The sequence below is a fragment of the Carex rostrata genome, chromosome 12 (assembly GCF_964058835.1).
Source record: "Carex rostrata chromosome 12, lpCarRost1.2, whole genome shotgun sequence".
NCBI classification, from domain to species: Eukaryota; Viridiplantae; Streptophyta; class Magnoliopsida; order Poales; family Cyperaceae; genus Carex; species Carex rostrata.
Window position 1 is genome coordinate 5,861,587 of NC_135929.1, and position 69,439 is coordinate 5,931,025.

Here is a 69,439-nt window from a genome sequence, read left to right on the forward strand (position 1 = left end):
GAAATTTCCTCTTTCTGAAAAAAATGTGAACTCCGGGAAGGGGCCCATGAACAGTCAAAACTGCTCAATAACTGCTGTGACATATCATGTTATGTTGCAAGGATCCGTAACAAATCCGCAATCTGCTCTGACAGCAAGCCAGCAGGGGCCAATGCATGACCAAATGAAAACATGATTAATTTGTTCCGAGTTAAGTAGAAAAAATTATCATAGTTATAAATTGAAACGCACAAAAAATTTATCACGTGCTTGCTCCATACAGCAATTGCTACCTACCACCACAACCAATAGGGTCTAAGAGAGATTGCTTTGACTGAAATTAAGCCAAAAATTGTTTCTCACCGAAAAGGGGACAGCCGCTAAGGTCCTCTTCGGTGGGCTCGAAGGAATGAGAATAAAAATGAGATGTGAAAATTTTGAACTGAATTTTACTGTTTATATGAAAAATAAAAAATTCAATCAGACTAAATTTTTATTTTTTTACGTGAACAGTAAAAGTTGGAGACGCTGCCGAACAGGGCCTATATTTTTCCATCAATGTACAATTAGTGAGGCTATGGTAATATAAACTTGGTAGTCTCTAGTCTCTACCAAACTTTAAAAAAAAGAAGAAGAAGAAGAGTAGGCTATGGTAATATGCATATTACGGATCGTCTCGTCTCTTGTGCTATGGATCTATATATTTATTTTTAAAATTTAAATTATCGGTCTAAATACTTAAACATGATTTCTATATGAAAATGTACATGCAATATAATTTTACATTTTTTTAAACTTTATTACTATTTTTTAAATAGATAGAAAATCATTTGATTTTAAAATTATGGATCATCCATATACAGTGGTTTTCTACCAATATAAAAAGTAGTAAAAATATACAAAAATGGAAATCTAGTGAACAAGTGCATTTTCATATGAATATAGTGTTTAACCACTCGGATCAACTATTTAGGGGGTGTTCGGCTGCAGTGTTCCCTAGGGAATTCACAGGAAAATTAACTTTTCCCTTATTTATTCCCATGAGGTGTTCGGCTGCACTACTGTATATTCCTATTTTGAAAACCATATGGGTAACTTTCCTACTTTACAACACATCAAAGCTAAAAAAAAAAACTCTACTCAAACCTCCGTTTTATTTCCCAAGTGCTGAAGGTGAAAAAATTGAACACATTCAAATGAATGCATTTCGGTGTAATGAATACATTCAAATGAACAAGCATAATTTAAACATCTATTTAAAATGCTATTGAAAAGTAAAAATAATAATTATTTTAAATAACATTTCAACATTAGAATAATAATTAAATAAAATATAATTTAAACAAAACTCAAAATAATTAAACAAACCATAATTTAAAAGTATAATACAAAAGGCTAAAATTAATTAAACAAGCACAATTTAATAATACAAGAAATTATTAAACAAGCATAATTAAACAAGCAACACTTAATTTTAATAGATTAAGCTAATTTTAGGTTAAGTTTCTATTCTGACGTCTAACATAATCATCCCACATAAGCCTGGCAATTTCATCTCTTTTTTCATTCCCTGCCTGACGTTGATTGTTAAGTCTTTCAACATCTTTGCCGTACTCTTCATCTCCATCTGGTACATCCACAATATCATTTGGATCAATTTCCAAATTAGCGTTCGCAGTCCAAGCGGCATCACCATTATGATATACAATAAAATTGTGTATAATGCATGCTGCTTGAACGATGTCCGCTTGTTGATCAATTGTGTGATATGTTGCAACTTTTAAAATGGGAAACCACATTTTTAAAATACTAATAAGTTTTTCAATATGGTTTCTAAGTTGTGCATGACGGAGATTAAATAGCTCTTTGTAATTTCGCGGTCGTTCATTAGCTGCACCTTGCTCACGTACGTGATATCTCACACTCTTATAAGGAGCAATAAATTGCGGTGTATTGGCATAACCAGCATCAACCAAAAAAAATTTGCCTCGTGGTACTGTGAATCTGTCGTCGAGTGCACTCTTCAGTACAGTTGTATCTGAAGCTGATCCTTCCCATCCAGCTATTACATATGTAAATCGATAGTCGAAATCACAAACAAACATAACATTCTGTGACAACGTCTGTTTTCTATTACGATACGGAGCTTGATCTTCATAAGAAATAGTTATAGGAACATGTGTACCGTCAATGACACCAATACAATCCTGTATGTTAAAAAGTAGTGAATAATTAAACTTACCTTAATTTTAAAAAATATTAATTTGAGAATGATTGAAATTAATTTTACCTTAAAGAAAGGATTAAATATTGTTCTGGATTGGATAAGTTCGGGCATATGAAGTCGAGGGGGCATTATGATTTCTGCAGATAGTCGAGTAATAGCCTTAATTACAGTTTGGGCATATGCATTGTATCACTTGACCGTTGGAATCGTTCTTGCACAGTGCGATTGCTTGCATTTTTAGCAAGTGTGTATAAGAACATTGCAACTTGTTCTTCAATCAACATTTGACCATCCTGGAGTAACTCTTTGTCTCTCAACAGCTTGACAAATGCACGAAAAACAAAAGTTTTCATACGAAATTCTCGCTTACAACGACACTCATGACCATCTAAAACTTCATTGACATACATCATTCCAGTTAAGATTGAAGTATGGCATGGAGTTGGTTCTATTATATTTCTCTCTATATATGGCATGATGAGATTTGTATAATCCTCATCATCATTATTCATTTTTCATTGAAGAAGATGATCCATTATTTTGCTATGAAAGAGGTGAAGAAACATTTGCTGCAATAGCTCTATATATAAACAATTTAGATTTTTTTAAAAATAAAAATGGTCATGATCACCCTTTTGTCACCCTGTAGTGTATGGTCAATCATGATATTACTTTTCAGTGTGTGGTCAATTCACTCATTTATCACTTTACAGTGTGTGGTCAGTTTACTTTGATATCACTTTTCAGTGCGTGGTCAATTCACTCATTTATCACTTTACAGTGTGTGGTCAGTTCACTCTGATATCACTTTGCATTGTATAGTCAATTCACTCATTTAAACTTCTTTTAGAATTTGATATGTACAATTATATTGATCATAATCAGTGATTAGTATTAATACACTTAATATAGTTTAATATTATTGTTACATCTTCTATAAAAAGAAAAACAAACAAACATCCTAACAAATTTCCCATGCATTTGCCGAACACCTACATTTGCAAATTTCCTATGGATTAAATAACTATGGTTTTGAAAAATTGAAATTCTCATTCCTATAAATTTCCCATGCTGCCGAACAGATATGGATCTATAGCACGAGACGATCCATAATATGCATATTACCATAACCTCGCTCATGTATATAAACCATTGATGTGATGTGCATATCTTTTTGGTACGTTGCATATTTTTCTATCAAATAAATTTGTTAATATTCGTGATTTATTAGATGTTAAAAAAAAACAAAATAGTACATTTGATTTCCATTAATTAAAAACACATGAAATACAAGATAATTACGAAATGACACAAAAATGACAAAAAACAAAAACAAAAAAAAGTAATATGCCAGCTTTTTTTCTCCTAAATCTTACTCTTAATTGGCAGGAAATTTTCAAAAAATTGTCTACGCATCACCCAATAAGTTATTGAAATAAATATTACTATGTTACTGTCAAAACCGATTGTGAGGAACTCGTATTTATACCGTCAAATTGTTTTCATTTAAATATTTTTAGGTGATGAAAAAATTTATACCACACAACAACGAATATATACCAAAATCATGTTTAGGTAGAAAGTGCATGGACATATTGAGATTTCTTATTCAAATCTTAAATTGCAAAAAGAAAAAAAGAGACGTGATTCAGTGGTTTCCCAATCTTTAGCTCTGGAACCTTTTTGTTTTCACATTTGATGGTGACGTTTATCAACCCACAAATCAAAGCATTATTCCATTCTTTTGTGTTTTCTGATTTACTTGAGTAAATCTATGTAACTATGCATATCACAGATTGATCCGTAATACAGATTAATATTTTCGTTTCTAAAATTCTAATTATTGATCGGAACCATTCAATATGATCTCCATTTGAATATGTCTGTGAACTGAATTTTATTTTTTTAGAATTTTTTTACTATTTATTAAGATAGATAAAAAATTACTTGATCTGAAAATTATGAACCATCCAAAAACAATAATTTTCTACCTACCTTTAAAAATAGTAAAAAAATTCTAAAAATTTTAAAATTTAGTCTACAAGTACATATTCAACTGAAAATCATGTTGAACGGTTAAGATTAATTGTTAGAATTTTGAAAACAAAAATATTAATATGTATTACAGACCGAATCATACTATGCATAGTACCATACAGTGGCGGAGCCACAATGCTGGAGGGGTAGGCAGCTGCCTACCCCTGGATTTTTTTTTTTTTGGACGAGGTTGATTAATGGATTTTGCCTACCCCTGAATTTAATTTGGAGTAGCAATTGTCAGTTCATACTTCATAGATGGATGTGTGAGTCGTTTAATCTAATTAGAGAAGAAAAATATTTTTAAATCTTTGTTCGATTTGGAGTATCGATTCTCCTCTGCCTAATTAATACTAATTATTTTAGAAATTACAACCGACTTGATAGGCAGAGATGCAATTTAGTAGGCGGGTGGAAGCGGAAAGAGAATTATGGAAGCGATTCGAATCCGAACCTGTTCAGAAAAAAAAACCCAAACCTAATTTTCACCTACCCCTGACTTAAATCCTGGCTACGCCACTTGTACCATAGACTCACTCGATTTTTTTTTCCTCTGCAATGATGATCTCTCTCGAGATCATGTCGTACAAATGCATAATTAGCGTGGTAAGTATGTATGGCTTCTAATATTTGTGTGCTCGCAATTAATGAGCATTTTTAGTCAAGATGCAAAGTTGCAAATGATGTTAACACGGCACCTAATCATGCAAAACGAATCAAGAATATTATGGCATTGTGCGTGTTTATACTTTATACTCTATACACGTGTTATTAATATTGATCGTCATGTAATTAACTTAATGCATATGTATGATGTGATGTCGATGATTATGTCATCTAAAATTGCAAAATTGATGCCGAGTGGCTTATAGGGGTGTCAATGGCAGCTTTTTACTCATTTATCCGATCTGTATTATATTCAAAAATACGGATAGGGATAAAATTTATTTATTTTTCATTAACTTATCAGGTACGAGTAATGATTCTTTTCCGTTATCTTATCCGTTTTTGTATAAGATAATTTTTAAAAATAAAATTCTATATATAGATATATATTTGTACAAAGATAATACATGATGCAAAAAAATTTGTATTTTATTCAATTTTTATAATAGAAATTAGTTGTATCCATTTTTTTTTCTTGTTTGAAAAATATTTTATCGAAAACACATATCGAAATATCAATGACACTTTTTTATCCGTTTATCTGACCTATATCGTATTCAAAAAAACGAATAAGAATAATTTTTTTTATTACATAATAAGTACGGGTATAAAAATGTCTCCACCTGACTTGTATCGTACCCGTTGACACCCTAGTGGCTTATCAAGAATTCATCAGTAAATAGTATTTTACAAAGTTTGAGAATACTATTTACCAAAGTTTGAGAAGGATTTAATAGTTCTAAAACACATTCTGATGAATTATCATATTTAGAAAAAAAAACAATTTTTATTCTAGTAACTAAAATAATATTTTGTGTGAAATGTCATGTATTTGAAATTTTGAACTCCGAATGGGGAGTTTTTTTTTTTTAATATCAAATACATGACTAAAGACTTTAACTTTTAAAAATTCTAAAAAAATATATATTTATATTTAAATAACGTGTCTTGTCGTAATAAATAAAATATTTTTGTCTAAATCGAACTATTGTAGACGTTATAAATTAAGTCGCAATACATAGTTTAGCAACAACAGAACTCAATCTTGATAAACTAGGAAGAGTGAGTCTGGAATATCCGATACATTCAAAATTAATTTTTTTTGCGTGCAAATACTTGGAGTAGATCGGTCTGAATAGTTTGATTCATTAATTGAGCCTGTATGTTGGATTTTAAAATTGACGTCACTATAGTTAAAATAACACGATATCATAGTAGTCTAGACTCAAAATTTGACAATAATATCCGAAGTTTTTATTTATATCATATTTAAAAAAATATCACTTTTTTTTGAAGAATTCCATAAATATCAGGGCTGCCAATTCAATATACGACCCCATTCTCAGGGGGGCCGCAGATTGAATTAGAGCCCTTCAGAAATCCAAAAATGTATTATAATATACTGATATTTAGGTTTTTGGGGGGCCTTCAACTCAATTTGCGCCCCCTCCAAAAAAAAAATAGAGCCGTTGATTGAATTGACGGTCCTAATATTTATAAAATTCAATATTTTCATGAGTGTTTTGTTTTGAAATGGTATTAATAAAAATTTCGGCAATAATATTCTACTATAACTGACTAATAATATTTCTCTCAAGTCTCAACAGCCCTAGTCCTAGTCTTATCTACATTGCCTAATTTCAAAAGCCAAGAATAGGAATAATTTAATTTTTTGAAAATAACATCCAACCACCTGAGCAGGAAGAATCTACAAATTAAAACATGATATAGACTGGCATATGGTCTGGTGATAACATGTGACTGTCCAGACACCTTGTTTTGCTCGGCCTTGGAATTAGAGAGACCACAAGATAACTTATACAATGGGCTTAAACTCAAGCAGATAGAATATAAATCCAGAATTATCTTAAAGAGAAGAACACAAAAACAAGAAAACGACATTAATTAGAGAAACCGGCATTGACAGCGAAATTTTCAATTTTTATAATGAGGTATGATTCACATCTCCCACAGTGACCGCATATGGGTCCGTTCATACATTGATAGATAAACGTGATATTACTTAGGGAAAGAAAAATATGACGTGATAAATATAACGTGTTATTATTGTAACAAAAAAAAAATTTCACGTGATGTGATCAAAGTAGTGAAGAACTATTATGTCATGCAACACGTGTAATTATATTGTAATTGGTCATATTAATTATTTTTCGCATATTCTAAGGTAGTTTGTTAAAAGAAAATAAAAATATAAAAAAAAGATGAAAAATATTGTAAAATTTTAGATAAAAAATTATAATAGAAAATTAGTCACGTTACACGAATTGATCATACCAGTTTGAGTAACGTACCATGTTATTTTTAACCGAAGATAAACATGTTATGCAGTACGTAAATTCTGTCACATAATCAACACGTGTTAACATAATGGACGGTCACGAATTTGATAACAACATGATTAATTTCATCAGTATTTTCTCTTAACAACGGTCATCAATCTCTTTTATATTTCTTATACACCAAGTGTACAACCTTTACAGATAAAATATAAAAAATAACTCTAATGTTGGTTGGTTGGTTGTCTTAATTAATAATAATACAACACCTTTTTTCCATAGCCAGCAGCTCCATGCCTAGCTACATCACCTATATTAAATTAAGAGGAAGAAGCCAAGTCGAACACAATTACATTCCCTGAACTTTAAAACTTATCCTTTTTTTTTTATCTGATATTTTAAAAACTAAAATCTAATCTCTCGGTCTCGTGTTGCCTCATCTCTCTCGATCGGTCTAAAGTTCAAATAATGGCGTTAGGCGCACGTATTTGAAAACAACTTGGCGCAAAATTCCACGCTTGATTAATTAAGAAAAATTAAGAAAAGGGAAAGGAGAGATTGAACTTTAATTTGATGTCAATTTTCAATTGTCAATGCATTGGAATTTCCCACTGGATCTAATCTCAGAGACGGTTTCGGAATGCCTTGAATACAAGCAATACTTTAAAACAAAGCGGGGTGCATGTGGCATATGTCCATGTAGCTTTCTATGTGGTCTTCTGAGATGTAACATGTTACAAACAACTTACAAACACAGGAATTATAATTCATCGAGATTTACATTTTTTTATTCTGATATAAGACAATATAACTAAAAATAGTTCCTTTTCTTACAATGTATATAAATATAGTGAAATTTCATAATTAAAAATAACAAATTCTACATGTAATTTGGAATAATTCATAAATTTTGTAGAACTGATGAATAATTTGTGAATAATTCCACGATTCGTTTAATACATCTGTTCAACTGGATAAGTTGCGAAAACAAATAATTTGCGGGAGTATCATCTAAGTAAAGCAATATTCACAGTATTTTTCATTTGTTTTAAATGTGAGGGTATGTGTAGAGGCGGATTTAAGAAGATCCAACGAGATCAATTGAATACGAATATGATTAACAATACTTCCTTTTCTTACAACGTATAAAAATACAGTGAAAATACATAATTAAAAATAACAAATTCTACATATAATTTGGAATAATTCATAAAATTTGTAGAACTGATGAATAATTTGGGAATAATTCAACGATTCGTTTAATATATCTAGTCAAATAGATAAGTTGTGAAAACAAATAATTTGCGGGAGTATCATCTAAGTATAGCAATATTCATAGTATTTTTCATTTGTTTTAAATGTGAGGGCATGTGTAGAGGCGGATCTAAGAAGATTCAATGGGATTAATTGATCCTCATTTAATTAATTTATTTTTGTATTTACATTTAATTTTCTATATAATTTAGCGTAAAAGGTCATGGTATGGTAAAATTGATCTCCATTCTTCGTATAAAATTTGTATATAATTGACCTCTATAATTTGAATTTTTTTTTATATGATGGATTCCATATGTATTTGATCCAGAGACATAAGCATCAAGAACAAATGGGGGTCAATTGACCTCTATTTTGTTTCTGAATTTTTATGTTTCTATGTGATTTTCTATATAGTTTGGAATAAAATGCTATGAATTTTTAAAATTACTTCCATTCATGTATAAAAAAATTATATAATTGACCCCATTAATGTTTGAAGATCTAGCTTCATCTCTGATTTGACTCTTATTATTCGAAAGTCTGGCTCCGCCTCTTGGTATGTATTTAAGTTTGTTTCCAAGTTTTATTTTGCTTCAAATAAGTGTTGATTTTGATTTCGGAAAATTGTTTAAGGTGGTATAAGAAATGAATACGGACGTTGTAGAAAATGAGTTTTTTTTTTTTAATAATTTTTCATTTTCGCTCGAGTTCAAGATATAGCTGTCTAAATATATCTTAACAAATGTCAATAACTATTTTAAACTAGAATAATTATATGATTTCTCCCACTCCCATCCCCCATCTCTTAAATAGATTTTAGAGGTGAATTTTTTTTTTTCAATGTTGTTCACATTTTTCACGATCTATGAGGAATTTTGCGAATCTAAAACCACGAACGTATTCTACTCAATTTTATCTTTCAAATGAGATCCATGATGACATACTTTCGGACTCATCGTCACACAATTATTTATACCTCATCGTGCAAGTATTTATACCTATATTTGTAAATATTTATCCCCAATCGTGGACCCCGCATCTCCGCATCTCCTCATCATCCCTCCATCTTTTAATTATATTTTAACTTCCATAAACTAACTTAACTAACTAATTTAATTAAATTTATTCAAAACACTGCGGTTTCCAAGTTTAATTAAATTCATAGGTATAAATACTTGGAAGATAATAAATTAATACTTGTAAACTAAGATATTAATACTTGCATCTCTAACTTGATATGACTATACGGGGAGACCACTCAAACTACATAGGCAGAAAAATCATACATGTTTTTAGAGGTGGGTTTTTATTTTTTATTTTTTCAATGTCATCCAAATTTCTCATGATTTATGATGAATTTTGCGAATCTAAAACCACGAATGTATTATATGCAATTTTATCTTTCAAATGAGATCTATGATGACATACTTTCGGGCTCATCGTCACACAAGTATTTATACCTCATCGTGCAAGTATTTATACCTATACTTGTAAATATTTATCCCCAATCGTGGATCCCGCATCTCCGTATCAACCTTCTTCAATCGTCCCTGTGTCAACTTTTCTCTAACAAAAATAGTTGACCACATAGGTATAAATACTTCAGTGCATAGGTATAAATACTTGTAATACTTGATATTAATACTTTTAAATGTCAACAGTATCATATGTGAAAAGTACTAGGTATAAATACTTAAATGACGAGGTATAAATACTTGTGTGACAACGAGCTTGAAAGTATGTCATCACGGATCTCATTTGAAATATAAAATTGTGTAGAATACGTTTGTGGTTTTAGATTCGCAAAATTTCTTTTAAATCGTGAGAAATGTAGATGAGATTGAACAAATAAAATTGAGAGAATTTAAACTAGGGAACGACTAACAGTACCCCCATATCAGTCCCCTAAACGTCCCCTGCACTAAAAGACAAATAACTTTCGACAGGGAACCACTAACTGACTCCAACATCTGATATGGGGGTATTTATACTCTGAGTTAATAGTCAAAATGTATAGTATTCATACCTACGAATGTATAGTATTCATACTTATTACCAGAACCATTCGTCATATATAAACACAAACTGGAGGGGACCAGTAACGACCAGGGGGACCGTTGACGTCTTGTGACAGCCTGGATTGGGGACCGCAACCGTCTGAAAGCGACATTTGCCAAGATTGGGGACCACTACAGTGAATCTATATATTATTCATATCGAACTAAAGAAATATTCATATCTAAACAAATGAAGTATTCATACTGACGATTACGAAATATTTATATATATTTGAAATAATTTATACAATTCAAAATTCAAAGTTAGACCCTTTTTCTTGAACATCTCTTCTAAGAAATATTCATATCTAGCTAATGAAGTATTCATATGTTGCACTCTTGACAACCTTCGCTGGGCTTAGCATAGACCCCCTCCAATGGTGCACCACGCTCTCCCTGCCAAATCTCGACGGTGCACCACGCTCTCCTTGCCGGATCTCGACGGTGCACCACACTCTCCTTACCGGATCTTGCCGAATTTGAGTTGTGTTGAATTTTTTTTTTCTTTCTAAGAGAATATTGAACAGGGTGAGTTTTGACCATGTGGGGGAACAAAAAAAGAAGATTGTTAGAGAAACAGATAGAGAACAGATTCAAGGAGAACAACATCTTTACTCTTTAAACTAATATCGTCACGTCTTTATATGGGACGCAATTTGATTGTGTCGCAAGTCATGCTAGTCACATGGGTCACCATCATGTCCATGTTGAGTTGATTCTTCTATGTGGTGGATCTGAAGTCTAGTTCGAGTTCATGATTTTCTCTACACAAGTCAGTGTTGCTCTCTGGTCTGCTTCATGGATAAATTGACGCATGTCAATAATTTGACCACAACTTTTGCATAGAAGCTCCAATTTAATTAGGTGATTCCAAATTTTAGAGAGAACAATAATATTTTGCGATATCATGGTCAATCAGATGAGTAAATAGAATGTGGTCCGTTTGAAGTATTGAGTCATTAATAAGTTAGGTGTGTAGTTTGTTTCAAACGTGAGTTATTAATAAGTTAGGTGTGCGTTGTGTTTAGTTAATTTATGGAGAATAATTAATGGTAGTTAGTGCTCTAGTGTCTTGAGAAGTCTTTTTAGTGTAGGATCCGAAAATTAAATACCATATTTGATATATGAATATCCGTGCGGATACGGATATGGTTTTAAATTTTAATTATTCGTATCTCAATAATAGATATATACTATATAGTTTAATATATATTATGAAATTTTTTTATGTTATTCACTATTATAAAAAACGGATATCCGCATCCGTATCCGTTTAATATTCGATCTGTATCTGTATCTGTATCTGTCTAATATCTGATCCGCATCCATATCCATATAAAAATAAAATAAAAGTAGATACAAATATGGTTTTACCACTATCCGATCCGTTTGCAGCCCTATTTTAGTATCTCTGAAGTTATTAGGTATGTTTTCAGAATTAAAAAAAGTAGCTGAGAGTTATATTAATTATTAAGTAATTTTTGAAAGGTAACTTAACAACTTTAAAACATATTATAAAAAAGCTAATTAATTATCACAAAAAAAATATACTCTGAGCTGAGTTTCTCCTCTTTCATCTTATGTTAAAGTAAATACTCACTTCTTTAGGGGTGATTTTAGTTGAACCTGCTCATGTTTTTAAACATCTCAATTCAAAATGATATCAAAGTGTTCCATTATTTTAGATGCGAGAGAGCGTTATCTAAATCATTAACAACCGAATGTAGTGAAAAAAATGCACATTAATTTAAGTCTTGAGAATTTTATTAAAAACAATAGGTTTGAGAATCTTTTAGTGAGAACTCTAGATAAATAAAAAAAAAAATTGAAATAATATTGTTTGCTACCAACATTCTATATAACTTCCATTTACAACTACGAAAAAGTAATACACATATATATCACTTATTACATGCTATAATTTCTCCCCTCTTTGCATGAAAAGAAACACAAAAGATCAACAAAAATGGTGGGGCCAACAAGATGAAGAAATAATGAAATACGATGAAGAAATATTTGTCCTTTTTAATTGAAAATATGGATAAAAATCCAGACACTTACCCTTTATGGGGGCGGGTGCTAACCTCCTTTAGGCTGTGCTCCAGAAGCCTGTTGCACAGAGGAAGGGGACGGGAGAGGAAGGAAGGGGAACGCGCTCGTGTTACTCCGTCTACACCCCAAATCGGGGGGTACAAATTTCGTAGCTTTGTACGCTTGATTTCCCCCTACCACAGTGCCGTCTCCCCTCCTCTCCTCTCCTCTCCTCTCGGATCTCCTCGTTTCTGGAGCGAGTAAACGAGGCGGACAGCAGCGGTCTGAGCGCGTCTCCCCTCCCTTCCCTTTAATGAGCGTTACCCTCCGCGTTCTGGAGCACAGCCTTAATTGACTTGATAAAAGAAAACAAAGCAACTGCCCCTTTTGCCAATACATTTTATATATATCCCACAACCAACTTTGAATTAATGAACATATTTTATGTTGAGCATTAAAAACTAACAGCTCCTTTATTTACATTAATGAACGAGGATAACCAAGAAATAAAAACACAAATTGAAGGAAAAGAGAATTAATGCACCAAATGGAGGGTAATGATATTAATAGATCTGTTTTCGCTACACACAGCTCATGCATCATATGTAGTGTTTTTTTTACTCTGTTTTCTTTGCACTGCATGAAGTAAAAACTGTCTTGTCAATATGTTTACCCCAAATGGACCTCCCAACGTGTCTGGTCTACTGAGCTTATCTGTTTGATAACTTGATATGATATGAGTTCTCTGTTTCAATATTGCCTTAGTTTCAACTTTCAAGACAGAGACCCTCTGCCAAACATGCCAAACATGACATCTCCTGTTGGTATCTTCCAAAATTGTGGACCCATAAACATCCAAATTTTCAATGAGACAACTGCGGCGTAATGTAACATTCATCCACTGTTACATTGTACATGGCAATGTTACTGGCTAAAAACAAAAGCATCTATTTCATTCAGCCAATTAAACCAATGTCAAAGGGTAAACAAATTAAAAGCTGATGTTAACAAATAACAATTCAATCCTGTGGGCATGATTTTTGAAAGAAAGATATTTCTATGGGAATGTTTTGCCAAATTTGAGCACTTGGGTACCTAGTAAGCATTAACAGAACACGTAACCTATCACAAAGATAAAATATAAAAGAAAAAGAAGGATCCATACCTAGTAAATTAAATTACAAAAAAAAAACAAACCTGATTTTGAAAAGCATATAAATGCTTGCATTCATGGCATATCTCATAAATTAAATACTTACATTACATCCGAGGCAAAATGCATTGATGGTGCTTGGGAATGCATTTCTGAGGTCTGAGACTGTGGGAGCCAATAGTTTTGGAAGTTTGGATTAAAAGGTATAAAAAGGAGAAATGCTAAAAAAATTGTAAAAAAGAGAGGAGAAGATGAGGTGGCTTCTCAAGTTCTTGAAAAGCCCATTCGGCTCTTTTACTTCTCCAAAAGTCATGCCAACTTAGATTCTCCCATCCCCAAAAATAAATTAAAACAAAAATTAAATATAAACAGGGGGAATTTTGTTCCTTTCTTCTCTGAAAGGTCTCTCAAAATTGTTACTACTATTATTTAATAACTACTGCAACTACTAGTAATAGAATGGCAAATTTATGTGGAAATTATATTTTAGAAAAATGTAATACTGTCTGTTCCATTCATTTCTTGATATGATTTATGTAGCAAAACATATGGCACAGTTTAATATCACGTCCATGTGCATTTTTTTCGACATGGTCAATTTTTTCTGTTGGAAAAAACAACAAAGTTTATTGTTTTGACTGGAATAACAGGTGCCAACTGCATGAAACTGTTTTTTTATTTTTTTATTTTTTATATATATATATATATAAACTAAATTTATGCTCTTGGTAAATGAACATCATCTGGAACAACAGGTGCGGACTCCAAAGTTCTCTCTCTCTCTCTCTCTCTCTCTCTCTTTTTCACAAAATTTATTTCTATTTGCAGTATTAGGCTACCTACACATTCAAGGCAGGTGACATGTAGGCCCATAAAATGTTGATAGGCCCTTTGGGCCTGTTCAGCAAAGAATGGAATAGTCACGGAATAATGGAATTACCATGTTAAAAAATAAGAATGGTTGGAAATGACTTTTTTATCCTTGATGATTTTTTGTGTTATTTTGATTGCTGCAGTAAATAACATTTCCATTAACACGTCTAAATTAAATTATCAATGCATAATCATTATACACAATCTTCAAATAGATATACTGCAATATAATCCAAATTTTGAAACTAGATTTTAAAATTTGAGTTAGCAGCAACACGAATTTGCAATCCAATAAAAGAAAAAGGAATTACAAAACTACAACTCTTGTTAAAATGGGCCTTCAGGCTTCATATAAGGCGGCCCATTAATTTTTAATAATACGAACTTTGAAGTTGGTTTGTTTACAAACATTATAAGAATTTTTTTTTTTACTACAAATGAAGATCAATTTTGCAGTACCTATAGCATTTTACTTTAAACTGTATAAAAAATTACTTATAAGTACAAACATTTTGAAAAATAAAAAATGGAATCAATTGACCTCCATCCACTCTTACTAGCTCCGTCTCTATCAATGCATCTTAATTTTCCATCAATATAAGAATGAATCGCTCCTGTTAAAACTTTTCTTATTATCAACCATCAAAATCTCAATATATCTTTATTTTCACATCAAATAAGAATGAATTGCTCATATATCCGTAATAACTCCTCTTATTTCCAATTATTCCATCAAAGTCTCAATATATCTTATTTTCACATCTAAATTTGGAACTTTTTCATAATTATTATTTTAGTTTCACATCTAGGTTTGATTAGGCCTAATTTCAAGCATTGATTCGGGCATTTGTCTCTTTGCCTCTCGCAAACATTGTCCCCATCCCTTCCTCAAACAGCTGTCGTTTACCAAGCATTCATACCTAAAGATCGACTAAATCATCAATACTCCAGTTCCACATTCAAGCATGTATTATTTTTACCATTTGATTTGGTAAAATTTTATAGCATCTATTATTTGCTTATTTACAAATATTAAAGTAAGAGAAATTATAAGAAATAAAAACCCGGCTCTGTATCCATGTTTGTTACAGGGGTTAGTCCCAAGAAAATTCACAATTAAAATATTTTTTTGGAGATCGATCCAAGTACATAGATATTAATTTTTTTTTTTTTGCAAATATATGAATCTAAGGATGAATCACCACCTCCTAAGGTCAAGAAGTCGTGTATGCCATATATGCACTGTTAGTGAAATTAATCCTTTGTACCGCTGCAGTATGCAATGAAGGTACCAGAACAGTATTCGGAATACCAAATGTATTGACTTCAGTCCCTGACAAGGCAGTTGCATCGGACTCCAATTTGTGGGAAATCGAGTTCAGAGCAGCATTCAATCCCATAGAAGAATGGTCAATTGTGAAACTACATATAAACCCAACAATTGGAAATTAGTTTTGTACGCTTGACTTAATAAAATACTGACAAAGGTACAATACCAAAATAAATTAGTCTTGTCTTTTGGGCCAACATAGATTTTTAATGAGCATAAAGTGAAAGACGAAAAAAAAATACAAAAGAAAAATATAAAATATAAAACAGCATCAGCAGAACTTGAAGAAAATTGAAGATAGGAATGTAACAGAAAAAGATAGAGTTGGTCATACGTTGAGTCAAAGCTCGTCCCATCTGCACTCATTGCAGCACAAATGCCAGAAATAACCCAAGGAGGAATAATCAAATTACTTATTTCAATGCTGTAACACATATTACTGTTAGAAAGCACTTCATTTGACCTAGACAATACCCCCATGTCAGCCTTTCTCATCTCCTTGTAAACTACCTGAAATAATTGTCCAATATTTATTAGTGGATGAGAATACAAGTAGCTTGAACTGCAATTTGTGGCAATCATCACAAAACAACTTTAATTTTGAATCCAACAATTAGAATATGATCAACATTTATATAATATGCTTATATCACGCACATAAAAAATGCTGAATTTGATGCAAGTTGTACCAATCATCAAACAACTTCAAATCCAGCCTATGTCTAATTACCTTCAATGGAATATCAAATCAAATGATGCTGGGAAACGCATGAAGTTGATACATAACCAATCTATAAGGCCAACAATATGCTATAAATCATTTTATATATTTGTTGAAAATTTCTTTGGCTTGATTTGAAAAGTATTGTCAAGATTATCAACTCATTGTCAATCAATCCCAGTACTTCAAATAAATCAAACGAGAGTAAAAATAACTTGCATAAGTGTTACCTCTGCAAAATGAAGGGAAAAATTCTGAAACGGCACCGGAGAATAAATCATAGGAACATCACCACCAGTAAAAAAGAACCTACAAACAAAAGGTAAACAAACTTTGTTCAATAGTAAATAAATAACAGATAGATAGAGCAAATAAAATAATAGACAAACAGACAATTTAATTTGTTCAATACTATTTGGTATACTATTTTGTTCAATGGTGAGCCCCTGTCGGTTTTAAATATCATTAAATTCCTGTGTTTATATGGCATTTAAAATGCAAATTTTAATTTCGATAGATAGAGCAAATAAAATAATAAACAAACAGACACAATTCAGACTTGTAACACCTTAGAAATCAATTTTTGCATCTTAAAAACCATATAAACACAGGAATTTATTTGATATTTAAAACAGACAGGGGCTCACCATTAAACAAATAGTATACTAAATAGTATTGTTGTTATGGCATTATTTGACAGCTTGATACTTGTGTATAGTTATGCTTGGAAGTTGGAATGTACAAAGATCTCAGCTAAACTACAGAAAGAAAAAGGGTAAAATATGACAAGTACATACAAACAAAAGACTAACAAAGACGTCAAACAGTATTTCACACATTACTTGATACATACCTGTGGTTCAGTAGAAACTCATATAGACCTTGAACACTCGAGTTCCCAGTAAATGACAGCAGAGATTTTGAGGTTCCATCCACGTCAGCAAAATGGTCTGTATGAACAGCCTATACAAAATTAATGTTACAGATTTCAGCTTCGTTTTTACAACAGAGTTCTAATTTCAAAGCGGTAAGCAAAGACCGTTAGTAATTTATGTAAATGCCTTGGAAATTTTATTAACTCATGTTATTTTGTAAGGCCATGGAAATTTTAACTAATGTTACTATAAAGAGTATACTTCATTTAACCTTTAGTGACAATATAAGTACAGAAAATCAAAGACCTGGCCAATATTTCTCTTTTCTTTCTCTAACAGCTCAGCCAAGTCATCTGGTGAATTCTGCACCACTTCGTTGTGGTAAAGAGGCATGGTAAAGCAAACATCCTTTACAAGAAATCAGAACATAACATTAAAAAGTTTGTCAGTAATTTGTTGACTTGTTTAATATGCCTAACCCTAACACAATCTGACGTCAGCCCAGCATGACCTGAACCAAACCTAATCCAAGTATTTCGAAAAGTCAATTCAACACAACCTGAATACCAAATTACTTGATACCAGACCAAATTGACTCGACAAAACCAACTAACCAAAGAAAAATGAAAAGCCAAACAACCAGAACCCAATTAAACAAAAAACCAAATCAACCCTACCTTACAAGTGCAAGGCAGGTTTTAAGGACATTAATTTCATTTTCTAAATAAAATAATCAATATTAATGGTACTGATTATAGTGATAGTCATAGCAAAAGCAAAATAAATGTCACTTGAAATAACTGATGCTAGTAGTAATAAATGTAAAAGCAATAATAATAACCAATAGTAGAACTAATAACAACAAAATATATAAATAAAAAAAACCTACATATTTTGTAAGCGCGGATCTCAAGTTGTTTGTAGATTTCGATAAATAAGCATTGCAGGACCCCATTTCTTCCCAGAAAAGTTGCCTCCAACAAAAAGTACCACAAATTTTGAAGTATATACTGCACTGATAAAATGGTTTTTAGATAAAGCAACAAAACAAATATATAAAAAAAAATGCGCAACAACCATAGATTTACCATAAAAGATGCTACATAAGTTCTTTCTAAGCATGCCGTAGAGATTGGAAAATGAACTCTTCCAATCTTGTCTTCTTTTTTCCAAAAATCCCACATCTACATGAACAGAAGCATAATGAAGAAGCTCAGTATTTTATGTACATAAGGATATAGTTCTATCTGATAATGACAAAACCACATACTATGCATTATTAACTGTCATCTTGGGTTACCATATTATACAAAATTAACTATCTGAAAGAAACTGATGGACAAAATCAGACAGAAAGGTGAAGGTAGCAGAGTACAAATGGAGCAAAAATCAGAGGTAAAGACTGTGACTTCACAAAAAGAAAAAAAATAGGGATAATTACCACTTTTTGCCTTAGATGAGGCCATGGCAGAAATGATGTTTGTTGGCAAGGTAGACTGAGGGTATATCCATGAAGATAAAGCCTTCGAAAATAATTCCTCCTTCGTTTGAGAGGCTCCCACATGGATACACCTATAAATAAAATAGAAAATCATGCAAATTGATCACTTTTATTGTTTCAGAAAAGCATTGTGAAATGTAGGGGTCACACTTGATAGAATAATGTTGCCATACTGGTACCAGTACTCAGTACCAAACACAAAATGGCCATTACTCAGTACCTTCTTATGAGAATGATGTGAAGGGTTTTATGTAGGGTACCATAATACTGAACTTAGTGAAGAATTGAAAGAGTAAACAAATTGTAAACACAAAGTCGTATTAAAGTTTTTCCCCAAGACATGATTCACGAACAAAAAGGAAACAAAAGACCAATATGTGCCAGGCATCTGCCCTGGTACAAAACTCATTTACTTACCACTTAGCAGAAGACGAGGAAACCAGTCGAAAGGAAGTCTTTAGTGTTAAATCCAAAGGAGCTTTTTTCCCTGGTATGGAAATCATAGAAGGACAGATATCCACATCATCAGTGCTTCCAGAAGAAATCGAGGGAAAAATGTCAATCATGGGGTCACGTAGCACTCTGAACCCTTCAAGTTCCTTTTCCTGTCATAGGTAGCACAAGTCATCAACATTTTATTCCAAATGGATACTCTATGGGATGCTTCCTATGTAACCAAGTGTTATGCAATACAAGTTACACAATATACGACTAGGTTGTAAATGTATATAAGGTATATTTTTATATTATACATGTGTTTTTCTTGAGAAAAATTATATTTGAACTTCATATATACAAAAAGAATTGTTCTATTATGACCCCATTAGTTGTAATTCTATGTTTTCAATATGATCATTGTTTTATAGAGGCATGCTCTATCCCAGTGATGGTGATGCGTGACCAATAAATGTAACTAGAACAGTTCATAAAGTGTATGCACTAAAACCCTACCATGTCAATTTGAGCAGGCGAGGCTGGTTTTTCATCTCTTAGATGGAGTTGCACAATACCAAGCAAAGAACTTTCAATACATTTCTCTGTCATTCTAAATGCCTGGTTAGCACTTCTCTTGGAAGTTTCAAGGGACTCCGAATTGCTGCATACAGAATAATTTAACAATACTTACATATATATAGAGAGAGTGACTAATATGCTTTCGGTAGCATATGGGCCGAAGTGCTACCGGTTCAAATTTAAAATTTCAAAATCCAAAAAGTCGATCTGAACCATTCATCTTGTTCTCCATATTAATATGTGCTTGGAGACCAAATTTTACATTTTTCTGAATATTTTTACTATTTATTAAGCCACTTTGAAAATCGCTGATCCAATGGTGGCTTAACAAAATCAGAAGCCACCGTTGGATCAGCGATTTTCAAAGTGGCTTAATAAATAGTAAAAATATTCAGAAAAATGTAAAATTTGGTCTCCAAGCACATATTAATATGGAGAACAAGATGAACGGTTCAGATTGACTTTTTGAATTTTGAAATTTCAAATTTGGACCGGTAGCACTTCGGCCCATATGATACCGAAAGCCTATTAGTCACTCTCTCTCTCTCTCTCTCTATATATATATATATATATATATACACAAGGAATAAATGAATCTTAAACAAAGGGATTAAGGGAATATAAGTCTTACCCCGAGCTGCTGCCATTATCTACCTCCACTGTCATTGGGGAATCCTAATTTAGAAAGACAAAGGAAGATGCAAAAACAAAATTAAGATCAGCACTGAATTAGAACCTTCTAAAAATAATAAAGAAAATAGTTTCATGATTTTGCTCCAAATTGTTATTTTCCTTTCCAAAAGCATGAATATTTAAAAGAAAAAATGAACTTTAGAAAACAGATTGAAAAGTTAACAATGTGCAGCATGCGCATAAATAGAAAAGAATGAAAGCTTACCAATTTTCAATGTGCTGACCAGAGTCGGAAGAATTTTGGTATTGACTGGTGACTGTAATTTCTAAATTGGTTCTTGAGAATTTGGTAGAAATATAGATACAAGAGCAAAATGGCCCTTCTTTGCTTTTTTTTGCTTAAACTTTCTTTTGTGCGTTTTTTGAAATGACATAAATCATGTACGTTCCCAGCAAAAGAAGCTTCGACACAATGTTTTTCCTTATCAAGCCGTATAGGTTTCAGTGTCATGGTATTGACATAAAGATAAAATCCTTTAACAGGTTTCAGTTCAATGAAACGGGCAGGCCTAGGCATTTTATTCATAAAAAAAAGGAACCATATATCAATTTATGGACCCAATTATGGCAGTACACTATAATCTAAAGTATCATCTGAGGCTGTACTCACAAGCTTCAGTACATAAAAGAGTATGGCTAATATAACATCAGTCTATATAACACAAACTCCAAAACCTATCAAATCGAGTTCAAATGGTGAATCCAAACCATTCAAACCGATCTACTTCATTAGTTGTGCGTTTACATGTAAAATTTATAAGTTTTTGAGTTTATTTGGTATCAAGTCAAGCGGTCAAATATTTGAGTTTTTAAGTTAATTTTAATACATTCATTTTTCAATTTTTTTGCCGCTTGATTTGATACTAAAATAACTCGAAAATATAAAAAGTTTGCATGTAAACGCATCACTCATAAAGTAAATTAGTTTGAACAGTTTGGACTCACCATTTGAACTCGATTTGATAGGTTTTGGAGTTGGTGTTATATAAACTGAAATGACACTGATGTTATATTAGCCATACTCTACATAAAACTCATTTTTAAGTTGAAATTTGGTCAACTTTTTTCTACCAAATTTTCATTTAATTGCATGTAGGCATCTGTTTCCTTTAGATATAAGAATACCAGTTAAAAGTTAGATTTTTACAAAGCAAAAGAAGACTAGCAAATAGTGTTGCTACTCAACCAATTTTCCCCTGTGTGTCTCTAATTACAAAACTGACATAAAAATCAGACTTGAACAATTGCATAGTTCCCTGATTGAGGAAAAACTGAGGCACACTGACACAATTGCACAGTTGAAGATGGATCCAGGGCTAAATTCACTGATATTACACGACAGGGGGTAAAATTGTAAATTGAGGAAAGACTAACTATATTGAGGCTTGGTTTATCAGTCCGTGACGTACAAGATTTGCATCTCTCAAGATAAAAATCTATATGTTTAAATGCTAATTTGCGGAGTTAGGTACTACAAGCTAACAGGAGGATCAATCAGGAGAAAAGATATCGGACCTCTCCTGATCACTTCTTCTCTAAACTCTTGACAAATAATTTGTATTATTGGGTTTCTATTAGCTATAAAATAAAATTAAGCTATTCTGGGATTACAACTTCCCTAATGTGTCAGTTGGGATTTATACTGGCCAGTATGATAACTAATAACAAAATAGGGAGCTTAACATAAATTAATTAATGAAACTTTTGTGAGTTACCTCTTGATGTAAAGGTAAACATTTGTCACCTGGACCCCTAATTTTCCGTAGAAGTTTCCCTCTTTCTTTTTCTACTCTCTTAAGGCAGTTCTGCTGAACCTGTAGTGGAGTACATATGTTTCAGTATACAATAGAACAAACTATTGTAGTAGTGTCACCTAATACATAGGCAACACAATGCATCCCGAAATTTTTATTCATAGGAAAATAAAAAAAAATATTAAAAATAAGAACAGTTGCATGAAAATTTAAAAAACAGGAAAGCAGTCATGGGCCATGGTGTCTCTGCGCATCTCAATCCATGAAAAAAAATTCAAAAGTGGGACGCCATGGGACAACCAATTTTTTGGATCAGCAATTTTTTTTCCCTTCCCACTTTTCAAATATTTTTAATATTTTTATTTTTTATTTTCCTATGTATAAAAGTTCCAGCAATGCATCATATCATAAAGAGGCCATATATCCAAACAACATTGGATTATGGAATCATAAACGAGTTCAGTTTGGAAAAGGGAAGCACAAATTAATTAACTACAATAATTTGTTTTCCACCTTAAATTACACCAAACAAGAACAGAAACACACTGTGAAGGTCAAATTATAAAACTTTCTTCCTTCGCCAGCTTAAAAAAATCGGAATGGTCTAAACTAGGAATCGAAATACCACCTTGAGAGGTCTACGGTGCCGACTAGGATACATTTCGATCCAAAATCTATCGGTAGTCTACCTTGCTATGAGGATTTGTGAAGTTTAAACCAGAGTGTATGATTCTCTCCTTGGATTATGTTTTTTTCGACCGCTTTATTATATATCAGCAAATATTAGGGGTGAGTAAATTGCTCATAACTCGTGAGCCGCTCATAACTCGCTCAGTAAATGCTCACTTGAACTCGCTCATTTATCCGCTCATTTAAACTCGCTCATTAACAACTCGCTCATTTATAAAATGAGCGAGCATGAGCATGCCCCAACTCGCTCATAACTCGCTCATTTAAAATTTGCCACATCTAATCCCGCCGCCACATTCAATCCCAAATATTCATAGTTTATACATTTATTTATTTTTTTAAACAGATGCCTCAAAACAGTGTGCTGCTGTTAGTTTATGTTTTTGGATTTATGTTGGATTTTTATTAGTGCTGCTTTAGTTTTAGTTGATCGTTGTTTGTTGATGCTATTGTTAGTTTATGTTGTTATTATTCTATTTTTGTAATACCGTTGATTTTTTTGTTATTATTCCATTTAATTGAATTATGACAATTTATTAAATTTTAGTACTCATAACTCGTGAGCCGCTCATAACTCGCTCATTTATTCGCTCGCTTGAACTCGCTCATTTAACAACTCGCTCATTTATTAAACGAGCGAGCACGAGCACACCCTAACTCGCTCATGCTCGCTCATTACTCACCCCTAGCAAATATGGTGGGACGGAGAGAGGGGATGTGCGAGGGAAATAAATCTGCTGCGATTTCAAAGAGTCGCAATTCCATATCAATCCATCCTTTCTTTTTTTTACTACAATGCACGGATCTCAATAATAGTTATTCTTTATATATCAATCTCAAAACAAATAAAGAATGGAATTTAGAATCGCGCGATCCTGTGATTCTTTGGAATCGCAGCAGATTTATTTCCCCAATCAAGTAGGTTCGAATCGTTTCACCACGAACATAACGCATCGGACTGTGGCGAGGCGCAGCCCAAACCCTTTCAACATCCCAATGACCCAATAGAACCGTGTAACAGCAACACGAATTTGTAATCCAATAAAAGAAAAAGGAATTCCAAAACTACAACTCTTGTTAAAATGGGCCGTCAGGCCTCATGTAAGGCGGCCCATTAGGTTTTGATAATACAAACTTTGAAGTTGGTTTGTTTACCTAGTGTGAAAAACAATAAATCTCGTTTATGGTTCCTATAATAAAATTGAGGATGAAATGCTCGCTCATTAGAAACTTTTCTTAATGTCAATATCTCCATCAAAATCTCAATACGAGAAGCGGAGCTGTACTTTTGACTATAAGAGTCAATTGTGAATGAAAGTCAAATTATATAAAAAATTTATGCTATGAATGATGGTTAATTTTGCAGCATCCGTAGCATTTTACTCTAAATTATATAGAAAATCGTGTATAAGTATAAACATTTAAAAAAAATGAGATCAATTGATCCCATTCACTCTTACTAGCTCTGCCTCGGTTAATATATCTTAATTTTTCATCAATATAAGATTGAATTGCTCCCGTTAAAACTTTTATTGTCAGCCACCAAAATCTCAATATATCTTTATTTCCCCAAATAAGAATGAATTGCTCATCTCATATATCCATTATAACTCCTCTTATTTCCAGTTATTCCATCAAAGTCTCCATGTATCTTATTTTCACATCTAAATTTGGAACTTTTTCATAATTATTATTTTAGTTTAACTAAAATAGTCTTATCTAATTAATCAATAACTTTCTATGTAACTTTTTTTTGAAGTTTGATATTTCGATATGTGCAGGCCAATACATTTTTTTAGGAGGGTTCAAATGACTCTATTTTTTGTGCATCCATCATATCTCTATTTTTAAAAACTTTAATAACTCAAAATCTAAATCTTAAAATTCAAAATAAAACGTTGGATATGAACTACATCATGTTTATCTCTGTGTAAAAAATTATAGCATCTCAACTTTGTTTTGGTTGTCATCTTGAGCTTGTAAAAAACTAAAAATATATACTAATATGGATAATTTCTAGACGTTAATTTTTCAACTCATTGATTCATATAAAGGCAAAATCAAAATGTGACAAATTTTTATGAGCATATAGAGAAAATAATATATATCACATCTAATTGTTTTATTTTGATGTTTAAGTTTTAAACTTTGAGTTATTTAAATTTTTAAAAATAGAGGTATGATGGAGGCACACAAAATGAAAGCATTTGACCTTCCTCTCTCTTTTTTTCCTTCTTGCTCCATTTTATAAACTAACGATTTGCTCTTTTCTCCCATTTTTACTTCTTTCTTTTTTCTAGGGGTCAACAAATAGGGACCGAATTCATAAAGTACACAGTATTATTGTGTTATTAGGGATATGAAGGAGAAGGTATTATAACAGTTAATGATGCTTTCTTGTAAAATCTAAACTGCACACGCTGAGACCCAGTTATCTCTCTCCATTTAATCATAGTGTTCTACTAAAGACAAAGTGTTAATGGTCAGTATTTTTAGTGTTCAGGGTTTTTATCTCTGAACTAGAAAAAAGAAAGAAGAACTTGAACTTCTGATTGTACTTACAAAAAATATGGCGAAGAACTATTTTCATTACTGCCGGCAATAAAAAAAAAGTGTTTAATATTAATCAATTGATTAATAAAATCAATATAGATCTTTCTCTTATAATTTTCTCAAATATTCACACTCGATGGTTTAATTTTAACATGTTTTGACTCTTAAGTTAAATGTAGTTCGACAAATACTTCAAACTTCAAACTTCATCAATTAAATTTTCTATATACACACTTAGCAATTAACTGTTATACAACATAAATTTAACGTTTTGAAATTTCATATTTAATAGAAAAATTATTTCAAAATTTGTATCTTAGCATATTCTGTTAAAGCATAATATACACTTCATTATTTTATTTTTTTAAAAGCGTATTAATATTTATATTCGCTTACTCGCCATGACGCCATCTCTTTCAATCCAGTGAAATCCCACAAAATCAAAACACTCCCTCCTGGGCTCCAGGCTCCAGCTCTCTTTGCCTTCCCGCGAGAAAAATAAAACCCTAGAAACCCTAATCTGCTCCTCCGAGCGCGCTTCTAGCGCAGAGGAATACGAGATGTCGTCGACGCTACTGGAGGTGACACGTGGTGCTCACGAGGACGTGGAGCGCTTGGAGCGGTTAATTGTGCGGGAGATGCAACGGGAGCCAGAGAACGGCCGAGATCGACTTTACCAGAGCCACCGTGTCCGCCACATGATTGATGTCATCATTGCCACCTCTGACAAGCTTGTAAGTTTTTTCGAGATGATTTCTCTAACATCTAGCTTGATGATACAGTATATCACGAGTCGACTTATTTATAATTAGAGGATTATAGGAAGGTATAAGGGTTTGAAAGTGCAACGTGCTGGTTTGTTCTCTGTGTTATTGCACTTCTGAAGGTAGATTCAGAACTAGGAGGGTTTTTTTTGTATAAAATTTAGGGTTAGAGGACGCTGAGGAGGGATTTGATAAAGCCTTCGATTATTTTTGTACTTTTTATTTTAGAATTTACTGCAGGAGGTATTGAGGCAGAGCTATGTACAGTTTTGAAGTTACTTGAGGGAAGTTTATTTTGACTTTAGGCTTAACAGCACAACCGGGATGTAATTAATGCCCAACTGCAGGCTTAGCCCTTTAATTGTTTAATTCTAGTTGGAAGAACTAAGGTTATTATATTATGATAGAAATAATGGATTTTTCATGTACAAAACTCAGCATCTTTCCTTTTGATGCATATTTTAGGTTGAGATATACGAAGATAAAGATTATGCGAGAAAGGATGAAATTGCAGCTCTTGGAGGTCAAGGGGAATTTTCATCAAAAAAGGGCATGCATGGGGAAGATAAAGTTTTAACTGCTTTTTTCGAGCGTCTAAAGGAGGTAATGTTCTTATATATTTTCTTACGAAATTGAAGATTGCCTATCAGTTGTGTAGATACTGCAGAGAATCCCCCTTTTCATAGTTACATGTGTCCCAATCGCAGTTGAACTTGGATTTTTGTATGCTTTGTTTCCCACTGAATAGTATACTATGATAATTAAATTTAGCAACTCTGCTACTTTTACTATTCTTTGATTTTTTTTTTTCTTTACCCAAAAATAGAGAATACATAACAGAGATTGTAAATTCTATTCTGACAAATTGGAGAGTTTACTAGTGCTTTGTAGTAACAATGTTAAGTACCTGGTTAATTTTAATTTCTCAATAAGGGACTATTGGCTTGTGAACAATAATGAACTGGACATTTACATCCTACCATTTAACAGGCAACTCTGTATGCTTAATCTTGAAGTGGTACTTGATTTTTCTTATTCCATTGTTTGGAGAGAGGGTTGTGGAAGGGATGGAAGGGGAGGAAAAAAAAAACACTTCGTGAACTAGTTTGTTTAGCTGGATAATTGATATCAGGTTAGGGTTAATGGAAGCTACTTTGTTAACCTCCCTTAACTTTCCAAAGCTTGTATTCTTTTAGCCACTAAATTGGGGTTTAACAGAAAGAAACAAGACTTTTTTAAAACAAGAGGGTTTAACAGAAAATACCGTGACCTTCCTTCTGATTCCATTCCATTACCTTCTCTAAATATGTATCAGCAATGAAACTATTTTTTCTTGCTTGGGTAAAACATAGCCCATTTTCTGATAAAGATGGAAAAGCTGCTCTAACTTTAGCACTGACTTCTGTTTTTTTATTATAAACAGATCAGGGAGTACCATAAAAGAAACCCTTCTGCACGTGTTGTAGATACAAGTGATGCCTTTGAGGATCTTCTTAAAGAGGAACCTGCTATTGAATTCAGTGGCGAGGTAACTTCTCCTTTTTTTTTAACTTCTTTAGTTGAAATTTTGCCATAGCTTTTGACTACTCAGTATTTCTTGGGATAATTTAAAAGTTACCTGCAAGAGGGGCACTTGAGAAATATGAAATTAGTTTCGGTTCCCTATTGTGATACATATATTTTAATCTATGCAGGAATCTTGCACTCTTCATGTATCATGCTGGTACATATGGTAAGGCAGTAGGCGAGCCTACATACATGTTTATAAGCCCTAACAGTACCTTAAATTATTGTCTTATTTGCATCATTTACACACTTTGCTTTGCACCTTTTGTAGGAAGCATCTGGTCGCTATCTTGACCTGCACGAATTATATAATGAGTTCATCAACTCTAAATTCGGGTCACCGATGGAGTACTCTACTTATGTAGGAACCTTTTCAGAGACTGATAAAATTCCTCGAAATCTAAAATCCAAGTAAGTTTCTTTTGCTGTATAAATGTAATGCCAGCGGTTGAAGTGCATCAATGTTTAGTCTGCTGACTGATATTTTATACTTGATTTTATCTTGCAGACAGTACAAAGAGTACATCGAACATGTACTTGAATACCTGATATCATTTTTAATGCGAACCCAGCCTTTGCAAGACCTCGACAAAATATTTGCCAAGGTATGTTCAAATCCTGTCATGACCTCATGCTATGTTGCACTGTTAAAGTGACCTCTTTTTTGGTCTCTTTCTGACTCAACTTATTGATAGTTATTTGAAGTGGATCTGTTGTCTTGTTTTTTTTTAGTATTCTACAAATAGCTCTTTATAGGTTATTTTAAGACACTTCTTCCTATTGCTCTTGCAAGCATGTTTGGCCATAACTCACTTGATAGGCGTTTTTCTGTGGTGCACGGCTGTACATGCCAGCTCTATATTGATAGTTCATCACATGTTTTGTTGATTCATTTTAATATGTTTTTTTTACTTCCTCATAGCGGGGAGAAACATAGGGAAATTCTATTAGGTTTCTTGAGCTTACGTATACTAATGGTGTAGGTTGAGGCTGATTTTGAAGAGAGCTGGGTTAATGGAGAGGTACCGGGATGGGATAACAAAGGCACTGAAAACGGGCCCTCTATGCCTGAGCCTGTGATAGATCTCGACTATTACAGTACTGTTGAAGAACTCATGGAGGTGGCCCCTGAAAAGTTGAAGGAGGTCAGTCTCTCCTTCTTGTTGACTTCTGTAACATAAGTTGGCTACTTTGTCATTTTGGGGCCTCACTGATCTCCTGATAGCACCAAAACACTAAAACTTCAACTGATTAGTCGTGCTGGATTTTAGTTCAATATTAAAAGCAAGCATGGACAAAATTAATAAAACTAGGACTCTAGTCTTATATGTTAACTGCATGGTATATCATACTACTGTTCAATTTGGTAATAAAATTACTATTGAAGTTTCTTTCTTGATGCAAACCACGTGCAAATTCTCATATCTGCAGCAGACCCAAAACATCTGAGATATTTGAAAATAGAATAAAAGAATGGGGTGTTCTGTTCAAAATTGATAGATTAGCCCCTAAATCTTCTGAACTTTTGAGCTATATATGAAGTCATCCAGGCTTGTGAGTTGAACTGCTAATTTCTATGAGCTACTTGTGAAAAGCTTGGATGAGTTAAGACTTGAGATGAAAAACTTTTTAGTTTTTTTTTTTCTTTTTTTCATGATTTAACCTGCGTTTCTGTCATTAAGGGTGGTCATTTCCAAATAACTCGAAAACATTCTTTGATTTGCCACCAAGGTGAAGTATTTCGAGTAGTTTTCAAGAATCCCTCAAGTAGTTGGCTTACTGGCCTAAATTATCTATGTAGTGGTATTACGTTTTAATTGCCAAAATGTTTACTTGTCATGGAGGTGTTTATCCAGTTCTACTTTCTTTCTACAAGCAATAACTGTTTACAATATTTCTTTTTGTTCCTAGTGCTGTGTTATGATACTTCTGTTTTTCTTTTAGGCCTTGGCTGCACGTGGATTGAAAAGTGGTGGTACTGTTCAGCAACGTGCAGAACGCCTTTTCTTATTGAAGGTATTAATTTTTGCTATTGTGTTCTCTTGGACAGCTTCGGTTAGTATGCATTTTTATGATCCAAGGAGGAGAAAATATTAGAGATACCAGAAAGGTTAAAATTTAAATTAACACTAAAATTGTTAGTCAGTTCTAAATAACTTTTGACGTTATATTCTGTGTTTTGGGACATTTTAATGTAAGTTATTTAATTTTTCTCACACATTTCTATTTTCTCTTTCAGCACACACCCTTGGAGAAACTAGACAAGAAACATTTTGCTAAAGGTACCCGCAACTCTGATCAAAATGGTATAGAACATAACAGCTTGAAGGAGGAAATTGCATTGTTGGAAGTTAAAATGAGGCGCTTGTGTGAATTACTTAAAGAGGTGGTTACTATTGTCATCTGTTTCATTATTAATATGAATTGCTTTTCTGCTCGTGGCCCCTGTTTATTGGTATTTAGTTGCATAATGGAGTTTGAGGTTGAATTTGATTTTAATTGCTCATTGAAAAGATCTATTATAATTGCTCATTGGAAATTGATACTAAAAGGAACTGATATTCTGATGTACTGACCAAAATTGGGTAATCCTTTCTTATGATCACATATTTATGCTCTATACTTTTCTTGTATTTAGGTTATTGTACAAACCAAGGAAAATGCTGAGAAAAAACCTACATTGACCTATGAAGAGATGGAAGCAGAGCGTGAAGAGGTAACACACCATTCCTGATAATTTCCGGTGCTTTATATTTATTGGAGAATAACAATTATCTATTTGGCTTCTTGTGCTAGCATTAGGTTAGTTAAAATATGACTATCAAAATGACTTTGTATATTTTACTGAACAAAACTGCAGATAGATTTAAATAAGCATTCTTTGCTCATGGATATACTTGGAATAACAACATTTATTTCTATTAAAAATAATGCGTGCTTGTTCTGAGTTCTTGAATTATTATGAAAAAATAGTAATGACGGTGATGGATTCTTTTTTCTAACAGGAAGTGGTGCAAGCTGATTCTGAGAGCGATGAAGAAGAAAAGACGTACAATCCTCTCAATCTACCTATGGGTTGGGATGGCAAACCTATACCCTATTGGCTTTATAAGCTTCACGGCCTAGGCCAGGTGCTCTATCTGTCTCTATCTGTGCACAGTTTCTATTATAGTCATTCGGCATATTGTTTTCTTTTTCATTTCTTATATTTTATTTAATTTTATATTTTTCCTTCTTTCTACATCTCCTTTGGGGTGGGGGGGGGGGGGGGGGGGGGGGGGGGGGGGTTGATAAACTTTCTTTTTAATTATGAATTTTGGATTGTAAACTTATTTATGCCCCCACTTGCAGAACCTCGAACAATTGTTTTTGTGCTCTGCAAAAGTAGGTATATACCATGCACATCCCCAGAGCAACATAGAAATTATAATATATAATATATAAAACATCAAAGAATTTACTCATTTGAAAGATTCATAAGTTTCCACTCCTTCCCATATTTGGAAATAGAGTTTGTGCGCTTTGAAGAGTCTGAGGGGGTGGTGGTTATGATACTTTTCTCCTTCTAATGGAAGGATTGATCTTTTTGTTTTTGTGCAGAAATTTGACTGTGAGATTTGTGGGAATTATTCTTACTGGGGAAGAAGGGCATTTGAACGCCATTTCAAAGAGTCGCGTCATCAACACGGCATGCGCTGCCTGGGGATTCCCAACACCAAGTTTTTTAACGAGATCACCTCCATCCAGGTAAAACTTCTCCTTATTATTTGTTATTGTTACTCTCTTTTTTATACTTTCTCTAATGTTTTAATAATTAACAGGAGGCAAGGGATTTATGGGAGAAAATACAAGAAAAGCAAGGGGTAAATAAGTGGAGGCCAGACCTTGAAGAAGAATATGAAGATAGAGAGGGGAATATCTATAATAAGAAGACATTTAGTGATCTCCAGCGCCAAGGTCTTATATAAAAGGTGATGCATATTTAAAAACTTATTTTCTCTTTTGTTGATTTAGCTCTCCAGCCTGACCTGATAAAGTTTAGACTTTATATGGTCTAGTTTCGACCAAGTAGTAAATTAATATAACATGTCTGTCAATGTGCTGTTTTGCTGGGCATTGAAGCAATTTCACGGGGTCTGATCCAGAACAATCTTTGTAGTGGAATACTTTACTTTTTTTCATTTCATTAATTGAGCCGTTCCATATTTTTACTAATGTCTCATTATGCAGTTGTTATGCAGTCTCTTTTGACTGGAGGAAGTTGGGCATGGTTCAATATTCTTCCCATTTCGCTGTTGGAACAGAAAGCATAATTTTTGTGTGTCAAACCAAGACTAGCTTTGCAATTTCTTTTGAACATTTAGTTCATGCGTTTTGTACAATTTTGGTCACCTGGATGTACTTCTGCGGCTGTCAATTTTATTTTATTCGGCAGATAGTCCTATAAACTGTGTTGTATCTTCTCTGAATGTTTCTAATTTATTTTATTCTTGCGGCCATTGCAAATTCTTTTTTTCTCCGCAGCAATGACTTGGACGTGATAAACACAATTCACATTGATCTGCGTAAAGTAGAGCGTTATTATAGAATATCATCACTTAACGTCGAAAATTTTGGGACAAGCGTATGTATATTTTTTTTCTCCCAGTAGTCTGTTAAAGATAAAAAAAAAATTTAAATCGTATAATTTGAGTTTTATAAAAAAAACAATATTCTAGTCTCGATAACTATTTAAAATTGGAATAAAATTGAAACAATCAACTATTTATTTAAACATCGAATTGATATATTCTAGTCTCGATTATTTTTCTTTAGAATTAGCAAATAATACTTATTGTATTTTTTTGGTCGTGTCGTTAATACGAGTTAGTGATGTAGAGCAGATTGAAACTTCCAAGTCAGTTTTATAATGATCTTTTTGTTTATCCGAATGCTCTCTAACATGATGTGGAAATCATCACTGTTTTATTTTTTTGGTTGAAAATGCCCGTAGGCTTCATTAATAACAGAAATACTGATACATCATGTAGTACATTAGAAGAAAACAAAACAATGTTTGCTGCCCCTATTATAGTATATTGCATCTCGGCTAACAGTTAGAGAACAGTGGGTACGTAAATCCCTGGTAATCGAACTGCCCTGATCGTGCCAGATTGGCCAGGAGATGGGTCTTTTGGGTTTCTTCTCTACCTTTAAACTCACAGTGGTAGTTTGCATTCTTCTTCAATAGGTTGGAGATGCACATCAGTTCTTTATACGAGCGCCAATTGATTACTTGGAGAGCTAGAGTTCCATTTTTAGAGTTTAACGCCTTTGCTAACAATTCAGAATCTGTATAGAAGAGAAATTATCTAAATCATCACTGTTTTTGAATACGATAGAAGAGAAATTATCTAAATAATTTAGAATATATATCTTCTATGTATTAGAATACGATACAAAAGAAATCATCACTTTTTTCTAATTATATGAATAAATTAGAATATATATCATCACTTTTGGACATATGACATATGGTTGGTTATGGTTGGTTGCAGTGATATTTCTCATACCGTGCACAATATCAAATATTAGAAAATAAAATTCTCTAGATAAGTTAATTGAAAAAAACAAATATTATGCATGTTATAAATTTGTAAACATATATGTTTATAAAATAATTATTGTTTAAATATTTGCTGGTATGTTATGAATATCATATAACCGAATGGTCAAAATTAACTAATAATTAATAAGAAATAATACTTTAGGTTTCTGGTATATTTAAGTAGGTGCTTTAGTTTTTCAAATTAAGTTTCCAATATGTTTTACATTACGAGCCTGAGTTGTTTAAGTACTTTTCTTTAGTTTTTTTTACGAGACTTAAAATGTTTTCTGGTATTTGTTACTCGTTTTAGTTTAAATAAAAGTTTGCATATTAACTTTGAATAAAAAGAAAAAAAAAACTAATAATAACTTTCCTCCAATATCTAAAAGGCCATTTAATTCAAGAGCATGGTCAAGATTTTATAATAATAGCATTAACAGTGATAGATAAAGCTATCATTTATTTAAGTAAATTTAAATGCTATTCAATTTATTGTATCATAAAAGTAAGAAACGTATTTGCAAGATATCTTATACAAGACATTTATGTTGAATGATTTTTACATCCGACTTTGATTATACCAGAATCATTTGAAATGTATTCTTCATCATTCAAATTTTCTCCTACAATTTTAATCTAATTGCTCTTTATTATATTAGAGTCAGAATCCGCATTTCGCGGTTAGTTGAAAATCACTGTTTTTCAAATTTTATTTATTTATTTATTTATTATTATCAATGTTCCAAATAGTTAGGTATAGCGGCACTATAGCTTTTCCTGTTCATAAACGCTAAGCTATGAGATAAAACTGCACTAACTTAGCTATTACCATTATGCGCGACGCGCTATTGCTACCGTTATGCTACATGGGCTTTTTTTTTTGCAATTTATATGGGTTTCTGTACTTTTATTCCTATTTATAATGCTACATGGTCTTCTACAATAAGTATGCTAAACAAAATTATGTACTTCTGTTTTTATTTGTGATTTATTCTCTCATTCTATATCGAGAAATTTTCAAATATTAATTCTTCATTTTGATTGCTCTTCGTATAATATTCATTTGTAAAATTATTATCGTTCGTTTCAAATGAAAGCTGATTTTAATTATTATTATAATATATAAAATATTTAAATATGTATACTGACTTCATTTATCTTATACAATTAATTGCTCTTCGTCTATTATAATATGTAATACTATGAAGTATGAATTGTTAAATAATGTTACTTTTTAGAAAAAAAATTTCCTTCTTATTTGCGTAATTGATAAAAATTATAGACTTAGATTAGTTGTCATTTAATTGTTACCTCAATTCTCCAATATTAATTATGTTGATAATTAATAGAAATATAGAATATAAAATTTGAAAAGATAAAAACGCTATATATGATAGCTTCCGCTATAGCTATGCTATTCGCAATAGCTTTTTTTTTTTTGGTCTCCCCGCTATGCCGCTATAATCGCTATTTAGAACCTTGATTATTATTAAAACTGTAATTTAAAAAAAATTCTAAAAACGTAGTAAAATTTTTTAAAAAATATATAAAATTTAGTTTTCAAGGACATTTCAATATGAAGAACAAACTAAACACTTTGACTATTTGAAATTTTAAATTATAAATACTAACTGATAATATGTAGATCTTTGTCCTACCACTATTTAGTCAATCTCTCTATATATATTCCTCAAAATCAACTTTTTTACGCACAATGAATTATGTAAAGAAAAGTCATATATAATTATTCGAAAAATGAAATATATAATAATTGTAGATGATTTTTTGAATACGTTGCTTTAAAATAAAAATTTCGTGGGATCAATATAAAATTGCAATAGAAATTGTCTTTTCTCATCAAAATGGGAAAGAGATATTTTTAGTTTTCTGCATAATTTAAAAGATATATTTTCTCAAAGATTAAAGAATAATTATATTATCAATATTAAAAAATTAGAGTAACAATCAAATCAAATGACAATTAATCTAAGTTTATATTTTTTTAATCATGCAAATAAGAAAAAAAGATCTACAAGGTAATATTTTTTAATAGTTCATACATTGTATTACATATTATTAAAGGTTTAAATAGCGTTTATCACGTCATAACAGACTGATTAAAAAAACAGCGTTATGCTCAAATAGCACCGCTATAGTGCGGAATAGCGTGCTATAGCGCTGATAGTGCTATAGCTTTTATGGTTTGAAAACGCTATTTAGAACATTGCATATTATAATATATGAAGAATAATTAATTATACAAGCGAAACGAAGTCAGTACCTATTTTATTATTTTACAGATTTCAAAAAATCAAAATCAGCTTTCAATTGAAATAAAGGACAATGATTTTACAATTGAATACTAGACGAAAAACAAGCAAAATGAAGAATTAATATTTGAATATTTTTCTATATAAAAGGAGAGACTTAAATCACAATTGGAACAAAAGCACAAAATTTGGTTTAACATACCTAGCATAGCGAACCATATGCAGCATCACAAATATTAACAGAAGCACAGAAGTCCATGCAAATTGCAACAAATAAATGAAAAAGAAGCCCATATAGCATAGCGCTTAGCAATAGTGCATAACGTGTAGCAGTAATGGCGGTAAGCTATTACAGCTATAGCGGTTGTAGCTGAATTATCAAACTTTTATCTCATAGCATAGTTTTTATGGTCCAAAAAAACTATAGCGCAGCTACAGGGGACCTATTACTAACAACTAACAATATAACTAATTAAAAAGCCGCCCAACTCCCTCCAACACTCCCCCCCCCCCCCCCCCCCCCCCTGGATACATCCTGTACTAGCAGACTGGGATCTATTTTGGTGGGATAACTTTCAATTCATTCTCGGGCTGTTCTTCTTTCTGGTACAATTTTCTGGAACCTTGTAACTTAGCAGCAACAGTACTAGTTTCAGCTAACTCCTGTCCAGTAAGATTCTGAACCGTAGATTTAAAACTGGCCATGTCGGTTTCGATGAATTGAGTCTCTATTATCTTCACCGTCACAGGTTTCGGTTCCTCTCTCGACATGGATAGAAGAATGTTCTTCTGAAATTTTAACCTCTCAGCTGCTAGTTATATATGAAGAGATAACTATCGTAATTGGTCAAACCTCGGATTCAATCTTTCGACAAGAAAAGAAAGGGTGAATTGGGTTTTGAAAATTCTTCTGATTTGTGGAGATTAAAGAGGTAGTTACTTCTGGGGCTTGTTAACTATTGAGATTTCTTGACTTTCACCGAATAGCTTTTATTGTTGTTCAAGCTTTTACACCAGGACTAGTCTTTTCTTGACTCGAAAAATAAAGGATTGCGTGTTGTTTGAATCATATACGCACCAATGATAATAAGGCAGTATACATTTCTTACTTTACATAGTAAGTGGAGTAAATTACAAAAAATCATCCTTCAACAAATAATAAAATAATAGTTCCTTTTATCTCATATTTAAATGAGCATGTTTTAAATGACTTATGTCTTTCATGTCTCAACGATGCCTCACAACCTCATTTCTGTTTTCAAGATTAAAACAATTTAATTTGAACCGCTTAACATGATTTTCATATTAAAATGAGCTAGGACATCATATTTTATATTTTTTGAAAAAAATTATACTATTTATTTAAGTCGGAACAAAATCACTGTTTTAAATGGTCTAGAATCTTCTAAAAAACATTGATTTTGTACCTACTAAAAAATAGTAAAAAGTTACTATAAAAATATAAACTTTAGTCTCCAAGTACATTTTAATATGTAGATTATGTTGAGTAGTTCAAATCAATTTTATATGTAGAAAACAAGAAAGCCTGTGCTTTATAAAGCACCTTAGTCCACCTCAATTTTGAAATTTTTATGAGAAAATAATCTAAATGAAGAAGTTTTGATGGACATATATATAAATTTCTCTTAAATGAATATTAAGTTCTGAAAAGAAAAAGAAATTAACTGTCAAAAACAGTAAAATTTATGAAGATGAAACATTGATTATTAATTTAATTATAAAGCATCGTGTTTGATTTTTCTTTTTAGTATTAGCCTTGTCATAGAGTCATAGTAGATGTTTATATACATATTTTTTTAAGTTGCATTCGGCCGAGGGGTGCTAATTGAACAGATTTGTCCATGAATAAACTGGCCGAGTATTAATTGAATAGATGTTGGACGAACTACATTATAAATCAAACTCGAACCGACTTACGATCAGTTTATAAAAATGGGCCGAGTTTGGACGGCCCGTGAACAGCTCGGATTTGAGTCCATCCGATCGATTCCCCCTCTCTCCCGCACTGCCTCAAGTACCGCAAACGTAAAGTTTGGTTTGGCACCGTAAAGTTTTGTGTTTTGGGTTTGGCTTCAAAACAGTTCCCTGCTATTTGGACAAGTTTGGTTTGGTTGGGTTTTTGTGCTCAGAACTGGGTTCCGTTAATATGGTTTGCCTTTCAAGTAGCATTGAAGCATTGTCAAAAACTTTCATTTTGTATTATATAAAATGAAACATTTTGACTTTTGGTTCTTTTTGTTTTGGTATCCAGTGCCTTTTTGGGTGCTATTTATAAGCCGTGTTAAGCTGTCTTCTATTGATTAAAATTCATTTGTAGTTCTTTAGTTGTTGAAAAAAAATAAGGGCAGTGATGGGAATTCTGGAACTCTGAAAACCAAAAAGGGAATGAAAAATCTTAGTAATCAGTAATCGTCTTGAATCAAAGGAATTATCTTTGTTTCTCTTAATTGAGTCGAATTCATAACAGTTTGAATTGTGTAATCTCCAATTATGGATAATACTTCCTTTTGGATGATTAACTCTTATTTAACAACACAATTTTGCTCAGACTGGCTTGATTCTATCCCGTTTGGATCTGTCTCCATGATGTGAATTGCCACCATGACTGGTAGCATTTCAATGATTTTCAGAGAAAGTACATTCTTAGAGAATGCAAATTTGATATGCTCCCATTTTTCAAATTAGTTTTTCATTATATAATTCTTACTGCCCCCCACATCTACAGGGGTGCAAATATAATTAGCTGAGATGTCACTATCATGAAACAGAAATGGAGAGCAAAATATTGGGTTAGATTCAACTATTTTTCTGATTAATGAAAATATTTGCATTATCATAAAAAAAAGAGCCAATTACTTGATACTAAGATACAAATTGTTCTAGTCTTTAGATTTCACTGATAAAAACCTTTACAACAATACATGGGTTATCAGAATTTAATCAAAAGAAAAGAAAGAAAATATACTGATCATTAGAGAATATGAATTGAAAAAGAAATGCAACAAAAAGAAACAACGAATGAAATCTAATCCACACGAACAGCAGTTTGCTCTTGCTCGAGTAACCTTTCGACCCGCTTCGTCAACTGCAGTAATGCCTCATCAACTGCATCCCTGAAACCCAATTCGGTAGAATCCGGGTGTGCATACGTTACCCGCGGAATCATTCGTATTACCTCCTTCCTCATCCTCTCCACCTCCTCAATTGGTATCTTTGCCAATTCTTCCTCTATCCGCTCCGCCTTCTCTTGGTCAAGTAGAAGTGACCATGTTGAAGCCTCCTTCGGTATGTACCACTCGTACTGCGTTTGAGCGGAATGCTCTGAGAAGAAAACCGGAATGCACCCGGCCAAAATTGAGTCAAAGGTTGACCGGCGCGTGAATGACAGGCCGGGTGGTTGTAAGCAGAACTGGGCCCCACGTAAGGTGTCCAGCACCTTGGCTGGGTTGTAGCATCCAACGGTACCAGTCTCGCACGTGACTTGCACACACTGTTTTGAGGCAGAGCACTGGCGCATAATCTCGGTACGCACTGCGGCCTTCTCACTGGCGACATGGGTACCGCCCACAAATGCATATCGATTTGTCCGTTTAGATTTGAGCACCTTTTCTTGCCAAGTTATGACCTCATCTGCTGTTTTTGGGTGGAAGTATGATGGGTAGGGTAAACCGAATTGGTTTTTGCCCTCCCATGGATGCCGCTCGATTGTCAGCACTGCCATGTCATCCAGCTCTGGCAGGTACAACAGGCGGTTGGCACCAAAATCGGCAATATTTGGGTCTGACATGCGCATGAAATCCCATGACGTACGCCCTACTACTAAAAAATGGTCACGACCACCATGCTTGCGAAAAGTCGGCAGGTTGCTCAAATATGACACGAGTTCAACTGCTAGCTGGTCCCTCAAGGTATGGTTGCTTTCGCGAAATGCAAAAGAAGCATATAGACCCGCATAAAATGGTACGTAAAAAAGCTTAGCCTGGTCGATGTCATGAGTTCGGCATGGGTGGTTTTTGGCACGTGCATGAAACAACATGTCAGAGAGGAATTCATTTGTGCCGTACCAAGAGGGGCCCAGCTTGTCGGTGATAGGTTGACCGAGCCCTTGGTTTACGACATGCGGGCATGAGTCTACATAGATGTTTAGGAATTGGCACCGATCGACGAGGTCGGTGGTGAAGCGGGATGGAAGGTCATAAATATAAAATGGGGCAATGCCGTCGCATGTTGAGGGGTCTTGTGTTAGGGTTTGTGTTGTATTAGGGTTTCTGGAGGAGGTGGGGAACAAATTGAAGTAGAGAATGATCCAAATGAGGATGAGGAGAGAGGAGATTATGATGCTTTTCTTGGATACTGTGGAGATGCAAAGTAAGCGTGTGTGTGGTGGTTTATCTTTGTCTTTTGAGTAAATGTGTGTGGAGAGGAATTGGCTCTGTTGCTTCTCTCTCTCCTTGATTCTTGAGGCCATTGTTAGAGAGAATTAAGAAAGAGACTTAGGGTTTTGGAGATGTACTTAGCCTTAGGTGATGAGGTATGGATATTAATTAGGTATGGTTTGAACTTCAAAGGGAGTCAACGACTAATTAAATTGAAACAAAATTAAAGCTTTGATTTACTTTGGAAATAAATTATTTGTGTAAGATGACAAGTGGTACGTTTGTATTTATGTCCAATTGAATTCGTTTGTTTCAGAAATTATTATATAGCATCAGATTTTGGCAATATAATAAAATATATATCGCACTTTCTCAACGAATATAATCTAACTAGAGTACGTAATAATTACTTGGGTTAGGTCATTGTAAATATTTATATTTTGTCTCATGTATAAATGGTGTAAATTTTTTAATCATGTGCTTACAACTTACAAGCCATTTAATTTAAATGATCTATATATAAAAATATATAAAAAAAAGATGATTATGTTTTACAATTTTTCAACTATATTATTTTGAATAAAAGAAAATTAAATAACATTACAATATATAGTTAAGAAAAATATAAATGTTTGTAATCAAGTAGACCCACTTTTTAATTTTCAATCAAAATATAAATATTCTTACAATAATATAACTCATTAATTATGACTTAATGTGCACATCAACCAATTGAGCCGTATTGTTTTATGACAGAAAGTAACACCAAACATATTAATATATTATAATGCTCGCTGGCCGTTGCACGTTGAGGCTTGTTTTCAGAAATAAACATCAAATACAAATATTTTTAAGTACATGATTACTATAAGTATGCAACCATTGGTAAGATAGTTGTGACATCTCAATTATGTAGACATGCATATGAAAAAATTGTTAAGCAATAATACATATGAAAAATGAAATATTAGGTCAACTGAGACCAAAAATGTAATGGTCCCACATGTCAGTCGCTTGCTACACCTGTGGTGGTTCAACCTCGTTGTAGAGGATCCCGCTAGGTCAAATATATTGGATTGCACGATTAAAATCTAATAACCCTTCTAAATAAAACCATTGCTGGATAAGAATAAATTAAGAAGTACTACTTTAATGTTTCCAGCCTCAAACCAATGTCTCCAGCGCAGTGTTCTATTAAAACTAATTTTAGATTTCTAAAATATGCATTTTACCCTATTAAAAAATAAAATACATGTGTACAAATAATCTATACCATTGCAAACTGGTAAATGAAGTAAAATGACTACCAAAAAAAATCAAATTGGACAAGTTATTTATATATTTTTACCAGTAAATTCAATATCATAAGAGTTATAATCTTCATAACTAGTGTAGGAACTGTCATAGTCATTTTCTTTATTGATGTATGCAGAACTTTCATTTTCAGATCCAGTGTAGGAATCGTCAGAGTTGCTTCCTGAAGCAAGTACTATTACATTAATTAAAAATAATAAAATGAGACCAAAATTTTGTGAATTGGAATCACAAAATCTTTAATTTTAACTTGTCTTTTATCTAAAGTCTAAATGATGGTGTCTTAGCCCCAATTTAGCACAAATTTAGACCGAACAAGTTGAAGATCTAGAACTAAGATGAGAAGGCTTAGACTGAACAACTAATTTTATTTTAACCCTGACTAGCATCTCAGACGAAGGTCGTATCAATCATTTAGTATTTATTAAAAATAGAGATATGAATTCATAGTACAGGTTGATTCATGCTTTGCATAGATATGAATCCATTTATTTATCATTCATTTAAAATTAACTGCAATACGGATAATTAAGCTTTTGAACTGTATTATTCAAACCTTTAGCTTCTTTCAAAATATAGTATCAAATTTCTCTACTAGTTTGCAACGTAAACAATCAGAAATTATGTATTAGTTTTTTTTTTTTAAATAGAATTCATTTTAAATGATTCAACAGAATAAGCACGGTTTGCTTGGATTTTAAAAAAATAGCCTCCACCGATTTCTAGAAGCAAGAAAATCAAAAGCTTCACCGATCTTAGAGATCGGTGGAGCCTCCACATAAATTTTTTCTCAACTAACCCTGGGATTTAGTTAAAATTACTGATTTATAGAACACGACAATCATTGTAGATACATCATAATCAGAGCCGGAATCATACTTTACTCTAAGGTCATGTTTGGTTGTGGAGTAAAGTTAAACCGGATTAAATTTCTTACTCCAAACTAAACCGGAGTAAGTTAATCATGTTTGGTGGAGTAAGCTAAACCACCTCTCTAGGTGGTGTAAGTTACTCCGGTTTAGCTCAAATCTTACTCCATCTTAAACCGCCTATGTTACTCCTTGTTTGGCTCCTTAAGCGTGGAGTAAGAGGTTTACTCCACCTCTTATTCCACAACCAAACATGGCCTAAATTATTTAGAAAATTATATGTAATTATAAAAAAAAAATGGGGATCAATTGATGGGCTGAAAGGGTCAAATTACTTTCACCTTTGTTTAATTTTTAACAAAAATGCCCCCACAATCAGATCATATTAGAAACAATCAACATATACACAACCATAGAACTAACCATCATGTGAAACATCATGCACATGGGGACTCTCCAGAACCTGTAAATCTCTAGGAGCATTTATTTTTCTATGTGCAGTGCCATTGTACTCTTTGAGGCAAGATATATTGTCAAAAATCTCAATAGAGAAAATTGATTGCCCCTTATGAGAGAACAGCATGGAATAACTGTGTTGTATCTTGTGGACTTTTAGAAACTCAGGCCATCCCTTCATGAAGTAGGTGGCGGTCTTGTACATACTGAGCTCTGCATGCCATATCTTTCTTAAGGGGCTCAATATTGAGATCGTGTTGACTGTTGAAAGTTGTGAGTAGTCTTGCAAACTTGATTGAAATTCTCTGCATGGTACAATTATTTGTAGTAAGATCTCACTCCAGTCCAATAATCCGAATTCGCATCCTCTGAGATATCTCATATTTTGCCTGACTTTTTGAAAAATCTAACTGTAGCAATACGTTCTACCCGAATCTCAAAGCTCAAGTAATACTGGTACCCTACGTCACCCCCAAATAGGCACCAGACAAGTCGGTCACGCAAAATATGTGATATCTCAGAGGATACGCACTCCAATAATCCATACTTTAGACTTCTTATAGGAATATAAATTGAAAGGTCAAATCTTTATTTGAAATAATGTTATGCGGTCAACAAAAGTGAAGTTATCTAAAATTCAAGGTAGAGATAATTACATTTTGCTAAAATTTATATTAGACGGTCAACAATTATTTATAAAAAAATATTTAAAAAGTGAAGTTATACAAATTACAAATTACAAATTTATCAACAAAAAATTGAAAAGTAAATTTCAATGTAAAGTTTTTTGGATGAACCTGATTTAGAATAACACTGCTATTTAGAATAGCAGTGTTCTCAGCTGATCCAAACATACCCTTGATGACCCAGGTAACCTCCCTCTTCAAGTGGAAGTTGGTGACAAAGAAGAAAAAACCAAAGAGACGAAAAAGAGGGGAAATAAAATATACAAACATCTCAACAAATTTTTGCCAACCCAGCTAGACATAAGTTATTTGAAGTAGGATATAATTATAGTATTATGAAAAAGAAATGTTACCTTATAAATTATTTGAAATTTAATTGTCAATTCTCCAGAATCATCAACAATCTCATATTTGTCTGCTCTCATGGAACTCTTGACTAGGTTCAAACCAATACATTTCGATTTATCACTAATTGGTTAGACCTGCGAAATAAAGTAAACAATTTAAACTGAGAAGAGTTTCATTAAATGAAAAGAGAAATTGTAAACTAAGCAGGAAAGCCATTTGTTACCTAGAGGTGCATCCACTCAAACTAGGGTTAGGGTTGTCGAATTTGCTTAGTTGGAACTCGAAAGAGAGCAAAAACATATAGATGGAGTAATGAAGAATAAATTGTTTTCAACACTTAAAAGCTAAGATCATTTCATGTTTGAATGCACAAACCGTGAGGTGGTCTTATTTATAAAGCTTTCCAGGCGGGTCATAAAGGAGAGGATCATATCACATTTGTCAAGCTTCATAAAAAATAAGGAAAAAAATTAATTGATTTAAATATTTTATTCTCCAATGTTTTTTGTAGAAATAGTTTTTTTTTTATGCTTTAAATAAAGTAGTTGTAGTTGCAGACTTGCAGAGCTAGATCAGTTAATATGCTTTAAATAAAGGTCCTTTCTGACAGGAACTATATACAAACTCGGATCCGAATCTGCTGAAATCTGAGGTCGGTACTGTTCATTCTAAAATCCTTGCAATCTGAATTCAGCCATCGAACTGTTTCGAGATATGTGCAAGAAAAAATCAGCTGTTTCGAGATACGTTCTCGAAAAAATTCAATGGCTGGATTTCAAATTTCAGAAATTTCAGAGTGAACAATACCCGATCTCGGTCGAAATTTCAGCTGATTTATTTCCTACAAACTCTAAACATAGAACCTATTATATAATATAGAACCGAATAATTGGACTGCTTTATGTCCAGTACCTACTGTTTTAAACAAACTCTTTATACTTTATAGATAATATTTGCAATTTATATCTAGTGTGCTTCAATCAATAAATAATATTGTTATCCAACCCCCATAGAATTCGTATCCTCTGCATTAACTCAAAAAGGAATCTTTGCGTTAATATATATGGACCGTCCGATCAGTTTTAAGATTCGTGCAAATTAAACTCACATTAATGTTGAAGATCCCTATATTTTAGGTAGATGCCAGATGGGCTCCGTTTATAATCAGACGGCTGATGTTTATTGACTCAAAAGATGCTCTTTTGAATTAATGCAGATGCGGACTCACCCCCATACACACAACTTGACAAATTAAATACGCATTGAAAGAAGTAAAAAAATAAATTAAACAACAACGGTTATGCAAAAGATTTACCAAACAGTTAAATTTCACTGCATATTATGTCATTAGTGTTCTCTTATAATCCGAAATTTTTTTAGTTACCACCTTAATATTTCAAAATTCTAATATTGTCACCGTTTGGATCAAAATCAAAAATTAGATTGTGTGCAGACCTAGTCTGCGCATTATTTTTAACGGATGCACGTACCAGGTCAACACATCAAAATGGTACACAGACTTTTGTGCACCATTTATTAATTTTCTTTTTGGAACAAATTTTTTTAGATTAGTTTTGATCAGATTTTTTATGTTGTAGTGTTGATCCTAATTTTTAGGTTATCTATTTTAGATATTGCAGATGCTTTGACGATAGTAATTCGATAAAAGGATCAGTTGATATCAAAATAGTACAATAGATAATAAAAACAAATTATAGTCGCTAATATATATATTTTTTTTTTTTGAAAACTTAGTAGTAGCTAAATTATTAAACTATGTTTATATTTTAGGTCCATATGTTGCTAATATCATAATATAAGTTTCTACTATCAAAATAATAAAAACAAATGTCCATAATACGAGGTAAAAATCCATCAAATAACAACTAAACAAAAGCGAATTCGTGTCCTCTGCATTAACTCAAAAGGAAATCTTTTGAGTTAATGAATCTTGACCATCCGATCTATTTTAAGATTCGTGCAGACTCAAATCTGCACTAATATTAAAGAGTCCCTATATTATAACTCCGTTTAAAATCAAACGGGTAATATTTATCAACTCAAAAGATTCATTTTTGAATTAATGCAGAGGATCCGCATTCAACAAAAGCCAGTCCCCTAACAACTGAAATAAATCACTCGAACTACTTCGTCGGTGGGGTCCACTTGTTCAACCTCTGTTTAGAATAATCGAGTTAAAATACGCTCCACTTGCTCCTGCATGTTAAAAAAAAATTAATAAATGGTGACCAGACTGGGTCTACAGTCTACACACGTTCTATATAGTTTATGAATTTGGTCGAAACGATGACAATGTCAGAATTTTGAATTATTGAGGTGATAATTAAAAAAATTTCGGTCTTATAACAATATGTGCCTCAAGACATGACAAACATACAATATATTTTTAATCACTTAAATGTTATTTTAAGCAATTCAAATAAATTTCTAGATTTTAATATCAATTCTTACAATATATTTAACTGTTTTAACTTTTTTTTTGTCTTTACTCCGTATAAATTTAATATTTTGTGCAATTAAAATTTGAGAAACTTTAACAACATTTATCAGTATATATTTCTCAACGAACAATCAAATTGGCATAGACAATAGTATTTACCAGAATAAAATAAAATATACTGGTGTACTAAATGCAACCCTACCTACCTACTATTGTTGTACTAAGTCAAGCCTAGTAGGTGTAATAAATGCAATAAATACAAAAATGTGACCTTTTTTAAATTTACCTCAGGGACAATATTGTATCTATATTTGTCATTTGACAATTTTGACCTATTAATTTTGAACAGTAACACAAAAAACGGAATAAAAATACTGTCGAGTTGTCATATCATTTCCAAGCTGGTACAGATGCTCATGACTTCGTCACTGACTTGAAAATTGAAATCGATTCAGTACAAGCAGTCTAGAACAGATAGCTCAGTGCAGGAATTTATTTAAAAACCATAACTGAAAAAAGTAAATTTAGGAACCAAAACTTGATTGATATTGTCTTTTAAAATCACAAGTACCGATATTTTCAAGAGATACGGAATAGCTTATTCAGTACCTTTCGGTTTTATAATTTTTTCAAAACTTTTATTAAATAAAAAAATAAAATTAGGTGGTACCGAATAACCTACCGAATGGATTATTCTATAGCTTCAATTGTAAATGAGGGATATCGAATAGCCTGAGAATTTTTTATTCATAATAATTATAAAAAAGAGATATATGGAAACACATAGAGTATCTTGTTTTTAACCAATATAATAAGATCGTCAGCACGGATCACGATCCATATTTTATGGATTATTGGCAATGCTAACGATTCATCTTTTTTTTTTTGTAAAACAATTTAAAACTGCAGTCTAAGTTTTAAAACAAAAAAACAAAAAAAAAAGGGATCGTTGGCATAAAATGTGAATCATGATCCGTACTAACGAGGTACTCTGAGTAGAACTAAGGTGCTCTTAAGCTCACCAAAGTTTTGGTGAGCTTAACTCTAAAACTCATCAAATCGATTTCAAACGACGAATCCGAACCGTTGAAACCCGCTTACCTTAGTGTGATGCATCTACAAGTGAAATTTTTAAACATTCAAATTAATTTAGTATAAAGTCAAGCAGTCAAAATTAGAAGGTTAATAAATTAATTTTAGTGCATTCATTTTTTGAACGTTTTTGACCACTTGACTTTATACTAAATTAATTTGAATGTTTTAAAATTTCACATGCAGATGCATCACACGTAAGGTAGGTGGGTTTCAACGGTTCGGATTTGTCATTTGAAATCGATTTGATGAGTTTTAGAGTTAAGCTCACCAAAACTTTGATAAGCTTAAGAGCACCCTAGTTCTACTCAGGTACTCTATATATTTCCGTACATATTTTTTTTATAATTACTACGAATAAAAAAATCCCCCCTAGTCAGTATTTATAATTTTAGTAAAAAGAAAAAAAAAACAATCGTATTGGTTCCTTAAAATGTGCTTTTCTAATTATGATTTTTAATAAAAAGAATCTTAGTGCATTGCATGCGGTTTATTTTACGAGAAAAACCTTCTTTTCTTCGATGTTATTAAAAAATATCTTTTTGTAATCTTGTTCTCTTAAATAAAATAAAGTTGGAGAAGATTTAACAAGGTTTTGAAATTAATTTTCGTTTTTAATACAAGAATTGTCTCGTAAAAGGCTCAAAAGAGAGAGAGAAAAAAAAAGGGGGTTATGCACACCTCAGGGTGCTAATGACACCCTTGTATCTGTTTACTTGATACATATTGTATATGAAAAGATGGTTAATGATGAGATTTTTTTTTTAGCTTATCGAGTACGTTAAAGGTAACGATTTTTTTATTATTTTACCAGTTATTTTATAAGATATTATTTTTATTGTTTTAAAAAATATTTTATGGAAAGAACAAATCGATATGTCAATGACACTTTTTTATCTGTTTACACGACTCATACAATATTCGAAAAGACAAATAAGAATAAAGATTTGTTTTCGTTATCATAACAGTTACGGTCGCACGGATGTGAAAATACTTCCACCCGACATATGTTGTAGCTGTTGACACCCTATGCACACCGAAATTTTTATCCATTACAGACAAAAAAATATCCAAAAATTCAAATATAACGCTAGATTTTCAAAATCTTTATGTAAAATTTATCTACACAGAGATAAGTTGAGCTTTGGATTCTAGTAGGTGAAGAGTTCTTCGCTTTTATTAAAAAAAAAGAAGAAGCCACAACTACATGAAGTTGCATCAATAATGATAAAATATACATCATGTACATATACGTCACTAACCTGTCATTTTAAAAATTAAGACAACGCAAACTAAAAATGTTATAAATGTTATATGTGAGCGATACATATGCATCCGATTTTTTTAAAAATACCCAAATTTATTAATATTTTATTATAAATAACCAGATGTTTGACAAAATTATATTTTTGCCCAAACCATAAGGAAATCTTACGGTTTGAATTTGCAAACTAAAAATGTTATAAATATTATATGTGAGTGATACATATGCATCCGAGTTTTTTAAAAATACCCAAATTTATTAATATTTTATTATAAATAACCAGATGTTTGGCAAAATTATATTTTTGCCCAAACCGTAAGGAAATTTTACAGTTTGAATTATTCAAAAAATTCAAACTGTAAGATTTCCTTACGGTTTGAATTTTTTTTTTTTTTTAGCCCAACTTTTCACCTCTGGTTAACATATCAAAACACCTTCAAAAATCATGAAAATTTACCGACAAGCATTTTTGACTTCATAGAATAAGACTGTGAAGTTTCATACAAAATCTCAAAACAGATCGTGAGATATCGGCTCTCAAAAATTGCCCGAACTGCTGAAAGAGTGTTTCTGAGCCCAAATTTGCACCTCTGATTAACATATCAAAACACCTTCAAAAATCATGAAAATTTACCGACATGCATTCTTAACTTCATAAAATTATACTGTGAAGTTTCATATAAAATCACAAAACAGATCGTCAGATATCGGCTCTCAAAAATTGCCCGAACTGCTGAAGGAGTGCTTCTGAGCCCAAATTTGCACCTCTGATTAACATATCAAAACACCTTCAAAAATCATAAAAATTTACCGACATGCATTCTTGACTTCATAGAATTATACTGTGAAGTTTCATATAAAATTACAAAACAGATCGTCAGATATCGGCTTTCAAATATTGTCCGAACTGCTGAAGGAGTGCTTCTGAGCCCAAATTTGCATCTCTGATTAATATATCAAAACACCTTCAAAAATCATGAAAATTTACCGACATGAATTTTTGAAGTCAAGAATGCATGTCGGTAAATTTTCATGATTTTTGAAGGTGTTTTGATATGTTAATCAGAGGTGCAAATTTGGGCTCAGAAGCACTCTTTCAGCAGTTCAGGCAATTTTTGAGAGCCGATATCTCACGATCTGTTTTGATATTTTGTATAAAACTTCACATTCTTGTTCTATGAAGTCAAGAGTGCATGTCGGTAAATTTTCATGATTTTTTAAGGTGTTTTGATATGTTAATCAGAGGTGCAAATTTGGGCTCAGAAACACTCTTTCAACAGTTCGGGCAATTTTTGAGAGCCGATATCTCACGATCTGTTTTGAGATTTCGTATGAAACTTCACAGTCTTATTCTATGAAGTCAACAATGCATGTCGGTAAATTTTCATGATTTTTGAAGGTGTTTTGATATGTTAACCAGAGGTACAAATTTGGGCTAAAAAAAAATTCAAACCGTAAGGAAATCATACGGTTTGAAAAAAAAAATTCCAAACTGTAAGGAAATCTTACGGTTTGGGCAAAAGTATAATTTTTTCAAACATCTGGTTATTTATAATAAAATATTAATAAATTTGGGTATTTTTAAAAAACTCGGCATATGCATACAGACCGATTTTTTTATTTATATCCAAAAATTAAATTAAATTTCAAAAACTAACCGAACCGGCTGTCAAATTTTAAATCTACCCAAACCGGTTAACCGTTAACCGGACCAAATTTCCGGTTAACGGTTAACCGGACCCAAACCATGGGTCCGGTTAACGGTTAACCGGATTCGTTGGTTCGCTGAACCGTTAACCGAACCCAATTTTTTTTTTTTTTTTTTTTTAAACTTTTTTTTAAAACAGAAAATTTTTAATTTTTTTTTTCTATTGAAAATATACATGAAAATTGGTATTTACATTTATCAAATTTACACCAAAATTTTTTGTAAATCAAATATGAAATTTAAAATTATAGAAAAATACACATACACATACACATACACATACACATACACATATACATATACATATACATATACATAAATAATATACGGTTACCAATTTTTATTTTTTTTTTTTACTTTTTTTTAAAACAGAAAATTTTAAATTTTTTTATTTTTCTATTGAAAATATACATGAAAATTCGTATTTAGATTTATCAAATTTACACCAAAAATTTTTGTAAATCAAATATGAAATTTAAAATTATAGAAAAATACACATACACATACACATACACATATACATATACATATACATATACAAAAATTTATGTGTATGTATATGTGTATGTGTATGTGTATGTGTATGTGTATGTGTATGTGTATGTGTATGTGTATGTGTATGTGTATTTTTCTATAATTTTAAATTTCATATTTGATTTACAAAAAATTTTGGTGTAAATTTGATAAATCTAAATACGAATTTTCATGTATATTTTTAATAGAAAAATAAAAAAATTTAAAATTTTCTGTTTTAAAAAAAAGTAAAAAAAAAAAAAAAATTGGTAACCGTATATTATTTATGTATATGTATATGTGTATGTGTATGTGCATGTGTATGTGTATGTGTATTTTTCTATAATTTTAAATTTCATATTTGATTTACAAAATTTTTTGGTGTAAATTTGATAAATCTAAATACGAATTTTCATGTATATTTTCAATAGAAAAAAAAAAATTATGTTTTAAAAAAAAGTTAAAAAAAAAAAAAAAAAAAAAAAATTTGGGTTCGGTTAACGGTTCAGCGAACCAACGAATCCGGTTAACGGTTAACCGAACCATTTCAAAGGGTCCGGTTAACCGTTAACCGGAAATTTGGTCCGGTTAACCGTTAACCGGAAATTTGGTCCGGTTAACGGTTAACCGGTTTGGGTAGATTTAAAATTTGACAGCCGGTTCGGTTAGTTTTTGAAATTTAATTTAATTTTTGGATATAAATAAAAAAATCGGCATACAGACCTAGTCGATGTTGAATCAAATAAATTAAATAAATAAATACCTTTGTTGCATTGTAATATTATATCTTGTATATCAAAATGGACAAATTGTACAAGAAAATTTATTTCCAGTGATCAATTTACTAAATCTTCATATTAATTGTTGTACGGTATAAATCATTATAGAAGCTGTAAGTAAAAAAACAAAAATAATATAATTTAAAGGTAAAAACTAGTTGAACGTTTTTTTTTTTCCAACCAGATAAACATTTTATGGGCCATGAAAGGAATTACTAGACCTAATTAAAAACTAGTTCAAATTGATCATTTGAATTTAAAGGAATTTTGTTTTCTTTCAAAAATAATAATATTATTGTTGTTGTAAGCAATCATTTATTTGATTAGATTTACAAAAAAATATATTTATTGAATTTTACGATTTTTTTTGTCTTGAAATATTGTGCTGGTTCATGTCATTATAAATTGCTAGAAGTATCAAGGATGAATCAAGAAATGGATCAAGACGACTTAACTCAAAGCTATTGTAATTAGAAATCTATAAAATTGGTTGAGTTTGAGATGAAGGTAATTGATTTATTCTATTGCAACGCTTGTCAACCGTTACACAATGGAACAATTCATTTTCCGAGATACAAATTCTGAAAAACTTCCAGAGAATTTCCAGTGTAACCTGTTATAGTGGTTAGAGCATCTACATCCCTGAAACTATTAGAGTTTCTAATCTGATGTGACAGTTTTTAATTCAGTTTCAGGGATGTGAGAGAGTTTCTTATTTGTAAACTATGCAGGAAAGTTTCTTATTAAGAAACTGTTTATAAACTCTATGTTGGCCAAATGATTGGCTCAAATTGTTTCTCCTTTTTAATTTGTTGCTGACGTGGCTTAATATAAACTCTAAAATGAGTTTCAGGGATGTGAGAGTTAGAAACTTTAAAGGCCATAATTTCTAAAAAGTAGTTAACAGTTATTTAGAAATTCTTTTGAGTTTAAGGGATGTAGATGCTCTTATAAGCGTTGTAATAAATGGGCGCATTAAATGCATTGAAACCAGTTCATTGGGATCAATCGTTGTAACGGTTATTTTAGTGGTTGTAACGGTTATTTTAATGGTTATAACGGTTGATGTCAATTATCTAATTTAGCTTCTTTCTTTATAAACATAAACAAAATTAGGTTTCAATCCAATCTTTGGTCGCCTCAAAAATTCAAAAAAAATCTAAATTTCCAACATATATGGAATTCTCCATTGTTGCTTGTGCATCAAACTTCAATATTTTTACAACAATGTTAAGCTTACTCCACCATACTCTAATCTTGACGTGCATGTTCGGCAGCCAATCTTTAGGCTCCTTATAGCTCCTTAGATGTTTAAGCGCGCCGAACAGCTGCTCCTTTGATGGGCTTAAAACAACTTTCTTAAGCTTTCTTAGGACAAAATGCTAAGCTGATCCACTCCCCTCCTTACGGTACAGTGCCTCCTTAGAGACCAGCTTAGGGCCTTTTTCATTTGTTTATATTTTCCATTCTCTCTCTTTCTCTCCTTCCCACGTTTCCCTCCATGCTTTCCTAGACGCGTGAAAACAAATATATATTTTATTCAATTTAAGCCTCATTGTTCTATGCCGAACAACCACTCCTTTACATAGCTTAATTTCTTAAGCTGCATTCCTCTAAGCTTGCTTGCCGAACAGGTACGACAATAATTAGAGTGATTTGTGTGAGATCTCTTACTTGTTCAAATAATAGAGCCTTTGTTGCTCGAGAGCCTTTAGTGCTCTCTTGTTTAGGGCCGTGTAACTTTCCGGAGTTTTATAAAGGTCCACCGATGTCACCTTGTACTCATTTTTCATTGGATAAAGAAAGGCGCACCATTTCGAATGTCGCGGATCTCCAGAGACTTAGGCATAAGCCGAACTCTGTAAATATATCTTGTGTCAAGTATTTCTTAACTCTTATATTTATTTTTACGTACACTTGTTTATTGTTTAGTTTTTTATTTCCTCTAAAAACAACACATCCATACACGAGATTAATTTAATAATAGACTATCAAACTAATTAGGATTAAAAATTTAAAAAAAAAAAAACCCATATTCACCCATCACCCTCTTCTAGATGTTGTTAGAGACAACAATTATATAAGGAGGTGGGTGCTTTCAGAGGAAGGACAATTATACTTTTGAATAATAAAGTAATAAACAAAGAAATCATGTTTTCAAAAATGATAGTTTTTGGATAATATATAAAAGGGACATGATCCCTATTTTTTTTTCAAAGAAAATGATATTTTATAACAAGCATCCTTCGAAATTTCGATATTCGTACATCACATTTTATAATTGTCATTAATTAATTTTCTTTCAAAATTCACGTAGTTTGTACATCTATTATTTTCACGATAGAAAACAACATATGAAAATTTTCATAGTTTTGTAATTGTATAGCTTCCATTTTATCATTGTGTTAGAAAAATATGAAAACAACATCAACAAAATATCTTTCAATGTATTTTCTTATATATAATATAGTGCAGCATGAAAGGAAATTTTAATGTATTTAATAGAATGGTCTTGTTTATTTGTTTGGAAATATCTTTTACAGGGTGTCCTTATTTTTTGTATGATATTCTCATACTTATTTCACCACTAATTTTTTTTATTATCCTTTATTTATGTTATGTGCATGGTCTTGATTATGTGCAGGAAGAATATGTTTATGTACACAAAGGGATAAATTAGCATCAGGTAAATGATTATTTGTAAATCATAGATAATTACGGGATATTGTGAACCACTTTTAGAAAACATTTTATTTCAAAAATAAATAATGCATCCTCAAATAAAATAAAGTTCCAAATCCAACTGATCACCAACATCAATGTAATCATATAATTTTACATATATCAGGGCTTAAATTTAAATTCAAATATAATGAATTCGCATCCAATGTAACATTTCATTATTAAATATCGTCTTCAAAGATTTTGAGGACGATAATAAATTCATTTTTAGAGATCAATTCATCAATCAAATAAATTACTTCAACATTTTACAAATTTGATAATCTCATTTTAGAGATTATATAGTAAAAAGAAAAAAAATACATAGTAATTCATCAATTAATCAGATGAATATTTGTACGGTCCGAGTTTTTAGAATAGTCTTTTTATGAGTATCATAAATTCGATTTGACTAACTTTTGTTGATCTTCCTTTTAAGTCGGAGCCCGTGAATAATTTCGTGGAAAGAATTTAACGGCCATTTTTTTTAATACTAAAAAAAATATTATATATATAAAAATAACCTCCGCTTTTTTTTTTGTATATGCCCTAACCGCCTGGATACGGGGCGGGCCGAAATTTTAGCAAACCGCCCAGTATGGGGGCGCTTCATGCCATTACCAAACCGCCCCAGGAGTGGGCGGTCCACTTATTATTATTTTTTAAGGGGTTTTTTTTTAAACAGAAATTTTTTTATTTTTTTATTTTTTGTATTAAAATATTAGAAATGTTGAATATATTTCTTTAAAAATAGATGAATACAATATAATTTGATTTATTAGAAAGATTGCAACAAATAACCCGGATCAATATTTTTTAGGCCGGATTTTTCGCGTCTGTAAGAAAAATTAATATATTTCTTTATGTGTTATTGGAAAAAAAATAAAAATGCATAGATTCCGAGTTATTGATCCCGGTTCAAAAGTCACTTCTATGTAATCTAGAAAATATTGTGATCCTTTTAGAACATTTAATTTATGAAAAGTTGTATCTATTTTTGAAAAAAAAACAAAAACTTTAAGTTATTTAATATTTGTTATTCAAAAAGAATTCTCAAAATATATACAACTTTTTATAAATTAAATGTCCTAGAAGGATCACAATATTTTCTAGATTACATAGAAGTGACTTTTGAACTGGTATCAATAACTCAGAATCTAAGCATTTTTATTTTTTTCCAATAACACATAAAAAAATATATTAATTTCTCTTACAGCCGCGAAAAATTCGGCCTGAAAAATATTGATCCGGGTTATTTGTTGCAGTCTTTCTAATAAATCAAATTATATTGTATTTCATCTATTTTTAAAGAAATATATTCAACATTTCTAATATTTCAATACAAAAAATAAAAAAAAATTGTTTAAAAAAAACAACTTTAAAAAAAATTAAAAAAAAATAATAAGTGGACCGCCCACTCCTGGGACGGTTTGGTAATGGCATGAAGCGCCCCCATACTGAGCGGTTTGCTAAAATTTCGGCCCGTCCCGTATCCAGGCAGTCAGGGCATATATATAAAAAAAACAAAGGTTATTTTTATATATATATATATTTTTTGGGTATTAAAAAAAATGGCTCAGAATTTAAAAGTACTTAAAAATTACATAATTTTGTTAGCATTTAATATGAAGTTAATATATTTAATGAGGAGGGTTCAAATGCCTCCATTTTTTGTGTTTCCATCATGTCTCTATTTTTAAAAACTTTAATAACTCAAAAATTAAATCTTAAAATTCAAAATAAAACCATTGAATATGAACTACATCATTTTATCTATGCACGTGTATAAAATTGTGGACTTGTGGTATTTCAATTTTGTTTTGATTGTCATCTTGAGCTTGTAAAAATGTATATTAATGTGGATAATTTCTAGACGTTGATTTTTTAACGTATTGATTCGCATAAAAGCAAAATCAAAATGTGATAATTTTTTATGGGCGTATAGAGAAAATAACGTAGATCATATCTAACAGTTTTATTTGACGTTTAAGTTTTAAACTCTGAATTATTTAAGTTTTTAAAAATAGAGTCATGATGGAGGCACAAAAAAGGAGGCATTTGAACCCTCCTCGTATTTAATAGTGAAAGGAAGAACACTATGTAGCAGAAATTTATCTTTTATAATCAATATTCTCTTATTCTATTATATTCAAAAGACTTCTTACATATTATATAGATTCATAAGAACTTTCTACACACTAACTACATATTTATGACAATTTTAGAGAGTTCCAACATTAACTAATACATTCAAAACAATTATAGAGAGTTTCAAGACAACCTAAAATACTGCAGCATTAACTAATACATTAATGATAAGGGGAGTGCTATTCTAAGAGCACAAATTGAAATATTGAGAGCTAAGAGAAAACTTTTTCCATAAGTACCTATTATTTCCTTAGACACTCTCTCTGTCTCTTATTATTTTACAAAGTATTAGTATCAGCCCGATTAGTGTCGCCTAATGTCCGACACTAATTTCAAGTTCTCCACTAGTGAGCTAATAAAGAAAGTGAGAAAAATCTTCCAAGTGATTAATAACAAATAAGGCCAATAATTATACCAGCCACTGAAAATGTATTGCAGTTATATCGGACAAAGATAGGCGACTTAAAATGGCAACATAAAAAATGAAAAATCATTTTATTCTTCAAATGAAGAGCAATATCCTCATTTATTTTAAAATACTCCTTTGACTTTGAACGAAAAGTATGTACGAAATACTTAGACAAAAAGGAAAAGATTATCAGCGGGAATGAGACAATGAGTGCAGTATGAAAGATGAAAACAACTCCTTTTTTTATTTTTATAATTTAAGACCCGTAGGCAGATACATAATACGAGTGAACCTAGTAGCCTGCTGATTTCTTGATACCAGTAAACTTGCAATCATGGTCTCATTGGCAATTTGGGACAGATACATGTTGAAAGCCTCAAAAGTCGGTTGAACTCCATGCTAGGTGATTGCCTGTAAGAAATTTTGTAACAGTGGACCTCTAAACTAGCACATTCTTGCAAAGAGGCGTGCAAATACTAGGTGATTTACATCTTCTGCTTCCTGTCCACAAGGGGTCGCCCTTACCCATTTTTTCATGTAGAATATCACTGAGTGGCAGTACCCCCTGTGCAAGCTTCCATACCAGAACCGGTACCAGATCTTATTGTTTAAGTTTAATGTATGCTTTGATGTTTCATACATTGAAATGAGCTATTCTTATTGCATTTTTTTTCTTTTCTTTCTTTTTCCTTCTTCTTTTCTCTCTTTCTTTGTATGCATCTATATATCATACATTTTTCTGGCAAATCGCCATATCAAGTTAAAAACATGTACATCTTTGTGTAAAATTAAATAATGAAATAAGTAACACCAATCTAAGCATACTGGTATACTGTTTTAATTCAATCAAAAATACTGCACAAGTATTTTTTGTTTCACAAACACAATGCAAGGAGAAGAGAGGAGATAGGCGACAGAGGTAGGACAGAAGGACTTGAAGAAGGGAGGAAACAGTCAGCGCAGAGAGGGAGAGAGATATGTTGGGGACGTTGAGTTTCACCTTACAGAAGGAAAGAACAAAAAGGACTTTAAGTTATTTCCTTTATTATTTTTTTTATTAAATGATGAGAGAGAAGGTGGAGAGATAAAATAGGTATTTAGAGAAAACAAAATTATTAGCTCTCAAAATTGAAAAAGTTGCTCTCAGTATAGCACTCCTCTAATGATAATTCTAGAAAGTTCTAACATTAACTATTAAATTTGACTAATAATTAAGTTTTCTATTTTCAACAAATATAATTACTATTTTCAACTAATAATTAAGTTTACTATTCGGTCAGAAATATATTTCAATATATAACCGGTTACTAACTTTCCTTTTTTATTAGAATATGATTTGATTAGAAGTAAAAAAAAAAAGAATTATTTGAGAAAGTCAACAAATAACTCCGCCTCTATAAATACCAGCCGCCTCTTGGATTGGCACCATTTTTTCTCCTTTTGCTATCTTCCACCAATAAGGGTCTGATCGGAAACCCCTTTTCCCCAATTAAAACGAGAATTGGAATTGGATTTTTGTCATTTTTCCGAAATTCTCCGATCGGATGAGCGGCAGCGACGAGAAACGAATTATTTTGAGGCGATTTGGAGGGAATTTCTGGCTCCAACAAATTCTCGCCAAAATTGGTGAGATTCGGCGGGAGTTCATTTTGCTAAAAGTGGCGCCATTCCCTCTTTCAAAATCTTTTTTTTATTTTGATATCCTCAAGAACAACAGCAGATTTATTTCCTATCTAACACCCAAGCCCCACAAAATTATTAGTTAAGCAATAACAGTACTGGTAAGCCCGTACAAATTTTCTTTCATTTTCATATATATGTGTGTGCTTCTGACTTATTAACAGTACTGGTGAAGAGCATGAGGAAAATGGTAGCAAGACCAAGTTGGGCTGGCGGGGGCTCGGCCGTGGCGAGCTTCCTCTTTGTATGGGCCATGGTTCGCAACCATGTCCCGAAAGAACTTCATTTCTTCATCTCTACTACTTTCAGAAAGGTGTTTTCTTTTCTCAACCCTTACAATCATATCAAATTGAACGAATACGGCAGCACGCGCATGAGGAAAGACGAGCTATACTCTGCTGCTGAGGCATACGTCGGCTCTGCGTGCCTTGACCGTGCCCGGAGACTAAAGGCTGAGCTCAGAAGGAGAACTGGCCGCCCTTTCATCACCATTGACGAATACGAGGAGGTTACCGACACTTTCCGTGGTGTGACAGTGTGGTGGCATGCTTCCAAGTACCTTCCCACATCGACAACAACAGTTATCAGCTCACATCACAACATGGAAGAAAGAAGGTAATGAATATTTAAATAACATTCCCAAATACTGTAGCAAGTAGATACAAGTAGCAAACACTCTAATTTTTAAAATATTAATTAATTAACAGGTTCTACCGACTCAGCTTCAACAAGCGCCACCGCAACTTGATAGAGAACGATTACCTGGAGTATGTCCTCACCGAAGGCCGTGCCATTATGGCACGCAAAAGGCAACGAAGGCTTTTCACAAACAATGAAGGTGCGAGTCGCAGCATGGTATGGAGTCATGTGGATTTTGAGCATCCCGCTACCTTTGACACACTCGCCATGGAACCCGAAAGGAAGAAAGCGATCATGGACGATCTTGTGATCTTTCGAGAGGGGAAGGAGTACTACAAGCAAGTTGGCAAAGCGTGGAAGCGTGGTTATCTCTTGTATGGCCCGCCTGGGACCGGCAAATCTACCATGATAGCTGCAATAGCCAACTTCTTGGAGTATGATGTGTACGACCTTGAACTGACAGCAATCAAGAACAACATAGAGCTAAGGAAGATTTTTCTGGAGACAACTGCCAAGTCCATCATTGTCATTGAGGACATCGACTGCTCTCTCAACCTCACCGGTGAACGCAAGGACAAGAAGAAGGTAGTACCACCTTCAAAAGCTATCGAAGAAGGTGACATAACCAACAAAGTGACACTTTCTGGGCTTCTTAACTTTATCGATGGGCTTTGGTCGGCATGCGGAAGCGAGAGAATTATTATCTTCACAACAAACCACATAGAAAAGCTCGACCCAGCACTGATCAGAAGAGGCAGGATGGACATGCACATCGAGATGTCATACTGCACCTTCGAGGCATTCAAGGTGTTGGCCAAGAACTATCTCGGGATCGAGCATCACCATTTGTTCGATTCTATCAGAGAGCTTCTTCTCGATGGGAAGGTGTCGCCTGCAGATGTAGCGGAAGACTTGATGCTCAAAAATTATGGAAACAAAGATGTTGATATGTACCTACAAAATTTGATTGAGAATTTAAAGAAATCGAAGGAAGAGATAAAGGAAAATGGAGAAGACATGGTGGCCAATTGAAGGACAAATTCAAAGAAGATGCTTTATTCACATTTTGGTAAATACCCCACAGCCCTCATGAGGCTTAAGAGTACTATTCATATTTTGCTATGTAGGAATTACTAGTGTATGTTCCTTTTGGTGCCTGTGTGCACAAGAATGATATGCAGGATTGATGAACAATTTTACTTTAGTTCTATTATGTCATTCTTTCCTTTCTATTTTTTGTAGCTTTTTTTTTCCCCCTATTTTGTAGGACTTTGAAGTTTCATGGCAATGAAACGGAATTAGGCTTTTTTAAATGGAATTACTAGACCATTCATGGAAAAGAATAAGCTTTATTTTTTTCATCATTTATATAATTTTAGTAATTGAATTAACTCTTACATATGACAATTTCGACAATTCATTTAACTTAATTAAACCCAAGGTTTTTTCAACCATATATAAAAATATTTGGATTATTGATGCGGGTGTTACAAACCGCATGATAAATTGTTTTGAATTATTTCAAATTTTGACAAATAAAAATGTCACAAATACCTAATTTGTCATGGTAGTCAATTGTATAAACATAATTAATTATTTATTTTCGTTAGTTGGAATGAATAATATATTTATTTTCATTTTACTCCCATATCTTATAATAAGAATAACTTTCTGAAATTTGAATAGACCAATGGTAATGCTAATTATCGATATAATGAAGCTGAACAAACAAATAAGTGGTATTTTAAAAATAGTATCATCCATTTCACCCCAACCAATAAATAATGAAATAGCTTGTTTGCATCATATATAATAGTTGGTAGTTCACACAATTTGTCAATTGATAGTCATGTCGATATATTGGGTAAACATAAACTTATCATTTTGATATAGTTGCCAGTTGGTATATATGTTGAAATTTGGAACACATTCTTGTTTAGCTACTAAAATAATGTCATTCACATTCAGATTTATTTGTGTTACTAGTTCAATTAAGACTTAAATCTGATGCAGTTGCATGATTGGAACTAAATCAAGCAACAAAAATTAGTGTTTTTGAGACTCAATTGCATGATACAATGGTACCAAAATTAATCAGTGCAAGTTTCACATAATTAATTTTCTCGTTGGGTCTTGGGTGATTAATTTGTGAGACCTCAAACTATTTGTGTAATAAGAACATATTACATCAAATTGGTGCCTTTGAAAATCATTAGTCTATTCCTGTTTGTTAATAGAGATATGGACTAATTATTTTGAACGTTGTAGTTCTTATATGGTTAGAGGTACAAAACATATGCATCAGCCTACGAAAATATAAATATATCACAGAGATGTATTATTTAGTTTTCTTCATGTATATCAGTAAATGTCATATATAAAGAAATCAAATTTTAATAATACAATACTTATAATATTTTTATAGAGAAATAACTATGCTAATAAATTAGAATATTCATATTGCACCAATACAAAATTCAAATTGTTATTCAAAATAACCTAAGTATCATGAAATAAACTATATTTTTTTCTATCAAAAAAAACTAAGCATCATGAAATAAACTATCTATCTTTTTCTATTTAAAAACAAAATCAATCTGGACCTTCAAAAAATCAATTTTCAGTTGGACATTTATATTATATAGCATAGTGTGTGCTATAGCACGTAGCGTGTAGCGCATATATCATACCGCTACTACTGCTATAACAATCGTAGCTGAAATAATGCACTTTCGAACACTGTTGTGCATACCAAAATTTTTATCCATTACATAAAAAAAAAACAAAAATTATAAAATAACTTTAAATTTTCAAAACATTTATGTAAATTATTTTTCCGAAATTTTTATTAATATCCAAAATTAATAATTAATTTAAAAAATATCTCCTTTGCGCTGGAATTCGAAATCTACCCAAACTGGTATTTTTTTTCCGATTTCTGACTAATTCTCCGGCAAAAAGAAATCTCAATTTGAAACCGGTCAAAACCGGAAAAAATATTACTGGATTTTATCACCAGTGGTTTTATCACCGGTGGTTTTATCACCGGTTTCTAAAGATTTTTCTTTCTTTTTTTTTTACAAAACAAAATTTTTTATAATTTATTAATTTTTTGTATTGAAATATTAGAAATATAGATGTAATACAATATAATTTGATTTATTGAAAAAACTACGACAAATAACCCGATCAACATTTTTCAGGCCAAATTTTTCACGGCTATAAGAAAAAAAATGCTTGGATTCTGAGTTATTGATCGGTTCAAAAGTCACTTCTAGATAAAAAAAAATGTGTGATCCTTCTATTTTTGAAAAAACAAAAAATTTCTAATATAATTATGACAAATTGTATATTAAATATTGTGATCTTCTAGTTTTGAAAAAACATGGCAGCTTCTGTGAAAATTTAAAAACAAAAAATGATATATTTATTTTTGGGCCTTTAATGGGTCTCAACAAATTAAACTTTTAGTCCTAATAATTTTGGGCCTATAAAGTGTAACGCATTTCAGTCCAAGCACCTTCTGATACTTGAAATTTTATTTTATTTTTTAGTTTCAGGCCACTGCCATGTTAATCTACTTAAAGCCATATACAAAACTTATTGTTAGTTAAAGTGCCGATTTTACATGATTAAATTGTGAACGTGTTAAGTTTGAGCACTGAGCCACAGAGGCGGAGCTAGACTTTCGAACTATGGAGATTAAAAATATATGGGAATCAATTATATAAAATTTTCGTATAGAGAATGGAGATCAATTTTACCATAACATGATATTTTACTGTAAATTATACACAAAATCATACATAAATATAAAAATAAATTAAAAAAATGAGAATCAATTGACTCTCATTTTTTTTTCTTACCTCCGCCTCTGCTGAGCTATGCATTAATTTGAACAGCTGAGGTGTCATCTCTACATATAAGAAGCCCCAAACAAATACATTTCAAACGTGAATACAATTTATAATTGAAACAAATTTAACAAACAGCCCATAAATGTCAATTGAATTGTGTGTATAAGATTACATTCCGATTCGTTAATTGTATACTTCATGCTTCTTGTTGGTAGTTGGAGTGCAAATTTTTGTGTAATATATTACGAGTAAGGCTACGGTGCTATGGGTTGCATAGAGGACTACGGTGTTACGGCTTAATATTAGAGTTTTCAAAATCCTAACGGTTGATCTGAACTGTTTATCTTGTTCTCCATATTAATATATATTTGGAGACCAAATTTTACATTTTTTCGGAAATATTTTACTATTTTTTTAAATAGATAGAAAATTATTTGATCTAAAAAATTCTACATCATTCAAATATTTGATTTTTTATCTATTTAAAAAAATAGTAAAAAAAAATTCAAAAAATGTAAAATTTGGCCTCCAAACACATATTAATATGAAAAACAAGATGAACGGTTCGAATTGACCGTTAGAATTTTTAAAACTCAAATATTGAGCCGTAGCACCGTAACCTCTGTGCAACTCATACACCGTAGTCTTATATATTACATGGGAGAAAACAAACAAGATTTAATTATCAAAATTTAAAAATTGACATTTTAATGCTACTAAACCAGATGTCAACCCTGTTCAGAGTTCACGTGCGCTGTCGGTGGACATGGGCCCACTTAGACCCATTGTGGGCCCCACAAAATCACGTGCCATTGCCCCTCATCTGTGCTAAGAAAAAAAAAAGCCCATCTTGACACTCTGACAGTACACAAATGGAGAAAATTATTTTATACCAAGGCCCCAAAAGAAGAGGAGAACTAGTGTGTTTTTAAGTTCACAAGTCATTTAGTAAATTCAAGTCTAAAATTTGTTAAATCAGCTTCAAATAATAAATTCGAATCGTTGAAATCTATCTATCTTACGAGTGATGCGTCTACATGTGAAATTTTTAAACATTCAAATTAATTTAGTATAAAGTCAATCGGTCAAAATTAGAAGGTTAATATATTAATTTTAATGCATTTATTTTTTTGAACGTTTTTTAACCGCTTGACTTTATACTAAATTAATTCGAATGTTTAAAATTTTCACATGTGGACACATCACTCGTAAGGTATGCAGACTTCAATAGTTTGAATTCGTTATTTTAAACTGATTTGATGAGTTTTAGACTTGAGTCCACCAAAAAACTTGATGAACATAAAAACACTCTAGTTCTACTCCCAAAAAAATATCTACTTACATGAGGGGAAATCATGATAAGTTGACTGCTAAGTCACAGACAAATTATTTTTATTAACATAAATACAAATCTCCAAATCTCCAAATCCAACACTAACCGCCTACCAAGACCTATCTCGCTTATTTATTTCACCATGTGGATTCTGCATTTTTTTTTTATTTTAACACAAACTTCCTCGTAAGTCGTAACTCAAAAAATAATATAATTTTACTTGATGGCATGTGAAGAAACTCAGCTTGAACCTTTGAATTCCCCTCTTTGAAATATTTATAAAAAATAAATAAGTGAAATTTATAAAAAAAAAATTAATTCCACGCAGTAAACATTAGGCATTTTTCACAATTTTGCTTGACAATAAACAGCCAACCTCTAACATGTAATAAAGGAACCGCATCACCTGCTTCTCTGTGGCAGAAAATTTATGTCTCTAAAGTCACTGACACGTGAATCTGAAATAAATTTTGAGACAAAACAAGAACCAAAAAAAAAAAAAAAAATTTGAGATAACTATATTTAATATTTAAATATTGAAACTTACTTAAGACTCACGTATCAGTAATTTTAGGGACAGAAAGATCAAGAGATTCGGTTCCTGTAATAAAGATGCTGACAAATTGACAGATTAAATTTGGAGGGTGATTTTTTGTTGTATGTAAAATAGTCTGCATATGCAATGGGGGATTTTTTATTGGTAGTAATTGATAGAAAAGAAGAGAGGAAAACAGAAAGAGTACAGCTGTTATTTATGGATAGTAAGATCGGTACTGTTCATACCAATCTTTTTTTTTTTTTTTAAAGTTAGGATCGGTACTATTCATACCGATCTAAACTCTTTTTTTTTTTGCAAAGTTTGGATCGGTACGTTAAAACAGATCAAAGTTTGAATCGGTACTGTTCATACCGATCCTAATTTTTTTTTTTGCAACTTAAAAAAAAAAAAGTTAGGATCGGTATAAACAGTACCGATCTTACTATCCATATAAAAATAGCTGTACTCTTTCTATTTCCCTCTTTTTTTTTATTAATTACTACTAATAAAAAATTCCCTATGCAATGCATGTGGACATACTGACAAAACCCAATCAAAACTGTCATACTTCAATTCCAAGAAAAGGAATATACTCTGCAGGTTAATGCCAGTATATGTACAGAGAGACTGAAATTTTGATTTTTGATTTGAAATTGGTGAAACCAATACAGATTTTAGGTATAGTAATTAAGAAAAGCATCAACTCTGTTTAAATCAAAGAAGTACAGAGAGCAATTGATTGATACCATTATTGGTGCATTTGGATGGAACAAGAATAGCACTAATCGGAGAATAGCACTATTCTTTTGAGCTATTCGATGTTTTGATAGAGCAAGAATAGCACTGACTGACTATTATTTGTTTGTTTTATATGGATTAGCTCACTATTCTACTAACCCAACCAAATGTTGGGTTAGCTACTATTCTCGAACTTGAAATTAGCTCTATTTTTGCTATATTCCTTGTTTCATCCAAACGTACCGTCAATATTATTATTAGTATGCTTGCTAAGGAATTAGCATAAACCTTTAAACAAAAGAAATATTTCTCTTTTTCATTTTTAACTCAGTAGAAAGCCACATAATTTAAGTGACAAAAAACAAAGTAAGATAATAACCAATAACCACATAATTCAGAGAACCAACTTTTGATACAGTGACAAAAAACAATATTTTTTCATATAGAAAGTCACATGTTTGAAATTAGAATGATGAATACTCTGTAAATATTAAAACAATTATATTATTCAATCATCAACTTTATTAAAAAAATTAATAATAATAAAATAATAATAATAATAATGAATAGTAAACATAACTCTAATTACCATTAATTTGGCTCTAAAATTAGGGTTCTCTCGTTTCAGATGTCTTTAAAACACTACCTTATCACATTAATGAAATAATTCAACAAACTTTTTTCTTACATCTGTATCGCAGCAACTTAAATGAGTTTCTAAATAACTTAACTATCTTATATTATTGAAATTAATTTTAGAGTTTCTATTAAGTCATGTTAATAATAAATTAAAAAGGAGAAATAATTTGAGCCAATCATTTGGCCAGTGCGGAGTTTATAAACAGTTTCTTAATAAGAAATTTTCCTGCATATTTTTCAAATAAGAAACTCTCTCACATCTCTGAAATTGGATTAGAAACTGCCACATCAGATTACAAACTCTCATAATATTAGAGATGTAGATGCTATGATGGATTTGTTTTCTTAATTGATTGGATTAATTACATAATGTATTTTATAAGTTCACTTTTGTAACTTTCTAGCAAGTATCCTTATCCTTTATTTCATTCAGAATCGTGACTTGCTTCATTCCTGGTCAAACTAAACTTCTTTTAAAATGTGTCTTTCTCATATGAAAAACAGGGAAAAAAAAAACAAAGAATGCCACGTAAGTGCGTGATCAGCATACAAAATAGAATAGTTTGTTGAGAGGGAGTTTATGTTATCTTCTAAGGACCAAAAATAGCACTCCAAAAACTAATTGCATGTGTTGTCAATTTCGTTTTGGTTAGCTATCCTTGTGGCAGTTGAGTAGCACCTAGAGGCTAGAGCAGGATGTTAATTAATTGCATGATACCTTTTATTTATTTCCTTATTAGGAGGGAAATTGGCATTATCTTCTTTATGGAATCAAATCACCTACTCTGTTGTGGGCAGGAACACGCATGTTTAATCCATTCATCAATTCCATGCTTACTTTCATTTGAACGGTCATATTTAAATGTTGATTGTATTTTTTTCAAAACTCAAAAAAATTTCATTCTTTAATTATAACTGTTCAGATCAAAGCAGATATAAAATTAATGGATGGATTGATCTTATGTGTAGGAATTTCCTGCCCACATTGATGCAGGAGATTTGATTCCCTTTTTTAGATGCACATAAAGTGTTTTCAGCTTGGTTTGCGACTTTGAACCGACATTTCATTTAATAAAAATGAACATATTATAAAATTATAATTTTAGAAAGAACGACTAACATAAGATATTAACATTTTGAGGGAGGCTATGGTAACATGCATATTACATATCGAATCATGCAACGATCCATCTCTCTATTTTTAAAGTTCAAACAATTGATTGAAATCGTTAAATATGATCACGATCTTCATTAAATTATACTTGCAGATCAAATTTTATATTTTTTTGGAACATTTTTTGCTATTTTTTAAATAGGTAGAAAATAACTGTTTTTTAATAGTTTAGAATTTTCAAATCAAGTGATATTCTACTTATCTAAAAAAATGACAAAAAAAATCTAAAAATGTTAAATTTGGTCTACAAATACATTGTCATATAAAAATTATGTTGAACAATTCGTGTCAATTATTTGAACTTTAAAGCAAAAATATGAGTCCATAGCGTGAGCAGCTGTGTAAAATGCATATTACCATAGTCAGGGAATGAATGAGATAAACACATACAATGAAAAAAATAAGTACAATTTGCATGGAGTCAGGTTATAGATAAAACTCATCTGTATCAAAATGCATTGTTTTTATTTATAGCATAATATTTCGTCTAACTTTCCAAAGCAAGGTCTCCATTGCACTCTATGTTTTCTCTTTAATTAAATAATTTATTTTAAGTCTTTCGGGGTCAGGAGCGGAGCTAGTAAGGTTTGAGGTAGGGGTGTCAATGACACTTCTAAAAAAAGTAAAAAATTTTGAACCACCGAATCAACGATTTTCAAAGTGACTTGATAAATAGTAAAAAAATTTCAAAAAAATGTAAAACTTGGTCTCCAACCACATTTCAATATGAGATCATGTTGAGCGGTTCGGATCGGTTGTTTGGATTTTCAAAATGAAATTTTTTTACCATGGAGTAAAATACCTCTTTTACTCTATAGTTCACCATAGCTCATCTCTTTTAGTTTTATATTAGTAATTGTGATTGCATATGTATCACATGATAAGTTTTGATGATTTATTTGTAAAAATAATAAAACTGTTATATTTGTATTATTCGTTGTTCGCCCGCTACCATTTTGAGTTACCCGCTAATCTTAACGGGTATGGGTAGGGTAGGGTAAGGCAAATTCTTAACGGGTATGGATAGGATATGGATAAGGTCAATTTTTAGTGGGTATGGGTATGAAAATTGTTCCACTCTACCCGTATCGTACCCATTGACACCCCTAGTTTCAGGAATGGATTCGTATCCTCTATATTACCATCACTTTACGGTTTGAGATTAAATCTCAGTTGGTTTGAGATTAAATCTTAGTTGGTTTGAGATTCAAACTAGTGCAGGTGGCAATATTATTGGGCTTTGAGATTCGTGCCAAGTTAAAAAGAACAGTCCAAATCTACTAATTATAAAAGATTTCCTTATCAGATAATGGAGAGAATTTGAATTCTCCAGGAATAGACATCTTCTCCTCAAAAAAAAAGAAAAAAAATATATATCCTTCTACGATTTTTCTCACTTTACGGTTTGAGATTTACTCTCAGTCCGTTCGGAATTAGGACTAGCATACGAGACAGTATTATTCAACTTTGAGATTCGTGCCAAGTTAAAAAGAACGGTCCGGATAAAAGATTTCCTTTTTAGGTACCTGGGAGGATGTGAATTCCATCTTCTACTCCTTCAATTTGAAAAATAATGGACCCAGGTATAATTGGGTCATTGTCTATTTTTATCTATAAAATTTGTCTGCTCTAATGTAGTAAAAAAAAAAATTGCACCTAAAAGTTCAAGTCATTTAAAAAAAAAAAATTGTAACACAATTTTCTATACCCACTATTGCTACCAAAAAAGTAATCTTCTCTTTCAAGTATACGGTGAGGTATGTGATTGACAATCAAGTATA

The 69,439-nt window shown here is 31.9% G+C and overlaps 3 protein-coding genes and 2 pseudogenes across 5 annotated transcripts; 2 read left to right on the plus strand and 3 right to left on the minus strand.

Moving 5' to 3' along the window:
* Positions 1 to 1,375: 1,375 nt before the first annotated feature.
* LOC144563445 (protein ANTAGONIST OF LIKE HETEROCHROMATIN PROTEIN 1-like) lies at positions 1,376 to 2,811 on the minus strand (annotated as a pseudogene). The gene is made up of 2 exons (XR_013514358.1): positions 2,270 to 2,811; positions 1,376 to 2,186 (listed from the first exon to the last, which is right to left on the minus strand). The product of XR_013514358.1 is annotated as a protein ANTAGONIST OF LIKE HETEROCHROMATIN PROTEIN 1-like (transcript).
* A 12,837-nt stretch (positions 2,812 to 15,648) lies between these two features.
* On the minus strand, positions 15,649 to 21,228 carry LOC144563040 (uncharacterized; annotated as a pseudogene).
* Positions 21,229 to 26,113: 4,885 nt separating this feature from the next.
* Positions 26,114 to 32,547, plus strand: ATO (splicing factor-like protein). Of its 2 annotated transcripts, none has more exons than XM_078312130.1 (13): positions 26,114 to 26,442; positions 26,938 to 27,075; positions 27,896 to 28,000; positions 28,310 to 28,449; positions 28,547 to 28,643; positions 29,022 to 29,183; positions 29,983 to 30,054; positions 30,278 to 30,424; positions 30,677 to 30,754; positions 31,044 to 31,169; positions 31,639 to 31,785; positions 31,860 to 32,009; positions 32,269 to 32,547. In XM_078312130.1, exons 1-12 carry the CDS (start codon positions 26,269 to 26,271, stop codon positions 32,004 to 32,006), a joined length of 1,533 nt encoding a protein of 510 aa, XP_078168256.1. In that variant the 5' UTR covers positions 26,114 to 26,268; the 3' UTR covers positions 32,007 to 32,009; positions 32,269 to 32,547. The 2 variants fall into 2 exon arrangements, with proteins under 2 accessions (XP_078168256.1, XP_078168257.1); XM_078312131.1 differs by having other exon boundaries at positions 26,115 to 26,442; positions 32,280 to 32,547.
* Positions 32,548 to 38,786: 6,239 nt separating this feature from the next.
* LOC144563360 (putative xyloglucan galactosyltransferase GT17) lies at positions 38,787 to 40,488 on the minus strand. Its single transcript, XM_078312824.1, has one exon. It carries the CDS (start codon positions 40,382 to 40,384, stop codon positions 38,942 to 38,944), a length of 1,443 nt encoding a protein of 480 aa, XP_078168950.1. The 5' UTR covers positions 40,385 to 40,488; the 3' UTR covers positions 38,787 to 38,941.
* Positions 40,489 to 58,525: 18,037 nt separating this feature from the next.
* LOC144563531 (AAA-ATPase At3g28610-like) lies at positions 58,526 to 60,672 on the plus strand. The gene is made up of 3 exons (XM_078313026.1): positions 58,526 to 58,686; positions 58,905 to 59,355; positions 59,448 to 60,672. The coding sequence occupies exons 1-3, from the start codon at positions 58,605 to 58,607 to the stop codon at positions 60,409 to 60,411; spliced, it is 1,497 nt and encodes a 498-aa protein (XP_078169152.1). The 5' UTR covers positions 58,526 to 58,604; the 3' UTR covers positions 60,412 to 60,672.
* Positions 60,673 to 69,439: the final 8,767 nt, after the last annotated feature.

What these genes read in the sequence shown, in the direction of transcription:
- ATO (XM_078312130.1), top strand. Translation starts at nt 26,269, where the DNA reads ATGTCGTCGACGCTACTGGAGGTGACACGTGGTGCTCACGAGGACGTG. An exon ending in AACGCCTTTTCTTATTGAAG is followed by an intron (nt 30,055 to 30,277) that starts GTATTAATTTTT and finishes TTTCTCTTTCAG; the next exon opens with CACACACCCTTGGAGAAACT. An exon ending in AGCTTCACGGCCTAGGCCAG is followed by an intron (nt 31,170 to 31,638) that starts GTGCTCTATCTG and finishes GTTTTTGTGCAG; the next exon opens with AAATTTGACTGTGAGATTTG.
- LOC144563360 (XM_078312824.1), bottom strand. Translation starts at nt 40,384, where the DNA reads ATGGCCTCAAGAATCAAGGAGAGAGAGAAGCAACAGAGCCAATTCCTC.
- LOC144563531 (XM_078313026.1), top strand. Translation starts at nt 58,605, where the DNA reads ATGAGCGGCAGCGACGAGAAACGAATTATTTTGAGGCGATTTGGAGGG. An exon ending in ACAAATTCTCGCCAAAATTG is followed by an intron (nt 58,687 to 58,904) that starts GTGAGATTCGGC and finishes ACTTATTAACAG; the next exon opens with TACTGGTGAAGAGCATGAGG. An exon ending in CACAACATGGAAGAAAGAAG is followed by an intron (nt 59,356 to 59,447) that starts GTAATGAATATT and finishes ATTAATTAACAG; the next exon opens with GTTCTACCGACTCAGCTTCA.